The sequence below is a fragment of the Coregonus lavaretus genome (assembly GCF_964263955.1).
Source record: "Coregonus lavaretus genome assembly, chromosome: 18".
Lineage (NCBI taxonomy): Eukaryota > Metazoa > Chordata > Actinopteri > Salmoniformes > Salmonidae > Coregonus > Coregonus lavaretus.
Genome location: NC_140005.1, coordinates 6,566,504 through 6,638,592, shown reverse-complemented (window position 1 = coordinate 6,638,592; position 72,089 = coordinate 6,566,504). Strand labels below are relative to the sequence as shown.

General features: G+C 42.2%; 2 protein-coding genes across 5 annotated transcripts; one reads left to right on the top strand and one right to left on the bottom strand.

The window, feature by feature from the left end:
• Window positions 1–2,864: 2,864 nt before the first annotated feature.
• Window positions 2,865–4,073, top strand: prlh2r (prolactin releasing hormone 2 receptor; the record flags this gene model as incomplete). The annotated part of the gene is made up of 1 exon (XM_084182377.1): window positions 2,865–4,073. One exon carries the CDS (start codon window positions 2,865–2,867, stop codon window positions 4,071–4,073), a length of 1,209 nt encoding a protein of 402 aa, XP_084038503.1.
• A 21,333-nt stretch (window positions 4,074–25,406) lies between these two features.
• On the bottom strand, window positions 25,407–70,299 carry LOC311145962 (bromo adjacent homology domain-containing 1 protein-like). 4 transcript variants are annotated; one of them, XM_084182365.1, is made up of 8 exons: window positions 70,002–70,299; window positions 66,414–66,479; window positions 41,676–43,210; window positions 30,089–30,465; window positions 29,695–29,854; window positions 29,276–29,355; window positions 27,795–27,886; window positions 25,407–27,638 (listed from the first exon to the last, which is right to left on the bottom strand). In XM_084182365.1, exons 2-8 carry the CDS (start codon window positions 66,473–66,475, stop codon window positions 27,449–27,451), a joined length of 2,496 nt encoding a protein of 831 aa, XP_084038491.1. In that variant the 5' UTR covers window positions 66,476–66,479; window positions 70,002–70,299; the 3' UTR covers window positions 25,407–27,448. The 4 variants fall into 4 exon arrangements, with proteins under 4 accessions (XP_084038491.1, XP_084038492.1, XP_084038494.1 ...); XM_084182366.1 differs by having other exon boundaries at window positions 30,089–30,462; XM_084182368.1 differs by lacking the exon at window positions 66,414–66,479.
• Between the last annotated feature and the right edge of the window lie 1,790 nt (window positions 70,300–72,089).

The following is a 72,089-nucleotide window of genomic DNA, read 5'->3' as shown; positions in this document are numbered from 1 at the left end:
ACCCCCAACATTAAATTGAATGTACCTGTGGCCTTTTGAATGTAACATTTCCATTTCTGTAATGGCGGGCATGTTCTCTCTCCTCACAATAGCAAAGGATAGAGGGGGAAATGTAGAATAGACAGAGTTCTGAATGTATTACCACATAAGACTGATGTTGTCCAGGGCAAAGTGCACCTCATTGTCAGCTCAGGTCAATCCAAATGGGGCGGCAGGTAGCCCAGCAGTTAAGGGCGTTAGGCCAGTAACCGAAAAGTTGCTGGTGCCAATATGAAAAAAAAAAATCGGCTGAGGTGCCCTTGAGCAAGGCCCTTAACCCTAATTGCTCTGGATAAAAGCGTCCGCTAAAATGTCAAAAATGCACATGAACTGTATTCAGAAAAATCTCTGAATAGCAACAAGTCTCCATCATTTCACATTTCAACAATAGACTAATCACTTAACCTGCAAATGAGAGGCAAAGTGTTGAGGAGGCATAGTTCATTTTCAAATGTTATCCCGACTGATATTTCAGTAGTTGTTGTTGAATATGAAAGATGATAATTAGCCTATTTAATATCATTATTCAGAACTTTTCCATGCTATGAGAGACTATGATGAGGGGATGAAATCCACAATGAATGAGATATCACAATTACACCATTGATAATACACGATTTGACAGGCAAAGTACCCCTTAACATTCATTCAAGTGTAAAATGCAACTTCACCTTTAGGTTTCTCGTTTTGCTGAGCTGCATTGCTTTATTGTAGTACGATTTAGCCTGATATTGTTTTCACTGATTATGTTTTCCCTGATTATGTTTTCCCTGATGTTTCCCTGATGTTGTTTTCCCTGATGTTGTTTTCCCTGATGTTGTTTTCTCTGATGTTGTTTTCCCTGATTATGTTTTCCCTGATGTTGTTTTCCCTGATGTTGTTTTCCCTGATGTTGTTTTCTCTGATGTTGTTTTCCCTGATTATGTTTTCCCTGATGTTTCCCTGATGTTGTTTTCCCTGATGTTGTTTTCCCTGATGTTGTTTTCCCTGATGTTGTTTTCCCTGATTATGTTTTCCCTGATGTTGTTTTCTCTGATGTTGTTTTCCCTGATTATGTTTTCCCTGATGTTGTTTTCCCTGATGTTGTTTTCCCTGATGTTGTTTTCCCTGATTATGTTTTCCCTGATGTTGTTTTCCCTGATGATGTTTTCCCTGATTATGTTTTCCCTGATGTTGTTTTCCCTGATTATGTTTTCCCTGATGTTGTTTTCCCTGATTATGTTTTCCCTGATTATGTTTTCCCTGATGTTGTTTTCCCTGATTATGTTTTCCCTGATGTTGTTTTCCCTGATTATGTTTTCACTGATTATGTTTTCCCTGATGTTGTTTTCCCTGATTATGTTTTCCCTGATGTTGTTTTCCCTGATTATGTTTTCACTGATTATGTTTTCCCTGATGTTGTTTTCCCTGATGTTGTTTTCCCTGATTATGTTTTCCCTGATGTTGTTTTCCATGATGTTGTTTTCTCTGATTATGTTTTCCCTGATGTTGTTTTCCCTGATTATGTTTTCCATGATGTTGTTTTCCCTGATTATGTTTTCCCTGATGTTGTTTTCCCTGATTATGTTTTCCCTGATGTTGTTTTCCCTGATTATGTTTTCCCTGATGTTGTTTTCCCTGATTATGTTTTCCCTGATGTTGTTTTCCCTGATTATGTTTTCCCTGATGTTGTTTTCCCTGATTATGTTTTCACTGATTATGTTTTCCCTGATGTTGTTTTCCCTGATGTTGTTTTCCCTGATTATGTTTTCCCTGATGTTGTTTTCCCTGATTATGTTTTCCCTGATTATGTTTTCCCTGATGTTGTTTTCCATGATGTTGTTTTCTCTGATTATGTTTTCCATGATGTTGTTTTCCCTGATTATGTTTTCCCTGATGTTGTTTTCCCTGATTATGTTTTCCCTGATGTTGTTTTCCCTGATGTTGTTTTCCCTGATGTTGTTTTCTCTGATTATGTTTTCCATGATGTTGTTTTCTCTGATTATGTTTTCCATGATGTTGTTTTCCCTGATTATGTTTTCCATGATGTTGTTTTCCCTGATGTTGTTTTCCCTGATGTTGTTTTCCCTGATGTTGTTTTCCCTGATGTTGTTTTCCCTGATGATGTTTTCCCTGATGATGTTTTCCCTGATGTTGTTTTCCCTGATGTTGTTTTCCCTGATGTTGTTTTCCCTGATGTTGTTTTCCCTGATGATGTTTTCCCTGATGTTGTTTTCCCTGATGTTGTTTTCCCTGATGTTGTTTTCCATGATGTTGTTTTCCCTGATGATGTTTTCCCTGATGTTGTTTTCCCTGATTATGTTTTCAGTGATGTTGTTTTCCCTGATGTTGTTTTCCCTGATTATGTTTTCCCTGATGTTGTTTTCCCTGATTATGTTTTCCCTGATGTTGTTTTCCCTGATTATGTTTTCCCTGATGATGTTTTCCCTGATGTTGTTTTCCCTGATGTTTCCCTGATGTTGTTTTCCCTGATGATGTTTTCCCTGATGTTGTTTTCTCTGATGTTGTTTTCTCTGATGTTGTTTTCCCTGATGTTGTTTTCCCTGATTATGTTTTCCCTGATGTTGTTTTCCCTGATGTTTCCCTGATGTTGTTTTCCCTGATGTTGTTTTCCCTGATGTTGTTTTCCCTGATTATGTTTTCCCTGATGTTGTTTTCCCTGATTATGTTTTCCCTGATGTTGTTTTCCCTGATGTTTCCCTGATTATGTTTTCAGTGATGTTGTTTTCCCTGATGTTGTTTTCCCTGATGTTGTTTTCTCTGATTATGTTTTCCATGATGTTGTTTTCTCTGATGTATTCCCTGTTCTGTTGTGTGTTACAGTGATGGACAACAGGGAGTTTTCTCTGAACTGCTCTTGGGTAGAGAACACATCTCTCCCGGCCTACTCCTCATCCTCCTCCTCCTCCTTCACTGGGTTGGACCTCCTATTTGACCTGAAGCCCCTATTCATCCCTCTCTACTCCATGGTGGTCCTGGTCGCCTGCTCTGGCAACCTCCTGCTGCTCTTCCTCATCGGCCTCAACAAGAAGAGACACAACACCACCAACTTCTTGATCGGCAACTTGGCGCTGGTCGATTTGGTCATGTGCATCTTCTGTGTGCCCCTGACGGCCTCCTATGCCTTCGACAAGCGAGGGTGGCTCTTCGGACGCTTCATGTGCCACTTTGTCACCTTGATGCAGTCGGCGACGGTTTTCGCCGCCGTCTTGTCCCTCACAGCCATCGCAGTGGACCGGTACGTCGTTGTGGCCTATCCCATTCGCAGGCGGGTGGGTTGCCAGTTCTGCTGGGGTTTGGTGGCTGTCATCTGGTTGTGTAGCCTTGCACTTTCCACTCCCACGGCTCTCCACACAGGCTACCTGGACCTGAGCGCCACCGGTCTCCACATGGTCGTCTGCGAGGAGTTCTGGCATGGCCAGGAACGGGGACGCATCGTCTACTCCTGCTTTGTCCTGCTCTTCTCCTACTTTGTGCCACTCGCCGCTGTGTCTGCATCCTACCTCGCTATCTCCTACCACTTGAGACAAAGGAACATTTCTGGTTTGATGGCGGCAGTTCAAATGAACTGGGGGCGAAAGAGAAGAAAAACATTCTGCCTCCTGCTTGTGTCCGTGCTCTGCTTTGCCTTCTCCTGGCTCCCTCTTCAGGTGGTCAATCTCATCCGCGACCTGGATACTGACTTCACCATCCTGGGCAAGAGCCACGTCAACGTGATCCAAGTGTCGTGCCACCTGTTTGCCATGAGCTCGGCGTGCTACAACCCATTTATCTACGCCTCGCTCCATGAAAAGTTCCTGTCCTGCCTTTGTCATCGTGACCTCTCCCCCCGTCACAGAGGAGAGGGGGTTCGGGGGCCAGGGGGTAACAGCAGCAGCCTCGTGACGTCCCAGCGACTGCACCGTGTGAACACCTTCTCCACCCTGGGCGACATCCCGGTGGTCCTGGGGAACAAGATGCCACAGGAGAGCTGGCCGTTGCGGCAGGCCCATAAGTCCTTAACCACTACAATAATTGACCATAATTACATGTAGTTGGAGTTTGAAAGAGGAAGCACCTTATGGCCCAGAGCACTGAAAGGAAGGCTTATCTGAAATCTATCAATTACCTCCCCTTCGACCTCATCCTCTAATTAATTCTGAGAAGGACGTCAGGAGAGAGTAATCAAGAAAATACTATTGAGATAGAGTCCCTCTCTGAGAAGTCAACCAAAAAAACATTTGGGGATCAAGTGGGATGAGGTTGGCACCAATGCAGCTGACAGCTGTACCTGAATGAGTACGGATTCATGACAAAACAATATATTTCTGAGCTAATTACAGTCACTGGTAGTCATTGGTAGAAGGTATCTGCCAAAATAAAGGAAACACCAACATAAAGCGTCTTAATAGGGTGTTGGGCCACCACGAGCCGGAACAGCTTCAATGCGCCTTGGCATAGATTCTACACATGTCTGGAACAGTATTGGAGGGATGCGACACCATCTTTCCACAAAAGATTCCATCAGTTGGTGTTTTTGTTGATGGTGGTGGAAAGCGCCGTCTCAGGCGCCGCTCAAGAATCTCCCATAAGTGTTCAATTGGGTTGAGATCTGGTGACTGAGACGGCCATGGCATATGGTTAACATTGTTTTCATGCTCATTAAACCATTCAGTGACCATTCATGCCCTGTGGATGGGGTCATTGTCATCCTAAAGGGGCCTAGCCATGGCAGGCAAAATAATGGCCTGCCCAGCATTTTTATACATGACCCTAAGCATGATGGGATGTTAATTGCTTAATTAACTCAGGAACCACACCTGTGTGGAAGCACCTGCTTTCAATATACGTTGTATCCCTCATTTACTCAAGTGTTTCCTTTATTTTGTCAGTTACCTGTACATATCAATGAACATTTTTGCAGTGTGTATATCAGACAATATACCACATGTATGACACAGAACTACTTGTTTACTGTTACATTTATGTTAGTAACTGGCTTATAATAGCAATAAGGCACCTTGGGGGTTTGTGGTATATGGCCAATATACCACTGCTAAGGGCTGTATCCATGCACTCCGCTTCGTTTTGTGCGTAAGAACAGCCCTTACGCAGGGTACAGTGAGGGAAAAAAGTATTTGATCCCCTGCTGATTTTGTATGTTTGCCCACTGACAAAGAAATGATCAGTCTATAATTTTAATGGTAGGTTTATTTGAACAGTGAGAGACAGAATAACAACAAAAAAATCCAGAAAAACGCATGTCAAAAATGTTATAAATTGATTTGCATTTTAATGAGGGAAATACTTTACTGAATGGATATGCTTTGCTGAATGGATTGTGGTGTCAATATTATTTACTGAATAGATTGTGGTGTCAATATGAATAGATTGTGGTGTAAATATCCTTTACTGAATGGATTGTGGTGTCAATACTATTTACTGAATAGATTGTGGTGTCAATATGAATAGATTGTGGTGTCAATATGAATAGATTGTAGTGTCTAAGGAGCCGATTCAGACGTAAGAATTTATGCCTGTCCTACGTACTTCTCAGTATTTGGTATTCAGACTTACCTTATTCAGTCGCGTAACGCGCGCTGCAGGTGTGGCTACCTTGCGTGCTCTGAATAAATGTAATTCAGCCGCTGAAAACCCTTCTACTTGCTGGCCAACATTTTCTTGTGGAATTTTCATTCAATAGGGTTTTCAGTACATTTAAATAAGGTGTACCTTTTAGTTAGAATTTCATTGACAGACTCACTAGAATATATCAAGAGAACAGGTTCAGAATATTAGGGATCGATGAAAGAAAGCCATCTAAATATATGCATATTTGTCTCCGTTTCAGCACCAATTGGTGGATTTAAAAATACTCTAATCTTGTAGATTATTTAGGTTTAGGAGAATATTTATGAATCATAAAAAACAGGTTTGGAGAGCCTTTAGGCAAGAAAGAAAGAAAACGGTGGTTTGATTCATTCAGAAAATTGTGTTGTTATTACTGATGGTCGATACTGATAGTGGCTAATATTTAACATGATAGAAATAGGAAACAGGGAAAGTCAGGGGTAGCCTATAATTAAGACATTAGAGAGTACCCATCCCTGCAAGTTAAAATGCTGTACAATTTAAATTCTGCATAATGGCACAGCATTTCATCAACTTTACTGTGGGTATGTTGATATGTTGATATGCTTCAGTTTGCTGCCATACGACTGGTTTCACATTTGTCTCCAGCGATTATAAGGTAAAATATATGTAAAATAAGTGTTTATAATATTCATAATTCCCTTATCCAAACGGAATACTAATTTACCTAGCTCTTATCAACAGCTCTTATCAAGCTGTAAATAACAGTGCATGGAGAATGGTGTTATTTCTAGCTGAAAAAATAAAGTAGATGCCTTTTTCCACTTGGAACCGGTAGGTTCGCTAGACCTTATTCATGGTTTCCTCTCACGTAAAGGTGGTGGAATCATTTATTCAATCTCCACCTCAAACGAATAGCAGGTGAATAGCATGCTATTCTCATGCTTAAGTTCAAGGTCAGAATACACATAGAGAGAACAGTGCATAAAAAAGGTAATTACATTCCATTTACACGCGATTAAATCGGGTCGGAATCGGCCCCAATATGAAAAGATTGTGGTGTCAATATGATTTACTGAATAGATTGTGGTGTCAATATGAATAGATTGTGGTGTCAATATACTTTACTGAATGAATTGTGGTGTCAATATGAATAGATTGTGGTGTCAATATACTTTACTGAATAGATTGTGGTGTCAATAGACTTTACTGAATAGATTGTGGCGTCAATATACTTTACTGAATGGATAGTGGTGTCAATACTATTTACTGAATAGATTGTGGTGTCAATATGAATAGATTGTGGTGTCAATATTATTTACTGAATAGATTGTGGTGTCAATATGAATAGATTGTGGTGTCAATATTATTTACTGAATAGATTGTGGTGTCAATATGAATAGATTGTGGTGTAAATATCCTTTACTGAATGGATTGTGGTGTCAATACTATTTACTGAATAGATTGTGGTGTCAATATGAATAGATTGTGGTGTCAATATGAATAGATTGTAGTGTCTAAGGAGCCGATTCAGACGTAAGAATTTATGCCGCAGAATTACTGAAATAATTGTGGTGTCAATATCCTTATGAATGAGACAGATGTTCAATTTGTTTGCAAATGTTTTAAAGATTTCCCTAAGACATTTTTCTGTACATATAGCTTATGCAGCTCAAGAGATTGAATGTAATTTATGATGTGTATAGAAATATTTTTGAATGAGGTATTTATAATCCTCAAGAAGAGCAACTGTTAAATGTTGTAGTCCCATTACACAACGACTCCAATTTGAATCGATACTCATAAATGTTAAAGCGAAATGTAATATTGTCTAGATGTGTGTTTCTTTATATGTTGTGTTCTAACAAGTAAAATTAATACTTTGTCATTTTGCTGTAAAAAATAGTCCAAGCTTGAACATTTTCGATGTAATTTTACAACAAGTTATGTTGTTCTGTCTATTAGATTATGACAGGATGAACTTGATAATGAAAATACCGTTGTATAGTATTTTGTATTATCACGCAGCATGTTGGTTGTGTTGCTCTGATGTTAAAAGTTGAACATTAAAATAACATTGAAGAACCTGTGAATTGAGCCACTCCGAGACTAATACTTACTGACACTTACTTTGAATAAATAGATGCTTTGGAAACCACTCCAACTACTCAATATGTCTGGCTTGGTTACCATGAAGCCATCAGCCAGGTGTCTGAGAAGATTTTCAGATTGCTTAGGTACTTTGCAGTGCTTAAATGTAAGTTAGATTTGTGCAAATTAATTCACACACCTGAATATGTAAATGTCATATTGGTATGCAACTGATGAAGTTAGAATCATCCAATATGTTTTATTGCCAGGGACCTCACATTAAAATATTATCACAATACTTTGGTGCCGATACGATATGTATTGCAATTCTCACGATTCTATATGTATTGCGATTCGATGCTGTGATTTTATTGCGATTCGATGTTCCAAACTTATTGCTCACCATATGTCTGCTGCAGAGGGACAGGAGAGAGCCATGAGAAAACAAGTTTTAATCAGTCATGGAAATAAAAGTGCTGAAAACAAATTGACTCCCTATTTAAAAAGAGGATGGAGAACAAGCTTTGAAGGGAAGATACTGGAGTTTTGGTGCAGTTACAGCCAACTAGCGCAAAAATAACATAGTAATATTGTCAGAACGATACGATGTATTGTCAAAAATAATATCCCGATATGTAACCCCCCCCCCCCCCCCAGCACTACTAAATGGGCTTACAAATCAAAGCATGTCTCACTTTTGCCATTTTGGTCAACTTTGCATGCATTTACTAACCATAAAAGCAAAGTTTACAGCTGTTATTGTCACTTGCCAAAACAAAGTGACTTGGCAAACAAAAGTGGACCTAGTACAGAGCCCTGAGGGACACCAGTAATGAGTCCACGTGTTGCAGACCCTTTCCACATAACCTTGCAGGAGGGTCCTGCCACATAGGATGCAATACTGATGAGAGATTTTTAGTAGAAAACATTTGGTAAATTATATTGAGAAATCTTCCAATATCTTCACAAACAACAACAGGTTTATTAACGGATACTCTGTCATAGACTACCAGTCATTCAAGGGGTTTTCTTTATTTTAACTATTTTCTACATTGTAGAATAATAGTGAAGAAATCAAAACTATGAAATAACACATATGGAATCATGTAGTAACCAAAAAAGTGTTAAACAAATCAAAATATATTTTATATTTGAGATTCTTCAAAGTAGCCACCCTTTGCCTTGATGACAGCTTTGCACACTCTTGGCATTCTCTCAACCAGCTTCACCTGGAATGCTTTTCCAACAGTCTTGAAGGAGTTCCCACATATGCTGAACACTTGTTGGCTGCTTTTCCTTCACTCTGTGGTCCAACTCATCTCAAACCATTTCAATTGGGTGGGGGTTGGGGGATTGTGGAGGCCAGGTCATCTGATGCAGCACTCCATCACTCTCCTTCTTGGTCAAGTAGCCCTTACACAGCCTGGAGGTGTGTTGGGTCATTGTCCTGTTGAAAAACAAATTATTATCCCACTAAGCCCAAACCAGATGGGATGGCGTATCGCTGCAGAATGCTGTGGTAGCCATGCTGGTTAAGTGTGCCTTGAATTCTAAATAAATCACAGACAGTGTCACCAGCAAAGCACCCCCACACCATCACATCTCCTTCTCCATGCTTCACGGTGGGAACTATACAATTCGACCATGAAGGCCTGATTCACGCAGTCTCCTCTGAACAGTTGATGTTGAGATGTGTCTGTTACTTGAACTCTGTGAAGCACTTATTTGGGTTGCAATTTCTGAGGCTGGTAACTCTAATGAACGTATCCTCTGCAGCAGAGGTAACTCTGGGTTTTCCTTTCCTGTGGCAGTCCTCATTAGAGCCAGTTTCATCATAGCGCTTGATGGTTTTTGCGACTGCACTTGAAGAAACTTTCAAAGTTCTTCACATTTTCGGTATTGACTGACCTTCATATCTTAAAGTAATGATGGACTGTCATTTCTCTTTGCTTATTTGAGCTGTTCTTACCATAATATGGACTTGGTCTTTTACCAAATAGGGCTATGTTCTGTATACCCCCCCTACCTTGTCACAACACAACTGATTGGCTCAAACGCACTAAGAAGGAAAGAAATTCCACAAAAAGAAGGCACACCTGTTAATTGAAATGCATTCCAGGTGACTACCTCATTAATCTGGTTGAGAGAATGCCAAGAGTGTTTAAAGCTGTCGTCAAGGCAAAGGGTGGCTACTTTGAAGAATCTCAAATCTCAGATATATTTGGATTTGTTTAACACTTTTTTACTACATGATTCCATATGTGTTTTTTCATAGTTTTGATGTCTTCACTATTATTTTACAATGTAAAAAATAGTAAAAATAAAGAAAATCTTTTGTAGGTGTGTCCAAACTTTTGACTGGTACTGTACATACTGGTACCACAAACTTTACTGTAGCAAACTGTATTTGGTCTGTAAATAATGACATGCAAGTTCACTTTTTTGGACACTTACAGTAAGTTATGTTTATTCAAGAACCTGTTAAACAATTGTCCCCTTGAGGACCCCACTGCATCTCCTGATGATGTTGATCATAGTGGGAATAATGAGACTAAATACCACAGCTCACTGTACTGATGAGCACAGGCTGCTAATCCTATTCGTATCTCTTAAAGCACCAAAACCACCTCTGCCACCTCTGGCCTCAGCTCCCGCTCAGCCAAGTCAAAGCTCTTCTCTGTCCTGGCACCCCTTGAAGCTAAGACAGCAGAGTCCCTGTCTATCTTCCCGAAAAACGTATGAAACCCTACCTCTTCAAAGAGTATGTTAAATAAGACATCTCAGTCCAAACTGTTGAGCGTGAAAAACCCAGCGGGGTTGCAGTTCTTGACACAAACCGGTGCGCCTGGCACCTACTACCACACCCCGTTTAAAGGCACTTAAATTTTTTGTCTTGCCCATTCACCCTCTGAATTGCACACATACACAATCCATGTCTCAATTGTCTCAAAAATCCTTCTTTAACCTGTCTCCTCCCCTTCATCTACACTGATTGAAGTGGATTTAACAGGTGACATCAATAAGGGATAATAGCTTTCACCTGGATTCACCTGGTCAGTCTATGTCATGGAAAGAGCAGGTGTTCTTAATGTTTCGTATACTCAGTGTATATGCCATTTTATCCAAAGCAACTTACAGTCATGCGTGAATACATTTTACGTATGAGTGGTCCTGGGAATCGAACCCGCTAGCCTGGCGTCACAAGCACCATGCTCTACCAACTGACCTACAACTGACCAATACTACAGAGGAGCACTTCAGTATAATATGATGAATCACTGCAAAGACAATATTTATACCACTCACTAATGAATGCAGTGACTAATGCAGTGAGTGTGTATAAACAGTATGAGTGGGTAATAATTATGCCAAAATCCATAGATTTTGTTGATGACAATGGTGCCTGTCCCCGAATATGGCTGGTTATTTTACTAGGCTCCGTCTGTAGTGCTGAAACCGTGAAAACAGGATAAGGGTCATGTTCATTAGGCACCACATGGATAAAAACAGACTGAAACAGGGAGGGACTTTTACCATGTATTCACTTTGAGCATCTGGAAAAATCACTATATCAATTAAATCTATTATTATTAATTATTACCTCCTACTAGTCCAATAGGAAACTTTTTTTCCCGTTTGCAAAATTCAAACATTTTCAGTTGCTTTCTCTAATGAACACAGACCAGAACTTAATAAATGATTCTGTCAAATACACCCCAAATATCTTACTGTTCCAATATTGCCCAGCTGAAAGTGAGGGACACAAGCGGCGAAGGAGACAAACACAGCAGGTAAAAACCATCACAAGTGAAAATCAATGAAGAGCTGTACAAATAATATAGTTGAGGGGAACGGCACCTCCGTACCTTCAGGCTCTGATCAGTCCCTACACCCAAAACGAGGGCATTGCGTTCATCCACCTCTGGCCTGCTGGCTCCCCCTTACCTCTGCGGAAGCACAGTTCCCGCTCAGCCCAGTCAAAACTGTTCGCTGCTCTGGCACCCCAATGGTGGAACAAGCTCCCTCACGACGCCAGGACAGCGGAGTCACTCACCACCTTCCGGAGACATTTGAAACCCCACCTCTTTAAGGAATACCTGGGATAGGATAAAGTAATCCTTCTACCCCCCCCCACCAAAAAAACAACAACATTGTAAAGTGGTTATCCCACTGGCTATAAGGTGAATGCACCAATTTGTAAATGTAAATGTAATATCAGTCAGTGTTGTGATTCCATCTCCACCCCTTTCACCATTATACTTACACATATGTTTAACTGAGTACTTAAATGAAAAGTCAATCAAGGTGACGTATAAATAGATTATTGATTAACTACACTGTTTTCACATGGACTGAGGTTAAAAGACTATTGAGTCCATTTCCAAAGAAATCCCCTAAGGAGATCATTGTGTTATGCTTTAACTGACCATTTATAATTAGGTTACAACACACAACATGACCTCACTGACATCAATGTCATACAGGGACCACTCAATTAACTGTGGCCTTTGACTTGTAATAGAATTTCAGAAAGGAAATGCCACTCAACGGTACGATAAGGGATCCACCAGCAGTGTGTTTTCGCTTGTGGTACAAATCCTTTCATCTTCCTCTGTAGCTGCAGTCTGCACCTAGATCGAGCAAGAAAATATCCAACCGTTTGAGTTTATCAAACGAGACCGGCAAAAAGCTTATTGTTGTTGTTGTTGAGCCCTCCAGTCCCTTTAAAAGGCTAAAGGACGGGGGCTGGATGACAAGGCAACCTGAACCTGCATTCGGAGCCGAAGGGGGTTGCGTCCCAAACAGCACTGTGTAGGGAATAGGGTGTCATTTGGGACTCAGCCAAGGTCTGCACTCCGAAAAGGGCATCCATTATTAAAGCTGCAGCACTCAGTCCTCCCTTCCTCTCCAGCAGCTCTCAGACCCCAGATTCCTGTGCCATTGTTAGCCTTTCTTATCATGTACCTTCATTGTCACGCAGATACCAGTGGTCTTATGCTACGCACCACGCCAGTTTATACCGTCATGTGTGGAGCGGGGGGAAGAGATTGACAAAAGTGTTGCCACCAATATATAACATTTAGAGGGAAATTATAGGGTGGGTGGTTTTGGGGCATCCCCCCATGCTCCACAACCACCCACCCCCCCCCCCATTTTGTTATTGTCGTATGGTCAAGTATTGCGTTTATCATTGTCTCTTATAGCATTGTGTTCCAAGACATATGTTCCCGATACACGTGGCATTCACAGGTGATCAGGACCAACACTTCAATGAATTTCACGTGGCAGATCAGCACGGGACTTCAAGCTGATGATGCGTATGATGACGTTTTCATGTAAAAGAGCCTGATTATAAAATAGCCTCTTTCACTTTCAAGTATGCACCCACTCTCAGAAGATGTGGGGTTGCATCTCATCATAATAAGGTATTAAGGATAATTTATAGATTATATTGTGGCTAAACCAATATCAGGAACTCTGAAATGATTTTGAGAGAGGCAACACCACAACCCCAACACCCTACAAAAAGGCATGTGAAGGAAGAGTCAACCTGGCCAACACCCAAAATGTTTTCCTCATTTTTCTCCAGATAAATCTACTTCTGCCTTGTCAAATCGAATTACATAATTTGTCATTCTGCATAAGCAATCACTAAAAACTCTATGCATTTGTAATGCTCCTGTGCTTCCTGTACACAACTCAATCATTCAAATTGAAAGGAGAGTAGCATGGGGGTTTTCTGAAATATGTAGGGTACTTCTCAAACTCATCTGGCTTTGTGATAGTTAGCCATTTTGATGTAATATAATGAATCAAGCCACATCAAAATCCATCATGTTAGTTGAACCTGTGGTTCTGTCCCAAGTGGCCCCCTAAACCCTTTGGCTCTGATAAAAAGCATGACACTAAATAGAGAATAGGTTGCCAAACGGAGTGCATCTCAATAGTCTAAGGCAGGGTTCTTCAATTCCGGTCCTGGAGGGCCGAAACACTTCTCTTTTTTTATTTCTACCTGGTAGTTAATTGCACTCACCTGGTGTCCCAGGTCTGAATTAGCCCCTGATTAGAAGGAGAGGATGAAAAACAGAGGTGTTTCGGCTCTCCAGGACCGGAATTGAAGAACCCTGGTCTAAGGGCTCTGACACACTGGAATTTTGTAGCCGAGAATTTCGTATGGAGCCAATGCTTTTTCAATGGGAGTCATTCATTGCAGGATGAATGACAATGGAGATGCATTGTCCAACAATATTTTTTTTTACATATGCAACTCTTCATACAATAGTGGACTTGAGTTCTACTTTTGACGGACTAACCACGTTTCCATCCACAGTTTTAATGCAAGTAAAGTCATACCTTAGAGAAAAAAAATCTGGACAGCTGTGATGGAAACAGGAAGTTTCGGTACAATTGTATAAATGCCAAAAGATAATTTGTCCATTCAATATGGTGGGATCTAATTGTGTTGGTATTTGGAAACGCATTTATCCGCAAATACTGATATAATATCCATCATATCAAAGTAAACTTGGAGTCACGTGATGATGTGGTGGTCCTCCCACTACGATTCGGGAAACCATGCAGTTCATTCTCACTCTTTTTTAAAAATGCAATTGTATTTTATAGACAATACAAAGCATACACATACAAATGACTACATCATACAAACATCCCTACATCACACCTGCCCAGATCCACTAGCCCCCACCCCGATCTTCAGGACCCTTATCACATTCTGCCACATGGCCTCAAACTGCACCATTTTGTTTCTCTCCATTGCCCATGCTCTTTCAATTTTTTGATAATAAAGCATTTGACCTTTCCATTGTGTGAACAACGGAGGATTGGCTGATTTCCAGTTTTTGAGAATACTTATAAAAAAGATAATGAGAAGAGTATTGTCCAACCCGTCAGGTATCTCACTGCACCCTCATATGTCATGTCTTGAAATGTACAGACAGACGAATTACAAGTACAATTACTTTGCAATAGCTCTGTCATCCATCTTTCCAACTCCACTCATAACATTTGAATTTTGTAACATTTCCAGAAGGCATATTGAGTCATTAGTAGTTTTACACTTTAGATATGACTCTGCCGTTGTGCTGTAGAATTTGTGAATTCTATCTCTAGTATAATACATTCTATACATTCATTTTTACTGGATTAAGCGTACATTTTTGTTAACTGTAATCTCGTGCCAATATCTTGTACCGATATCAGCTATTTTAAAATCTTGGTTCCAATAGTTCATATTTTTTTCCATATCCTTTTCTGACTCAAATAGGATTCCCTCAAGATTGCTCTGATGTCCAAAATATTTAAAATCGACATTTGTGATAGAAAACATTTAAGTTGGATGCATTTGAAAATATCTACATTGGTCAACCCAAAATTGCTTTTTAAAGCTGTCATGGAAATAAATGTATTTCCTATTACCAAGTCAATTAAGGTTTCTATGCCTTAAGTTTTCCATGAATTCTGAATAACTTTCCAAGGTACACTACATGACCAAAAGTATGTGGACACCTGCTTGTCGCACATTTCATTTCAAAATCATGGACATTAATATGGAGTTGGTCCTCCCTTTGCTGCTATAACAGCCTCCACTCTTACGGGAAGGCTTTCCACTAGATGTTGGAACATTGCTGCGGGGACTTGCTTACATTCAGCCACAAGAGCATTAGTGAGGTCGGCACTGATGTTGGGCGATTAGGCCTGGCTCGCAGTCGGCGTTCCAATTCATCCCAAAGGTGTTCGATGGGGTTGAGGTCAGGGCTCTGTGCAGGCCAAAACAGCCCCAGACCTTTATTCCTCCTCCACCAAACTTTACAGTTGGCACTATGCATTTGGGTAGGTAGCGTTTTCTTGGCATCCGCCAAACCCAGATGTCTGTCGGACTGCCAGATGGTGAAGTGTGATTCATCACTCCAGAGAACGCGTTTCCACTCCTCCAGAGTCCAATGGCGGCGAGCTTTACACCACTCCAGCAGACGCTTGGCATTGCGCATAGTGATCTTAGGCTTATGTGCGGCTGCTCGGCCATGGAAACCCATTTCATGAAGCTCCCGACAAACAGTTATTGTGCTGACGTTGCTTGCAGAGGCAATTTGGAACTCGGTAGTGAGTGTTGCAACCGAGGACAGACGATTCCCGTGAGCTTGTGTGGCCTACCACTTTGCGGCTGAGCCATTGTTGCTCCTAGATGTTTCCACTTCACAATAACAGCACTTTTGTTGACCGGTGCAGTTGACCGGGGCAGCTCTAGCAGGGCAGAAATTAGACGAACTGACTTGTTGGAAAGGTGGCATCCTGTGACGATGCCAACGTTGAAAGTGTTGTGGAAAAATCATCGTTATCCTCATTAAAAAGAAAGCACTTTTCAGAGTCTTGTAGAATCAAGACAGACTTTATTACACAAGCAATAGAGCCGAGCTGGTCTGCAGAGAACCTACCTTTTCAGCTCTCGGCTCTCATCCTTTATACAAGTTTCATTTTTACTCATAATCCACGCCTTCTAGCTTAATCCCTCCCTGGTCAGTTCACTCCACCATTGTTTCCCAACTTTGACCGTTCTGCCCAGTTTCTGTCTGACTCCTCCTTTTGAGTCACTTTGTTTGTTTTTAATGGTGGCGTAAGACTTCTCCTCCTGTTATTACTCAGTTTTTGGAAACAATAGTGGCGTGACCAAAACCTATTTAGTAAAAATAACAGAGCCATTTCATGTTTTAACCTTTTAATTGGTTCTTAATCCGTAGACGTATAGGCGTTTCATTCTACAGCATGCATGATTCATATAATTGGTTTGTTATGTTGTCCACCCTTACGTGAGACAGAGTAGTTAACTAAAAATCTCCAATAAAAGTCACTGAGCTTTTCAGTACGGGCCATTCTACTGCCAATGTTTGTCTATGGAGATTGCATGGCGGTGTGCTAGATCTTATACACCTGTCAGCAACGGGTGTGGCTGAAATAGCCGAATCCACTCATTTGAAGGGGTGTCCACACACTTGTGTATATATAGTAAAAGCCTTGGGTAGCGAGTTGATTCTATTCCAAGTGTGGAAGGATAAAACCACCTTCAGACTTTGGAAGAACATTCATTTTTATTCTATGCATTGTATTTGCCCATATAAAGTCTGTTATGACCAAGTATACTTTTTGAAGAATATCTTGGGTGGGGTAATTGGTATTACCAAAAATAAATACAAAAACAGCCATGCCATTCTAAAGAGGTTTATTCTGCAAGTAAGATCTATGGGAAAATTATTCCATTTAATTTTTTAGTATTCTGAAAAGATTTTTAGCAAAGGAGGCATTGAGTTTTCAATATTGGTCAGGTATATCAGGAGATCATCTTTAAGAAGTTGAGTTAATATTCATGTTTACCAATACTGATACCTGTTATGTTTGGGTCCTGTCTAATTCTTTCTGCAAGCGGTTCAATTGCCAGTGCAAACTGGAGGGGGAGAGGGGACATCCCTGTCTTCTGCCCCTTTCTAAAGCCATTTTTGCTTTAGGACATGCATAAAATATGTTTATTACATTTATTATTTCAGCTGCAATGTTGAAAGCTTCCAAAGTTTTGAATAGAAAAGGCCATTCAAAACGATCAAAAGCCTTTTCGGCATCAACAGCCATTATTGATAAGTCTATATCTTGTTTTCTTGCGTATTGTATTAAACTGAAACATGTTTAATACACGTTCTTATCCATATCAATCTCATCATGTAGACTAGCCTACCCACACTGTATCTGCCAGCTGTTGGCTATACCAGAGTAGGCACATAAGCTATTTAACTCAACAGTTTGTGTAACAAAACTATCGGTAGAGTTGAAAAGGCGATGGAAAAACATTGAACTTTAGATTTTTATTCGGTACATGAAACTTAAAAAGGTGCAATATGCAGAAATCACTCCGCCTTTTCCTGGTTGCTAAAATTCTAATAGTTTGCCTAATTTCAGTTTATGTGGGAAAAAAAAGCAAAGTGTAGAGATTCATTGTACCATCTAAACCACTGTGAAATATATTTTCAATAACCAAAAAATATTGCATCTTCAGCAGTTTGAAGCTGGTGTACAAAACCGAAAGTAAAAGGTGCAAAAACTAAACTTACGAACGGGAAGCATAGAATTATTCACATAGAACAGATCTACCACTTCTTAGACTTGCTTTCAATTAGAATGACAGATCTATAACTCACATTTCTATGTGAATTTGGTGGGGTCGCCCAAAAAAGTTACATATTGCATCTTTAAGCAGAAAAAGTCAATTTTGTGTTCACTATGTCATCACGCACTGATTTTTATTCAACAGATCAGTTTGGTGGGATTTTTATTCAACAGATCAGTTTGGTGGGAACATGGACTTATTTACTTTCTGCAGATTTTAGAATATTCACATGAAAATCTGTCACCAATTGGATGGAAACCAAACAAGAAAAGCCTCAGCCAAAATCTCAGAAATCTTTGCCATATTGCTTTCACCTCAGTGCAGCTGAAGGACACTTCCGGCTATTGAGATGCAACTCATCTGTGGGTTTTTATCAGGGTGTCTTATAATCTCTCATAGGGCTGCCCATTAGGCTGCCCCTGCCAAGCAGAGACCCTGGCTACCAGTGGGACTCCATTCTAGGGCTTTAGAATCACACATTAGAATGGAGACGCAGGTAGTTGCCATTAAGGGGCCATGACTAATACCTGTTCCTTCACTTTCCATGGCAGCAGGAGTCTATTATAAGGAGAGAACCAGTGAGAGCTGGCAGGAGAAGAAATGGCACATTGAAAATAAATCCATACCAATTTGTAATAGTCACACAAAGTGCTCCCAGGAAATAATCTTTCAGTCATTCCATTTTAACTGTGTTGGTCACACAGTGGCATAATACCTGACAGAAGATGATATTGACAGCTTTTATCTGGCTTGGCATAATACCTGATAATGACAGCTTTTATCTGGCATTTAATTATATATTATATATTTTATCTGGCTTTCACAAGGAGCCAGAGCTGGACCATTTTTCACCTAGTCAGCTCGGGATTCAAATCAGATATATTTTGGTTACTTGCCCAATGCTCTTAATCACTACGCTACCTGTTTGATGATGGAAACTAAATAATGTATTCTCTGTTGAGGCTGAGAAGACAGAACAAAGATGGAGCCTACCCTTGCCAAAATGTATTTGTTGCTGCAAAAGTTCCCGCAAGTTCGTGGCAAATTTGCTGCAAACTAAATAGTTTCTGGGGAACACGTGTTCCAAGACCAGTAACCGTTGACGACCAGTCAGGGGGAGAAGAAAAATCTATTACAAATGGAATCCAAGCGATCTAGCTACCTACCAAATTTGTCCAGTGAGTGTCTAGCTTATTAATTAAACTTCTTAATGAACGTTAAAATGTGTTAGCTAATTGATGCCTGGTTAGCAATGTCATGTTTTATGGTGAAAAAAAACAAATGTAGTTGCTATTTCAGTTTCAACCTAGACAGAGTGAAAAGGAGGAAGCCTGTACCGAATAAAAAATATTCCAAAACATGCATCCTTTTCAAACATTGTGGTGACTGCATCATGTTATGGGTATGCTCGTCATCGGCAAGGACTAGGGAGTTATTTAGGATAAAAATAAACGGAATAGAGCTAAGCACAGGCAAAATCCTAGAGGAAAACCTGGTTCAGTCTGCTTTCCAACCACACTAGGAGACAAATTCACCTTTCAGCAGGATAATAGCCTAAAATACAAGGCCAAATATACACTGGAGTTGCTTACCAAGACAACATTGAATGTTCTTGAGTGGCCCAGTTACAGTTTTGACTTAAAATCGGCTTGAAAATCTATGGCAAAATGACTGTCTAGCAATGATCAACAACCAACTTGACAGAGTTTGAAGAATGTTTTTAATAATGTGCAAATATTGTACAATCCAGGTGTGCAAAGCTCTTAGAGACTTACCCAGTAATACTTCATCGCTGCCAAAGGTGATTCTAACATGTATTGACTCAGGGTTGTGAATACTTATGTAAATGAGATATTTCTGTAATTCATTTTCAATAAATTCGCCAAGATTTCTAAGAACATGTTTTCACTTTGTTATTATGGGGTATTTTGTGTAGATGGCTGAGAAAAAAAATCTATTTATTCCGTTTTGAATTAAGGCTGTAAGACAACAAAATGTGGAAAAAGTCAAGGGGTATGAATACTTTCTGAAGGCTCTGTATATGCATGTCAATGTGCTAGCATCACTGTTCAGTAGCATGTTAGCTAGCACAACAGCTGAGGTAGCAACAATATGGAGAAGGGTGTATTTGCGGCCCACAATCGGGGATTTCCTGCATGTGGGCATTTGTACATCTGCAGGATTCACTCTTTATATACTGAACAAAAATATAAACGCAACATGTAAAGTGTTGGTCCCAGGTTTCATGAGCTGAAATAAAAGATCCCAGAAGTTTTCCATATGCACAAAAAAAGCTTATTTCTCTCAAATGTTGTGCACAAATTTGTTTACATCCCTGTTAGTGAGCATTTCTCCTTTGCCAAGATAATTCATCCACCTGACAGGTGTGGCTTATCAAGAAGCTGATTAAACAGCATGATCATTGCAAAGGTGCACCTTGTGCTGGGGACAATAAAAGGCCACTCAAAAATGTGCAGTTTTGTCACACAACACAATGCCACAGATGTCTCAAGTTTTGAGGGAGCATGCGATTGGCATGCTGACTGCAAGAATGTCCACTCCCATAAGCCGTCTCCAACGTCATTTTAGAGAATTTGGTAGCACGTCCAACCGGCCTCACAACTGCAGACGACGTGTATGGCATCATGTCGGCGAGCGGTTTGCTGATGTCAGTGTTATGAACAGAGTGCCCCTTGGTGGCGGTGGGGTTATGGTATTGGCAGGCATAAGTTACAGACAGCAAGCACAATTGCATTTTATCAATGGCAATTTGAATGCACAGAGATACCGTGACAAGATCATGAGGACCATTGTCGTGCCATTCATCCGCCGCCATCACCTCATGTTTCAGCATAATAATGCACAGCCCCATTTCACAAGGTCTGTACACAATTCGTGGAGACTGAAAATGTCCCAGTTCTTCCAAGTCCTGCATACTCACCAGACATGTCACCCATTGAGCATGTTTGGGATGCTCTGGATTGACGTGTACGACAGCGTGTTCCAGTTCCTGCTAATATCCAGCAACTTTGCACAGCCATTGAAGAGGAGTGGGGCAACATTCCACTGGCCATAATCAACAGTCCTATCAACTCTATGCGAAGGAGATGTGTCGCGCTGCATGAGGTAAATGGTGGTCACACCAGATACTGACTGGGTTTCTGATCCATGCCCCTACCTTTAAAAAAAAAGGTATCTGTGACCAAGAGATCCACCTCGTGGAGTTGCAATGATCATGAGAACGGTGAGGAATCAGCCCAGAACAACATGGGAGGATCTTGTCAATGATCTCAAGGCAGCTGGGACCATATTCACCAAGAAAACAATTGGTAACACACTACGCCGTGAAGAACTGAAATCCTGCAGCGCCCGCAAGGTCCCCCTGCTCAAGAAAGCACATATACAGGGCCATCTGAAGTTTGCCAATGAACATCTGAATGATTCAGAGGAGAACTGGGTGAAAGTGTTGTGGTCAGATGAGACCAAAATCGAGCTCTTTACCATCAACTCAACTCACCTTGTTTGGAGGAGGAGGAATGCTGCCTATGACCCCAAGAACACCATCCCCACCATCAAACGTGGAGGTGGAAACATTATGCTTTGGGGGTGTTTTTCTGCTAAGGGGACAGGACAACTTCACCGCATCAATGGGACGATGGACGGGGCCATGTACCGTCAAATCTTGGGTTCGTGGATGGGTATTCCAGCATGACAATGACCCAAAACACATGGCCAAGGCAACAAAGGAGTGGCTCAAGAAGAAGCACATTAAGGTCCTGGAGTGGCCTAGCCAGTCTCCAGACCTTAATCCCATAGAAAATCTGTGGAGGGAGCTGAAGGTTCGAGTTGCCAAACATCAGGCTCGAAACCTTAATGACTTGGAGAAGATCTGCAAACAGGAGTGGGACAAAATCCCTCCTGAGATGTGTGCAAACCTGGTGGCCAACTACAAGAAACGTCTGACCTCTGTGATTGCCAACAAGGGTTTTGCCACCAAGTACTAAGTCATGTTTTGCAGAGGGGTCAAATACTTATTTCCCTCATTAAAATGCAAATCAATTGATAACATTTTTGACATGCGTTTTTTTGGATTTTTTTGTTGTTATTCTGTCTCTCACTGTTCAAATAAACCTACCATTAAAATTATAGACTGATCATGTCTTTGTCAGTGGGCAAACGTACAAAATCAGCAGGGGATCAAATACTTTTCCCCCACACTGTATCTGCAAGGTTAGCTCCAGGTAAATATTGCAATCCTTTAGCCATTCCTGGACCTGTGTCCAAAAACAAGCTACAAATGGACAGTACCAAAACAAATGATCTAATGATTCTGTCTCTTCACAGCAAAATCTGCAGAGCTGGGAAGATTGTATCCCCCATATAAATAACATTCTATTGGTAGCAAGAATTTTATATAATAATTTAAATTGAAAGATTCTAAGTTTTGAATCCGGTGTCGTTTTGCGTATCAGTTCATAAACACTATGCCATGGAATCGGTACGTCAAAAATCTCTTTCCAACTATTTTGCAATCTATATGGGACGGCTGTCAATCCTTTGGTCCTTAAATGAAACTGGTATACTTTTTTTTATTTATCACAGTTTTCTTTAACCAATTATGTTCTTTAATGCAAGGCCGGCAGACAAGTTCATGATTAGTTTGCATCAAATTCACAGAAAACAGTAGAATGTTCGCCAAAACATTTCCCAAAATTGTTTGGCAGAAGTTCACAAGTCACCGCAACAGTTTGCCACAAAACTATTTTGCATGTGAAAATATGAGCTTGCTGCAATTTGGCCAAAGTTTTGCCAGAGCTGTTTTGCCAGAAGCCTGTTTTTTCGGTAAGGGTTCTCTCTCAGGACCATATTGGAAAGTTATGACATTCTGGATTAAGGGGACCAAAAGCTAGCCAGAACTAGAAGAGACCGTCGTTCAATAGTTTTGCTCACCGGAATCTGTGCGCTCCAGCGGCTTTTCTGTACTGTACAAAGGAACTTCTGTGGCAGGTGATTCAATCACTGGTCCTCATCATGCTCATCGCAGACCTGGGACCCTTGGCAATTCTGATTAGTGGAAGAAATATTAGAATTGGGGTGGTTAGTTATGTCCTGGCATATCCACATTCACTCTGTCCACATTGCTATACTATAGCCAACTTAGAAGGAATGCCGTTGACTTTCAAGCCTAAAAAATAAACATTAATAAAAGCTTAATAATTGCTTCCTCTGCGGTTCCCATTCATAAATTATTGCTCAGAACATGGTGTGCTGCCCTGTGGACTCCGCCAGCAACAAGAACTGAGCAATCTGCTCTGGTACCTTTGGGGTCAAGAGGAAATGGGAAATGGATGCCACCAGCCTTTGTTTACAGACCAAATTGACATAACAAGCGAGGTGGTAGAAAATTACATTTCTCAAAATACAGAAAAACAATATTACACCGAGACCTTGAATTAGCCGGAAGAACATCCGTAAATAACATGAGCTTCAAGTCACAAACAGATTAAATTGATGGACCAATGTTTTTTTCGAATGAAAAGCGAAGACAGCCACTCCAAATTGAAAATGTTATGGACAGCTGAAAATTGGATGAGTGTCTTTGCAGGTCATTTTCTCAGGTGTAGACAGAGTTGTAGTGTATGCATTTATTGCTTTGTGTGCGTGTGTGTTTGTTTGTTTTAAAAGCTTATGAAGGGTAAATTTCTTACAGTTCCATCCCTTATTCATCTATTGCCTTGGGTGTAGTTGTGTGCATGTGTGTTCTCTCACGTGTGTGTCAACGTGTGTGTGTGTCCACGTGTGTGTGTATTTCCATTCATACCTCTGCAAGCTGCTGCTGAGATACACTTTTACAAGTTTCCTAGCGCAAATGGACTTCTGTCCGTATGTTTCAGTGCACAGATGTTGTACAGCTTGTGTCAATTACAGTACAAGGGGGATAAAACTGTAAGAAGTTTACCCTTCATAAGCTTTTATCAAACATCAAACATGCATGCTGTTAGACATGCAAATGTAACATTGGCATTCAAAACCCAGAAGCTGATTTGAGTGGTAAGAGAGCCTCATACATATGCATGACACCCCTAATTACTGCATTGGATGAAAGATGCCACTCATCTTTATATCCAACAACAGTCCTTGACACCCTCATCTCCTGATCCACTCAACAACAAGACATGAACGGCCTCCATTAATTTAGTTAAAGCTGGGTTGGCGCAGACTTGGGAGTAGTTTGCCAAAAAACAGACGTTTTGGTCTACTCCTCACCCTCCTCATGGAGTCTCTACATCACGTCTGTATTTCCGGGTACATTACCGGTACATTATCATGCCTTACTAAAAGGGGCAATCCGCAGTTGAAATGATTACCGACGTCCTCCCCGCCACTATTTCGGTAAAAAGCGGAGTCATGTGAGGAAACTGTGAAAAGGTCAACAATGAAATTACCTTTGATCATATTGTTCCAATATTTACTGGATTGGAGGATCAATATGAATGAACTTCTGGGTCTGTAGGTATCAAGTGTCTCAGAGTAGGAGTGCTGATCTGGGATCAGGTCTCCCTGTCCATGCAATCTTATTCATTGTGATCTAAAAGGCTAAACTGATCCTACTCTGAGATGCTTGATGCATACAGCCCATGGAGACATCAATATTGTATTTGGCAGAAGACAGAATGAAGTTGAATAAAACACTGAAAGCTGAACTAGTATGACACCATGTGGTGGGTTGGTCTTAGTACACTTACATTTACATTACATTTACGTCATTTAGCAGACGCTCTTATCCAGAGCGACTTACAAATTGGTGCATTCACCTTATAGCCAGTGGGATAACCACTTTACAATGTTTTTTTTGGGGGGGGGGGGCGGGGGGTGGGGTGGGGTAGGGCGGGGGTAGAAGGATTACTTTATCCTATCCCAGGTATTCCTTAAAGAGGTGGGGTTTCAAATGTCTCCGGAAGGTGGTGAGTGACTCCGCTGTCCTGGCGTCGTGAGGGAGCTTGTTCCACCATTGGGGTGCCAGAGCAGCGAAACAGTTTTGACTGGGCTGAGCGGGAACTATGCTTCCGCAGAGGTAGGGGGAGCCAGCAGGCCAGAGGTGGATGAACGCAATGCCCTCGTTTTGGGTGTAGGGTCTGATCAGAGCCTGAAGGTACGGAGGTGCCGTTCCCCTCACAGCTCCGTAGGCAAGCGCCATGGTCTTGTAGCAGATGCGAGCTTCAACTGGAAGCCAGTGGAGTGTGTGGAGGAGCGGGGTGACGTGAGAGAACTTGGGAAGGTTGAACACCGGACGGGCTGCGGCGTTCTGGATGAGTTGTAGGGGTTTAATGGCACAGGCAGGGAGGCCAGCCATCACGTCTCAGCCTGTTCCTAACAACAGCTCACCTTACTGGACCAGGGGGAAATTATTATTAGAAAGTGGAGGGGAAAAAAAAAAGAGGGAGGAAAATGTATTGTGGACCAGATAAGAGTCAGTTACTTGATGTTGATTTGGAAGAACGTATGCAAAGATTTGTCAGACTGACTTTGCAACTTCATCAAATGAGATTATTGGGTTCAAACTCATTATTTATTCCATTCAAATATTTGTATATTACATGGGTCCAAGTTAAATAATACAAAACACTGTGCTGTGAATATCCTTTCCCAGAATTCCCAGAACCTCTAAAACACTGGAACATATGCACATAAGAACAAAGAAACTTGGAATTGAGAGTTTTCTACACCGGGGAATGAGTTGAACGTGACATTTTACGCCCCTTCTATACCCTTTTTGGTACATCCATTTCATAGCAATTAACAGAATTTCACACACAAAAAAAGGCTTTTCAAAAAGACATAAAAAACAACAATAATCTTGGCTTACTTTTCATGGAAAGTTATTGGGACACCGAGTCCACTGAGACTGGCAGGCACAACAGGCAATGTAAGAAATATCTATCACATCTTGATTGGACTTAAAAAGAAATAGAGCGTGTAAGAGGGTTCTCCTATGGCTGGTGCCCTCTACATCGAGATACATCTTCAAAGCAGGTGTGTGTGTGCATATGTTGATCAGACAGCAAGCTTTTCCAGGAACTGTCATACCAAACGTTGATTCCCTCTGATCTAATCAAACACATTTAGATAAATCCACAGTGTGACTTCCGTGTTGACGAATCAGTAGCGTTTTCATCTTAAGGACACAGTTGATGATCACAGTAACATGGGAGGGGCTTGTACTGAACTGTAGCTCCACTCACTGGCAACCTTGGTTTAGACGGAAGGCAGGGCTTTTGGCGAGGTGTAAACTGAACGTATTGGAGCTTGCATCCTAGATGTCAACCCGCGGGATGTAAGGCAAGTTATTATGGGTAATGGCAGTGTGGCTGTTGTGTTCAAACCCCCGTTCATTGGTCAATTAAAGGCAGGGTGGGGGTGGCCCGGAAAATCCCAGGGATATTTGGTCCATCCAGTTGAGTCACTGGTCATTCTCATGCTGAATCCCAAACCAGTCCCTTTCCCCTCACCCCTCAATTTGCGCTTTCACGCCCCTTCGATAGCCACTTCGACCGAGCCAGCAAAGCTGCCAGGTCCAGAGCGAAGTGCTATCCCAACATGTAACGCAATATGTTTGGAGTTTGCACAATTTCATACAAGAGAATGGAGCATTTGTTTGTCTGATTTCGAGGCTTGACACATGTAACAAAATGAAATACCTCCCAAATTAAATGTTTAACTATTACAGAGGTTTATATCTTGTAAAATGACAAGGGGAATTTGTTAATTAGAATTTCATGCTCGCATTATTTAAAATGTCATACATTAATTGCCACGAGTGCGTCCCAAAGTTAATGGGTTTTATTGATCCCTTCGACACTCTGGGAGTTTCGTCAGCAACACGTGACAACGGAGGACCATGTGTTGGTAGGGGTGAGGTATAGGCGAGAGGCTGGTTTGGGATTCAGTGGTACTTTACCTCTAAGACAGCGCAGACAGTGAGTTAGTGTTGGCGAACGCCTAGGAATTATAATGTTCTCGTAGTCACCTTCCTTGCTTTGAAAATACTAAATAATTCACTCTTAAATTACTTTAAAAAATAAATTAAAATTTTCTCCATATAGAAATAAATATTTCTCTGCACTTAAGCCAATTAAAAACTTTAAACTCAAGACTAAATCATTACAGATAAATATGTTAAGCCACCATCTAATTTATGAGTCATCCCACTAAATACTGAACAAGTCTTAACTGATACCATCTGCCAACAACATGGCTACTAACCCACATAGATACAGGCAAAGTCATGGGAAGATGAAAAATAAAATCATTATTTGGCAAATCAGTTTTGTTAAAAAAGGGGATTTGTGCTCGGGATGATAAAACACATTTCCTCTTTGACCAAGTGTGACCCTTTGCAAACCCCTCAGGGTGAGACATCGGGCAAAAACACTTCCAGACTTCCTCAGCCTAAAACTGTCAACATCTTCCGCCCCTTTCAAAACAGAGTGGCTTGATCGGTCTCAAAATCCTGTCTTTTCAGCACCCTCTTTCACTGTTTAAGATTCCTCCGTTCCACCACCGTCCTCACAAGTGCTACTGCAGATTCTTCAGGATGCGCCCGTAGCGGAAGTCGTAGACGTGGCGACACATGAACACTAGGTTGGGGTCGATGTCCGTGGGCACACAGCAGTGGGCAGGGACGGTGCATTCGACACAAGGCGGCACCACTCTGGTGGCACTTTCAGGGAGACCATCACCCCGACGCTTCACCAAGGCACAATATCTGAAACACCAAAGGACATGTCAAACAGACCGTGCAAATGAGTGAACAAATACAATGCAACAAATAAAACGTAATACAATCCACTCAACATCTTGTGTCTCCCACATACTATTTATTCTCACACCCCATCTCCCATCAGAGATAAACAGACCTTACCTACAGTACTGTGCTAACGTCAACACGTAGCACTTGTCTTCAATGCAGGCCACACTGTTTTCATCCTGATGGCGAGATGCAAAAATTTCATTCTGGAAATGAAGTTGGGTGACAAGAGGGGAGGAAAACAATGCATGAATCTTCTCTCATGAACCAAAACAAATCCCTTGCTTAAAGGGATAGTTCAGCAATTTAACATAATGTATTTACATATATCAAAATATGTCATGGCTGAACTATCCCTTTAATATCCCCTAACTACATCTATCTGACATCATCAAGACCGCCTTGGGAAGGTCTATACAGGCTTTTCTGATGTGCAAACTGACTAGCCAAAATCTAAAACTGACCCTTTAACAAACCCTTAACCCTAATCAATTCTAAAAATAAAAATATCGGTTTGCACGTCAGAAAAGTCTGTATAGCCCTTTTCGACCCACTTCCCCATCAGGAAATCACACAGTCATGGGAAATCAAAAAATGGTGCAGTCTAAGTCTTGATTTAATCCTAGCTGGTTTTCCTTACAGAGACTTGTGTAAAACAGAGCAGTAGCTTTGGTCTGCTCAAAGCCCAGGGTATTCAGTAGAGCACACTGTAGCAAAATGTTTTACAACCGGTAATGAAAATCTGTGTTTTCATTGGACAAATTTAGGTAGTGCCTTCCGGTTTCAAAACGTTTTCTTCCTACTGAACACGCCCCAGTGCTCTCTCGCAGAGCATTGTGAATAAGGCTTCTGTTTATTATTCATAGCCTGGGTGAACAAAGTGTGTTTGTTCCTGGGGGATATTGATAATGGGAAGCCTGTACAGCCTATTTCTCCAGGAAATACATAATTAAACGGAAACAATGTGTTTGCCATCTCTTTTCCCATGGAGAACCAGGCTGGGGCTGGGCAAACATTGTAGATGGCAGCCACAGTGTGAACTGGGCTTTCCAGAGAACTCACCTCACAGTGTGAACTGGGCTTTCCCGGAGAACTCACCTCACAGTGTGAACTGGGCTTTCCCGGAGAACTCACCTCACAGTGTGAACTGGGCTTTCCTGGAGAACTCACCTCACAGTGTGAGCTGGGCTTTCCCGGAGAACTCACCTCACAGTGTGAACTGGGCTTTCCCGGAGAACTCACCTCACAGTGTGAACTGGGCTTTCCCGGAGAACTCACCTCACAGTGTGAACTGGGCATTCCCGGAGAACACCTCACAGTGTGAACTGGGCTTTCCGGAGAACTCACCTCACAGTGTGAACTGGGCTTTCCCGGAGAACTCACCTCACAGTGTGAACTGGGCTTTCTGGAGAACTCACCACCACAGTGTGAACTGGGCTTTCCCGGAGAACTCACCTCACAGTGTGAACTAGGCTTTCTGGAGAACTCACCTCACAGTGTGAACTGGGCTTTCCCGGAGAACTCACCTCACAGTGTGAACTGGGCTTTCTGGAGAACTCACCTCAGTGTGAACTGGGCTTTCCCGGAGAACTCACCTCACAGTGTGTGCTGGGATTGCGTCCTCCCTGTGTGTGTTCTGGGCGGTAGAACCAAAACAGACTCATCATCATCTCCCCTGAGGACACACAGACAGTGCCATTTTCAAAGTGAGAAGAGGATAACTAAAGTTGTATCAAATTGAACATTTGAAGTGATGTGTAGGGATCCCATCCATAATCAATTCTACAAAAGTTGATGTGGCAAACAGTGGTCTGTTTTGAGCGTTTGATTGCTGACTGGAATGCCAGATTGGCAGGTTTTGTACTTTTTCATACTACTGCATTGGTTCCATTGTGCCAGGCAAGCTCAATTGAGCGCCGACCAAGTATTTGAACCGGTTTTTAAACATGGCTATAGTTTTGTTTTTCATCCATCTGTGTCAGTTTAGCTCTGCGTGAAAGAGGCAGAGCTTCACCTGACTCGGGGTGCTTCCACAGGGCTGAGATTTTGGCTACGTAGGGCAGAGACTTCTTCCTGGTGCCGGAGCGCAGAAGGACTGTGTCTCGAACCCGAATGACCTCCCCGTCCCGCTGTACTCCTTCAAAACATTTGCGCAACACTGTTGTCTCTTCCCCCTGGAAACATAGTCAATATGTCATTGTTGTTGGAACATACTATTAGCATTGTTATTAGCACATGCTAAGGACCCGGTTATTACCATTGTTGTTAGCACAGAAGTAAGAATGGATGGTAATAATATCATACATACAGATTAAGTTTTCCTTCAGAGGAAATTCTAATATTCTGTAGCCTCAGCTAGCTACCTTACAAGGTACAACCAGTATCCCTTAACACACAGCAACACATACCACAGTGAAAACCTCCTTCTCGAAGGGCACGCCCACGGGCAGCCAGCCATTGGTTGCCCGGCGACGGGTGATCCTCTGCTGCTTGGCAGCTCCGCTGGCGGTGGGCCCCAGCTGCTGCTTGTCTTGAATATGAGGGCAGTAGGACGGCGAGCCACCATGCACCCCAGACCGAGAGCCGCTGGGTGGCTTGGCACTCTGAGGACACTCCCGGGCCACTTGCAGCGGGACCCTTGGTTGGCTGGGGTCCGATAGAGGGTTCTGGAGGCGGGGCACTGATTGGCCAGCTGGGGGAGCGCTGGGGGTGGCGAGGCAGCCGGGTGTGGGGGAAACTTGGACAGGGGGGGGGCTGTGGTCCTCCAGAGATGAGGAGTCGTCTTCTATGGGGAAAAGTGGAAGTGTCAGACACTAGAGTGATCGGTCCCTTAAAACACTCACACTCACCAGCACATAGATCAACACAAAAAACTCCACACTCATCCTCTCCTTTCCTGCCACTCTGTTTCAACGCCACTCAGCTTCAGCGCCACTAATATAGAAACAGCGACGCTGCATGCAGTAGAGATAAGAACACTGTCTGTATCCTCTGTCTTAATTGTAGCTGTGAGTCACAGGGGCTGGCCACAGGGGCTGGCCACAGGGGCTGGCCACAGGGGCTGGCCACAGGGGCTGGCCACAGGGGCTGGCCACAAATGCACATCAGAGTAGCAGAGATGGAGTATTTGTGGTGGCCTGATGTACCCCAGACAGGCAGTGTGGAATAAAAGAGCCGGTTAAGGATATTGAGAGGGATCAGAGGGAGGCGACACTGTATCGCTTGCTGATATACATCTGTACAAGCAAAAGGCTCTCTGAGACATTTACAAAGAGCGCACACGTAAAAGGGGTAAAGAAATCATCTTACACATCCACCGAACAGCCAATATGCAGCACTGCCTTCAGGGCGCGAACCAACAGAGCTGCTAAAAAGGTTTCGTATAGGCATCAGTACGGCTTTGAAAAGAAAATTGACGGGTGTGACTTACGTTTTATCTTGTATATACTAGCATTTGTATCCGTTACGTGTGAACGTTGCTGTTGATATATTCACATCTTTCTGTTATCTGACTTGACACAACTGAACTTCCTTCTGGAAAAATGTCATAATTATGATACTGTAATAATGATGCAGTGGAAGGCCTTTTTTTTTGTGAATAGCATTTAGCCACCTATTTTATATTATAGCATTTAGCCACCTATTTTATATTATAGCGTTTAGCCACCTATTTTATATTATAGCGTTTAGCCACCTATTTTATATTATTGCGTTTAGCCACCTATTTTATATTATAGCATTTAGCCACCTATTTTATATTATAGCGTTTAGCCACCTATTTTATATTATAGCGTTTAGCCACCTATTTTATATTATAGCGTTTAGCCACCTATTTTATATTATAGCATTTAGCCACCTATTTTATATTATAGCATTTAGCCACCTATTTTATATTATAGCATTTAGCCACCTATTTTATATTATAGCGTTTAGCCACCTATTTTATATTATAGCGTTTAGCCACCTATTTTATATTATAGCATTTAGCCACCTATTTTATATTATAGCATTTAGCCACCTATTTTATATTATAGCGTTTAGCCACCTATTTTATATTATAGCATTTAGCCACCTATTTTATATTATAGCATTTAGCCACCTATTTTATATTATAGCATTTAGCCACCTATTTTATATTATAGCATTTAGCCACCTATTTTATATTATAGCATTTAGCCACCTATTTTATATTATAGCATTTAGCCACCTATTTTATATTATAGCGTTTAGCCACCTATTTTATATTATAGCGTTTAGCCACCTATTTTATATTATAGCATTTAGCCACCTATTTTATATTATAGCATTTAGCCACCTATTTTATATTATAGCGTTTAGCCACCTATTTTACTCCACACTCATCCTCTCCTTTCCTGCCACTCTGTTTCAACGCCACTCAGCTTCAGCGCCACTAATATAGAAACAGCGACGCTGCATGCAGCAGAGATAAGAACACTGTCTATATCCTCTGTCTTAATTGTAGCTGTGAGTCACAGGGGCTGGCCACAGGGGCTGGCCACAGGGGCTGGCCACAGAGGCTGGCCACAGAGGCTGGCCACAAATGCACATCAGAGTAGCAGAGATGGAGTATTTGTGGTGGCCTGATGTACCCCAGACAGGCAGTGTGGAATAAAAGAGCCGGTTAAGGATATTGAGAGGGATCAGAGGGAGGCGACACTGTATCGCTTGCTGATATACATCTGTACAAGCAAAAGGCTCTCTGAGACATTTACAAAGAGCGCACACGTAAAAGGGGTAAAGAAATCATCTTACACATCCACCGAACAGCCAATATGCAGCACTGCCTTCAGGGCGCGAACCAACAGAGCTGCTAAAAGGTTTCGTATAGGCATCAGTACGGCTTTGAAAAGAAAATTGACGGGTGTGACTTACGTTTTATCTTGTATATACTAGCATTTGTATCCGTTACGTGTGAACGTTGCTGTTGATATATTCACATCTTTCTGTTATCTGACTTGACACAACTGAACTTGCTTCTGGAAAAATGTCATAATTATGATACTGTAATAATGATGCAGTGGAAGGCCTTTTTTTTGTGAATAGCATTTAGCCACCTATTTTATATTATAGCATTTAGCCACCTATTTTATATTATAGCGTTTAGCCACCTATTTTATATTATAGCGTTTAGTCACCTATTTTATATTATTGCGTTTAGCCACCTATTTTATATTATAGCATTTAGCCACCTATTTTATATTATAGCGTTTAGCCACCTATTTTATATTATAGCGTTTAGCCACCTATTTTATATTATAGCATTTAGCCACCTATTTTATATTATAGCATTTAGCCACCTATTTTATATTATAGCATTTAGCCACCTATTTTATATTATAGCATTTAGCCACCTATTTTATATTATAGCGTTTAGCCACCTATTTTATATTATAGCATTTAGCCACCTATTTTATATTATAGCATTTAGCCACCTATTTTATATTATAGCATTTAGCCACCTATTTTATATTATAGCATTTAGCCACCTATTTTATATTATAGCATTTAGCCACCTATTTTATATTATAGCATTTAGCCACCTATTTTATATTATAGCATTTAGCCACCTATTTTATATTATAGCATTTAGCCACCTATTTTATATTATAGCATTTATGTTCCTTACCTCCCATCATCTCAGTCAGCACTCATAACTCTGACTGTTCCTGGAAATCTAGGATTACATAAAGCTGATGCATGATTTGCTCTGTACAAAAGGTAATGGGGATGCTGTAATTTAATGTCATGTAATGTAGGAGTGTGTGGAGTCTTTCAAAACCCCATAGGAATCGACCAACCACACTAGTGTAGTGCAGGTTCACCTGACCATTAAGGGCCAGTCAGGATGAGCGATGATACAATAAATGTCACATTATAATAGACTCTCGCAATCGGATAGCTTGTGGTAGCAGGAAATAAAAAATGACGTCTCGCTCACTTCTCTGGGGAAAAGGGTCAATTTTTGTGTCACTTCAAAGCAGGCAGCTCAGAGGCAACAAGACATATACCAATTTACCTAAGGTAATAGCACCTCTGAGCGGGCAACGCCAACGACACTCCATCTTGATCTGTAATCAGCATACTTGATGAGGTCATGAGTGCTGCTGTGGTCCCCGACAAATACACTGCTCAAAAAAATAAAGGGAACACTTAAACAACACAATGTAACTCCAAGTCAATCACACTTCTGTGAAATCAAACTGTCCACATAGGAAGCAACACTGATTGACAATAGATTTCACATGCTGTTGTGCAAATGGAATAGACAACAGGTGGAAATTATAGGCAATTAGCAAGACACCCCCAAATAAAGAAGTGGTTCTGCAGGTGGTGACCACAGACCACGTCTCAGTTCCTATGCTTCCTGGCTGATGTTTTGGTCACTTTTGAATGCTGGCGGTGCTTTCACTCTAGTGGTAGCATGAGACGGAGTCTACAACCCACACAAGTGGCTCAGGTAGTGCAGCTCATCCAGGATGGCACATCAATGCGAGCTGTGGCAAGAAGGTTTGCTGTGTCTGTCAGCGTAGTGTCCAGAGCATGGAGGCGCTACCAGGAGACAGGCCAGTACATCAGGAGACGTGGAGGAGGCCGTAGGAGGGCAACAACCCAGCAGCAGGACCGCTACCTCCGCCTTTGTGCAAGGAGGAGCAGGAGGAGCACTGCCAGAGCCCTGCAAAATGACCTCCAGCAGGCCACAAATGTGCATGTGTCTGCTCAAACGGTCAGAAACAGACTCCATGAGGGTGGTATGAGGGCCCGACGTCCACAGGTGGGGGTTGTGCTTACAGCCCAACACCGTGCAGGACGTTTGGCATTTGCCAGAGAACACCAAGATTGGCAAATTCGCCACTGGTGCCCTGTGCTCTTCACAGATGAAAGCAGGTTCACACTGAGCACATGTGACAGACGTGACAGAGTCTGGAGACGCCGTGGAGAACGTTCTGCTGCCTGCAACATCCTCCAGCATGAACGGTTTGGCGGTGGGTCAGTCATGGTGTGGGGTGGCATTTCTTTGGGGGGGCCGCACAGCCCTCCATGTGCTCGCCAGAGGTAGCCTGACTGCCATTAGGTACCGAGATGAGATCCTCAGACCCCTTGTGAGACCATATGCTGGTGCGGTTGGCCCTGGGTTCCTCCTAATGCAAGACAATGCTAGACCTCATGTGGCTGGAGTGTATCAGCAGTTCCTGCAAGAGGAAGGCATTGATGCTATGGACTGGCCCGCCCGTACCCCAGACCTGAATCCAATTGAGCACATCATGTCTCTCTCCATCCACCAACGCCACGTTGCACCACAGACTGTCCAGGAGTTGGCGGATGCTTTAGTCCAGGTCTGGGAGGAGATCCCTCAGGAGACCATCCGCCACCTCATCAGGAGCATGCCCAGGCATTGTAGGGAGGTCATACAGGCACGTGGAGGCCACACACACTACTGAGCCTCATTGTGACTTGTTTTAAGGACATTACATCAAAGTTGGATCAGCCTGTAGTGTGGTTTTCCACTTTAATTTTGAGGGTGACTCCAAATCCAGACCTCCATGGGTTGATAAATTTGATTTCCATTGATATTTTTTTGTGTGATTTTGTTGTCAGCACATTCAACTATGTAAAGAAAAAAGTATTTAATAAGATTATTTCATTCATTCAGATCTAGGATGTGTTGTTTAAGTGTTCCCTTTATTTTTTTGAGCAGTGTACGATCTGACCACAGACCAGCTAAGAATGGCCCTGTTCTGTCGTCATCCACTGCTCCGGAGGCAGTACCGTAAAGGGGCTTTGGGACTGTGGGACTCCTGGCTGATATAACATGTGGAATCATTTTAGCCTGTCTTGTGTGTACAGTATGGAGCTCTGCTACAAAGATTAACAAACCCTATATACATACATATCTATCTATATACACACACATACATATATATATATATATATATATATACATATATATATATATATCTATCCATATACACACATACATATATATACACATACATACATACATACATATGTATATATATATATATATATATATATATATATATATACATACATATGTATATATATATATATATATATATATATATATATATAACATTACATATATATATGTATATATATATATACATATACACACACACACACACACACACACACACACACACACATATACATATATATATATATATATATATATATATATATATATATATATATATATATATATATATATATATATACATACACACACACACACACACACATACAGTGGGGGAAAACAAGTCTTTAGTCAGCCACCAATTATGCAAGTTCTCCCACTTAAAAAGATGAGAGAGGCCTGTAATTTTCATCATAGGTACACGTCAACTATGACAGACAAATTGAGAAAATCCAGAAAATCACATTGTAGGATTTTTAATGAATTTATTTGCAAATTATGGTGGGAAATAAGTATTTGGTCACCTACAAACAAGCAAGATTTCTGGCTCTCACAGACCTGTAACTTCTTCTTTAAGAGGCTCCTCTGTCCTCCACTCGTTACCTGTATTAATGGCACCTGTTTGAACTTGTTATCAGTATAAAAGACACCTGTCCACAACCTCAAACAGTCACACTCCAAACTCCACTATGGCCAAGACCAAAGAGCTGTCAAAGGACACCAGAAACAAAATTGTAGACCTGCACCAGGCTGGGAAGACTGAATCTGTAATAGGTAAGCAGCTTGGTTTGAAGAAATTAACTGTGGGAGAAATTATTAGGAAATGGAAGACATACAAGACCACTGATAATCTCCCTGGATCTGGGACTCCACGCAAGATCTCACCCCGTGGGGTCAAAATGATCACAAGAACGGTGGGCAAAAATCCCAGAACCACACGGGGGGACCTAGTGAATGACCTGCAGAGAGCTGGGACCAAAGTAACAAAGCCTACCATCAGTAACACACTACGCCGCCAGGGACTCAAATCCTGCAGTGACAAACGTGTCCCCCTGCTTAAGCCAGTACATGTCCAGGCCCGTCTGAAGTTTGCTAGAGTGCATTTGGATGATCCAGAAGAGGATTGGGAGAATGTCATATGATCAGATGAAACCAAAATATAACTTTTTGGTAAAAACTCAACTCGTCGTGTTTGGAGGACAAAGAATGCTGAGTTGCATCCAAAGAACACCATACCTACTGTGAAGCATGGGGGTGGAAACATCATGCTTTGGGGCTGTTTTTCTGCAAAGGGAGCAGGACGACTGATCCGTGTAAAGGAAAGAATGAATGGGGCCATGTATCGTGAAATTTTGAGTGAAAACCTCCTTCCATCAGCAAGGGCATTGAAGATGAAACGTGGCTGGGTCTTTCAGCATGACAATGATCCCAAACACACCGCCCGGGCAACGAAGGAGTGGCTTCGTAAGAAGCATTTCAAGGTCCTGGAGTGGCCTAGCCAGTCTCCAGATCTCAACCCCATAGAAAATCTTTGGAGGGAGTTGAAAGTCCGTGCTGCCCAGCGACAGCCCCAAAACATCACTGCTCTAGAGGAGATCTTCATGGAGGAATGGGCCAAAATACCAGCAACAGTGTGTGAAAACCTTGTGAAAACTTACAGAAAACGTTTGACCTGTGTCATTGCCAACAAAGGGTATATAACAAAGTATTGAGAAACTTTTGTTATTGACCAAATACTTATTTTCCACCATAATTTGCAAATAAATTCATTAAAAATCCTACAATGTGATTTTCTGGAATTTTTTTCTCATTTTGTCTGTCATAGTTGACGTGTACCTATGATCAAAATTACAGGCCTCTCTCATCTTTTTAAGTGGGAGAACTTGCACAATTGGTGGCTGACTTAAATACTTTTTTCCCCACTGTACATATACACACACACGTTTGGGGTCACTTAGAAATGTCCTTGTTTTCGAAAGAAAAGCAATTTTTTTGTCCATTAAAATAACATATAATTGATCAGAAATACAGTGTAGACATTGTTAATGTTGTTAATGGCTATTGTAGCTGGAAACAGCAGATTTTTTATGGAATATCTACATAGGCGTACAGAGGCCCATTATCAGCAACCATCAGTCCTGTGTTCCAATGGCACGTTGTGTTTGCTAATCCAAGTTTATCATTTTAAAAGGCTAATTGATCATTAGAAAACCCTTTTGCAATTATGTTAGCACAGCTGAAAACTGATGTGCTGATTAAAGAAGCAATAAAACTGGCCTTCTTGAGACTAGTTGAGTATCTGGAGCATCAGCAATTGTGGGTTCGATTACAGCCTCAAAATGTCCAGAAACAAATAACTTTATTCTGAAACGCGTCAGTCTATTCTTGTTCTGAGAAATGAAGGCTATTCCATGCGAGAAATTGCCAAGAAACTGAAGATCACGTACAACGCAGTGTGCTACTCCCTTCACAGAACAGCGCAAACTGGCTCTAACCAGAATAGAAAGAGGAGTGGGGAGGCCCCGGTGCACAACTGAGCAAGAGGACAAATACACTGGTGTCTAGTTTGAGAAACAGACGCCTCACAGGTCCTCAACTGGCAGCTTCATTAAATAGTACCCGCAAAACACCAGTCTCAACATCAACAGTGAAGAGGCGACTCCGGGATGCTGACCTTCTAGGCAGAGTTGCAAAGAATAAGCCATATCTCAGACTGGCCAATAAAAATAAAATATTAAGATGGGCAAAAGAACACAGACACTGGACAGAGGAAGATTGGAAAAAAGTGTTAGGGACAGACGAATCGAAGTTTGAGGTGTTTGGATCACAAAGAAGAACATTTGTGAGCCGCAGACCAAATGAAAAGATGCTGGAGGAGTGCTTGATGTCATCTTTCAAGCATGGTGGAGGCAATGTGATGGTCTGGGGGTGCTTTGGTGGTGGTAAAGTGGGAGATTTGTACAGGGTAAAAGGGATCTTGAAGAAGGAAGGCTATCACTCCATTTTGCAACGCCATGCCATACCCTGTGGACGGCGCTTGATTGGAGCCAATTTCCTCCTACAACAGGACAATGACCCAAAGCACAGCTCCAAACTATGCAATAACTATTTAGGCAAGAATCAGTCAGCTGGTATTCTGTCTATAATGGAGTGGCCAGCACAGTCACCAGATCTCAACCCTATTGAGCTGTTGTGGGAGCAGCTTGACCGTATGGTACGTAAGAAGTGCCCATCAAGCCAATCCAATTTGTGGGAGGTGCTTCAGGAAGCATGGTGTGAAATCTCTTCAGATTACCTCAACAAATTGACAACTAGAATGCCAAAGGTCTGCAAGGCTGTAATTGCTGCAAATGGAGGATTCTTTGACGAAAGCAAAGTTTGAAGGACACAATTATAATTATTTCAATTAAAAATCATTATTTCTAACCTTGTCAATGACTACATTTCCTATTCATTTTGCTATATTTCCTATTCAAACTCATTTCATGTATGTTTTCATGGAAATCAAGGAAATGTTTAAGTGACCCCAAACGTTTGAACGGTAGTATATATATACGTACGTACGTACGTACGTACGTACATGTATATATATATATATATATATATATATATATATATATATATATATATATATATATATATATACACACACAGTGGGGGAAAAAAGTATTTAGTCAGCCACCAATTGTGCAAGTTCTCCCACTTAAAAAGATGAGAGAGGCCTGTAATTTTCATCATAGGTACACGTCAACTATGACAGACAAATTGAGGAAAAAAAATCCAGAAAATCACATTGTAGGATTTTTATTGAATTTATTTGCAAATTATGGTGGAAAATAAGTATTTGGTCACCTACAAACAAGCAAGATTTCTGGCTCTCACAGACCTGTAACTTCTTCTTTAAGAGGCTCCTCTGTCCTCCACTCGTTACCTGTATTAATGGCACCTGTTTGAACTTGTTATCAGTATAAAAGACACCTGTCCACAACCTCAAACAGTCACACTCCAAACTCCACTATGGCCAAGACCAAAGAGCTGTCAAAGGACACCAGAAACAAAATTGTAGACCTGCACCAGGCTGGGAAGACTGAATCTGCAATAGGTAAGCAGCTTGGTTTGAAGAAATCAACTGTGGGAGCAATTATTAGGAAATGGAAGACATACAAGACCACTGATAATCTCCCTCGATCTGGGGCTCCACGCAAGATCTCACACCGTGGGGTCAAAATGATCACAAGAACGGTGAGCAAATATCCCAGAACCACACGGGGGGACCTAGTGAATGACCTGCAGAGAGCTGGGACCAAAGTAACAAAGCCTACCATCAGTAACACACTACGCTGCCAGGGACTCAAATCCTGCAGTGCCAGACGTGTCCCCCTGCTTAAGCCAGTACATGTCCAGGCCCGTCTGAAGTTTGCTAGAGTGCATTTGGATGATCCAGAAGAGGATTGGGAGAATGTCATATGGTCAGATGAAACCAAAATATAACTTTTTGGTAAAAACTCAACTCGTCGTGTTTGGAGGACAAAGAATGCTGAGTTGCATCCAAAGAACACCATACCTACTGTGAAGCATGGGGGTGGAAACATCATGCTTTGGGGCTGTTTTTCTGCAAGGGACCAGGACGACTGATCCGTGTAAAGGAAAGAATGAATGGGGCCATGTATCGTGAGATTTTGAGTGAAAACCTCCTTCCATCAGCAAGGGCATTGAAGATGAAACGTGGCTGGGTCTTTCAGCATGACAATGATCCCAAACACACCGCCCGGGCAACGAAGGAGTGGCTTCGTAAGAAGCATTTCAAGGTTCTGGAGTGGCCTAGCCAGTCTCCAGATCTCAACCCCATAGAAAATCTTTGGAGGGAGTTGAAAGTCCGTGTTGCCCAGCGACAGCCCCAAAACATCACTGCTCTAGAGGAGATCTGCATGGAGGAATGAGCCAAAATACCAGCAACAGTGTGTGAAAACATTGTGAAGACTTACAGAAAAAGTTTGACCTGTATCATTGCCAACAAAGGGTATATAACAAAGTATTGAGAAACTTTTGTTATTGACCAAATACTTATTTTCCACCATAATTTGTAAATAAATTCATAAAAAATCCTACAATGTGATTTCCTGGATTTTTTTTTCTAATTTTGTCTGTCATAGTTGACGTGTACCTATGATGAATATTACAGGCCTCTCTCATCTTTTTAAGTGGGAGAACTTGCACAATTGGTGGCTGACTAAATACTTTTTTCCCCCACTGTATATGTATATATGTATATATATATATATATATATATATATATATATATATATATATATATATATATATATATGTATATATATGTGTGTGTGTGTGTGTGTGTGTGTGTGTGTGTGTGTGTGTGTGTGTGTGTGTGTGTGTGTGTGTGTATATATATATACCATACCTACTGTGAAGCATGGTATATATATATATATATATATATATATATATATATATATATATATATATATAGGACCACTGGCAGTAACTGGGGTTCAGTTGAGAGCACAGCTTGGCATCTCCAGATGAATACTCCTCCGCTTCAATAGTAAATACAGTACATTCTATCTACACAATCTGTGGTGATTACTCATTGGACCTACTCACGTAGCTAGTGGCTAGAGAGTTAAGGCTCTCCACTCACTATGTACGTAGAGTGGAGAGCAGGGATAAAGAAACAAAGTTCAGCTAAGGACTGTGGATTTAAACCCTACCAGGCTTTTAGACCACAATGAATGAATCCCAAGAACACCTAATCCTAACCCTAATCCTAACCCTAATCCTAGAACACAACTGAACAACTTTCTTGAAGACTTTAGATTCGCCTGACCTGTGACATTTCTGATTCTCTGTATTCTAAAAAGGTCAAACATGATCATTCTCTCAGTAGACTGTTGGTGATTTGACTGATTGACTAAAAGGTCACTGAGCCATCTCAAATATGCGGTTAACACTCTGCAATCATCATGACCCGTTCACATCATTATCACTACATATCTCTAAGCATTTCTGCCTCCTCTTACCCATCTTGATGTTATGGCTGCAGCTGGTGCAGCCTGCGTTATAACAGCACCATCTGCTGGCGAGGGTTGGTACTGCTCTGTAGGCGTAGCGACTGATTCTGCAGGGCTCTCCATAGCAGTAGGCCAGGTGGGCGATTCCTGAGGGGTGTGAGCCGGTCGGGGACAGCAGCTTGGGACTCTGGACCCCACCAGGGCACAACGTGATGGGGGCCACAGAGGAGGGCGGGTAGGGCATCGGGCTGGAGCTCATGAGGGTAGAGGAGGTCTCGTGGTGAGCAAAGTGGACACAGTAGCCGGAGAAACATGGGTAAGGGTGAGGGCTTATGGTTAGGGCATGTGGGTGGGCCAGGGAACGGGGAGAGGGGAGGTAGCCCTTGGAGAGCGAATGCGCCTCAAGTTCCTCATCGCCAAAGCTCTTCTGGCCAAGGAACAGGGCCAGTCGGTGGCAGTACTCCCCCGACCTTTCCTGGGAGCAGAAAGAAGGAGTCACCTGGGTCACGACCGGCTCCTTCACAGACTTCATCGGGTAGCCAAGCAAGGATCCACACTGGAAGTCAGATCTGATGGAGCCGTTCCCCCCTGTAGTCCCCTCCCACTGGGGTTCCGGGTGGAAGTACTCCCTTTTACAGAGAGTACAGCATCTCTGAACCAGCTGTGACTGGGCCTGGGATTGCCCGTGATGGAGTTTATGATGCTGCTGTTTCTTTAGCTTGATCCTCACTACTCCACTCAGTTGGTTGCAGTTGGTCTTGGCCCCCCGGTGTTTGGCTCTGAAGGAGGTGCTGGTGATCTTGAGCAAAGCAGCGGCGTTGAGGCTGGCCTGACGCCGAGGGGTGGGACCGTACAGACTCAGCAGACCCAAGTCCTCCATCTTCATAGCCTTTTGGTATTTTTTGGAACTTCCAGTTTCAAAAATGTCTGATTTTGCCACTTTAGGACCACTTGGGGTGTTGTGTCCCAAAATGATTGCATCCTTTGCCAGATCCCCATTGGACTGTAGCTTCTTTGCGAGTCTGGACCCTTGCGGATCTTCTCTGTATAAGAGCAGACTATTCACAGCCTCCGCGTTGAGAGAGGCCAGCCTCCGTTTGCGAGGTTCCACGACAGGTAATGTGCATAACACTTTTGATTGGTTGCTTGGTTCCGGCGCTAGCCGATAGGCTTTGCAGGTCTTTTGTCTAAACTTGCAGGGCTTGGTCCTTCCACGCACCAGATTATGGCTCCCTTCTTCTTTGCGCTCTATTGGCGCTTTCAAGCAGCGCTCCTCGTCTTCATCACCGCTTGCCTCCAGACGAGTGAGAAGGACGCGACAGTCGAGGCTGTCCCCCTCGCATAGATCCAACTTCCTGTCCTCCTCCTCTTCCCTCAGATCATTGCTCTCCTTCGTGCTGCCTCTCGTGACCTCCTTGGGCCTCCCTCTTTTTAGTTTTGGCCGGGCTCCCCCCACCATGGCCTCCGCATGTGGCAGACCTACCTGCTCCCAGGAGTCACTGGGGCGGTATCTGCTTGGGTCATCACATCCCTTCATACAGACCCTGGGGGAGGAGACCGAGAAATCAATAAATGGGGAGAGTTTTTTTTGCATAAACTTAGCCGACATGACAGTGGATGAATGCCCATTAAAAAACATTTTTATTACGGCCATAAAACAGCTACATTTAAATCTGCTGAAACATTGATGTGGTTGACCACATATTTTGCAACTGGTAATTGGCTTAAAGATTAAGCCTGTAGTAGAAACGGTTAACACAGAGGGGATATGGGTTTCAATAAAGCCACAAGGTCAGAAGGATACCGCTGCTAACTTACATAGGAACATCTCCATTGAGGAATTTCCCATCAGGTGGACACAGACAGACACAGACAGACAGTCATATTTCCAGGAAAGCAAAATCTTGCCCTATCCTATTGTGCAGGTCCAATCATGCTTAAGTGATTTATCAATCAAGCTTCAGACAACTACTTTATCATCTACATCCTCACAGAACCCTAGAATAAACTGGAATAAGTCAAACGTTTAGCTCTCTGGAAATACAATCAGACTCTAGTCATAATGTCTAAGGGTGGATTTTCATTCACAAATCGGAGAATTGCCACTTTCCACAGTAGCCATTGATATCTAAGACTCCCTGAAGTGATGATCATTGCCATACAATCCAGATTGAAGTAGTTTTTCCAATACTGGCTGCACTGAAATGAAACCTAAAACCTGAAATGATCCATAGTCTTCTTGAAAAATCGTCCTTAGGGACAAACCTTCTGAAGCTTGGCTTAGGATGACTTGCTTTCTCTTATGGCACTTCATCTTCTATCATACTATGAACATATCATTTACATTTTAGTCATTTAGCAGACGCTCTTATCCAGAGCGACTTACAGTTAGTGAATACATATATACTTTTTTTTATACTAGGCCCCCCGTGGGAATCGAACCCACAACCCTGGCGTTGCAAACGCCATGCTCTATCAACTGAGCTACATCCCTGCCGGCCATTCCCTCCCATACCCTGGACGACGCTGGGCCAATTGTGCGCCCCCCTTGAGTCTCCCGGTCGCGGCCTGGCTGCGACAGAGCCTGGATTCGAACCAGGATCTCTAGTGGCACAGTTAGCACTGCGATGCAGTGCCTTAGACCACTGCGCCACTCAGGAGTTAATCATCAAATGGGCCTATGATCAATCTGCAACCATTAAAATGTTGGTGTGACTACTAAGCAAACACTTTCCTGAAATCAATGTAGGAAAACACCCACAACTCTAAACTAACTTGTCGTCACCCACAATTCATTAGTTTGATTTCATGAGGCAGCGGGAAATTCTTATGACATGAATGGAGGAGGTGTTAGTCACACATCTAAAACATAAACATCCCTACAGCTACTGGTCTTTGAATGAAATACCACTTTGTAAACAGTAGGCTCTATACACACCAACAGTATGGCACCTTATGGGGACACAGCCTGCCATTCTATTGATGTCGTTTTCTGTTATTCCCACAAACTCCTCACACATCAGTTAGAACGGAAGTGCAGGAGATCCCCCCCCCCCCCCCCCCCTTCCTAATTCTCTCAAATACAAGCATTGTATTGAGCCTGCCTGGAGTGCCAGATAGGTGGGGTTTGCACTTTTGGGACTATTCCATTGAGTCCATTGTGCCAAGCAAGCTCAATCAAGCGCAGTATTTGAAAGAAAAACAAATACTAATTGAACCCAGGTCTGGTTATTTTTTATCGTCATGGTATCATAGCACTGGTTTCCTCCAATCTTTCACAACCAAACAGCAACATTTGCCAACCCACTACTGCGTCAATATTAGAATAAGATAAGACTAGAGGGAAAAAAATTAACTTCAAAACAGACGCCTGTGGTTTTGGTAATCTTGTTTTCAAAGTTTATGATGATTTAATTTACAAAATCAATACTAAGATGTGCATCAAGAGAATAATCCCCAAAAGTATTAAGAGCATAACCCATAGGGCACTCATCAAATCAAAACATAATTGTCCTTCTAAAAACAAGCCAACTCTCGGCAAGATGTTGTTATTTCTTCAGCATTTTCCTATTCTATAGCAGACGTCCGTTTTAAATGACAACCACAATAATGGTAAGTCGACTTGATTCTGGACAGCATTTTTAGCCTTGCATTTCCAAACATCCCACAACTTGGAGGGCCATTATTTCCGGTGGACCATGAAATGCAATACATGAGAAAGACTAATTCGATTTACAGATAACGAGACAACAGAAGGAGACACGCATTGAGTTTCTGTCTATGGATATCGAATCAAGCTGCTTCGTTGGGATACGACAGTAGGCTAACTGAAGCACATTGTTTTCTACAGAAATGTTTGAGGGTCAAGCTCTGAATAACTTGGAAAAAGAAAACATGTATATTTCTATAGAAGGCCTATAGCGTCTAAATAATATTTCACGTTTTTTTTTTTTTTTACTTTCAAATCACACCAAAAGTTGGTGTTGGTGACCAATACATTGCAAGTGGATGGTGACAAATAGCCTCCTGCTGGATATGGAATAGCCTAATAATCTAAAGGGTATCATCGTGCAACCCGCAAAGCCTGACCTACACTCAAATAATACTGTGAGAGAGGCGGAAGACCATGGATATGATGAGGGAAGTGACCTTGCGCTACAGTGCAGTTCTCATAGGGAGTATATATATATATATATATATCACAGAATCCATATCATCACGGTCCGTATCGTCATGGTCCGGTTTGATCAGATGAATTTACCGCCATGATGAGCACGAGGCTATCAGACCACTAGATCGGCAACACACATTATGATTAACTAATGACTCATAGGGTTCCGTATTTAGATGAGCAACTACTAATCGAATATTTCATATTATAGGCAGTCATTATGGTCTGCCCAGAAACCAAAATTATGAGATTGATAATGCACTGCCAAGATCTGTTCTAAATTATTGAGTTCGGCCATCGACATAGGCTATTCTAACAGGATGACAGGCTATGGTATAATATCTGAAGTAACGGTTCAGGTGGATGCAGGCGAGGAATAACCATGGTCACCGATTGTAAGCTTAATAAAGCGGTTATAAGCATGTTATTACAACGAATCTCACTCACATATGATTTTTATGAAATATGACGTATATGTGCTATACAATCTTACCTTCGGTCCCGATGGAAGGTCGATTTGAGTCCACTCTTAATTCAGATTACACCTTTTATAAATTATGACCAGAGTCGACGTTTAATTGAGAGAAAAAACGAGCGCCCAACAGAGACATGGTAAAACGGTGACCTACTTCCGAAGTAGCATGCTGGAGATAATATCCATGCGCTGCATTAGGAGACCGCTGTTGCGCTGGGACATCGAGTAAAATATCGTTCCAAGAGCCACGATTTTCTCAAGTTTACCGAGGTCAGAATTAACAGGCAGTAATGGCAATATCGCTCTGTTCTACCTTCAACGGTGAAGTTTTCTCCGACCATTAAACTTACTGCATGAATCAAACCTGCTTCACCACACGCCGGCGCCCTGGACTATGAAGGAATCAATATCAAGCCAAAACTTTGTTGCAAAGTCTTCCTGAATCAACCCCAATCGGAACAACTCCAAACTAAATATAAACCAATGACAACGATGGTATTGCGCGTCTTTGAAATCTAGGTTGTCCAATCAAAGTCCCTGAGATGGAGCAAATTCAGTTCAGGCTATCCAATGTCCACCCATCAAAAACATAAATGAAGGTTAAATACAAAATTTCAATCAACAGCCTGCAATGAAAGTATAGGCCTATTTCAACCTATATTAAATCCATGCCTCTTCTGCTCCTATTGCTTTGAATAACATTTTGAACATCCGCTAGGTTATTATAGTTTACTTCCCAACCATAGCCATTCTAAACATAAAGGCTCTCTGATATTTGCCTGAGGACTCAAACTGAATTATTTCAATGCTCTATGTTCGCTACGTACTTCAGTTTGAGATGGCCATCATTTAAGTAGTTTGTGGTGAAGTCAAAATTAGGGTTGTTGTACAATACAAAGTAAATCAGGGATTGATCAGAGTATCAAAGCCAATGATGACTTATTCTGGATCTGGCCCAACCCATCAGTTTATGGGACCAATCAGAACGGTTAGAATGCATTTGCATTCTAGAAATAGTCGGGGAGGTACTCAGATCCAGATTTATTGCAGAGAAGAAAGTAAAGTCCGTGGTCATGGGCTAGCGTTTGGCCGGAGCAAGGAGTTTGGGTAGCCAGGCAACTTTGATATATTTTCGCACTTCAAGTAAATGGTTTGATGTTGACCTAACAATTTGGCTGAGACAACTTTATGGTAATTTTAGTATAATGTTGGCATCATGTCAAAAATCACACTTATTGGAGTAAATCATAATTGGCCTCATCAACATTAAGTTTGGAGTGTATAATTAACAGCTGTAAAAAGGCCTCATGACTGACTGCAGAGAGTAGGCAGACTGCAGAGAGCTTGACCTCCTACACTGAATCAGCACCTAAACTGCATTCCGAACACTTGCTCTTCACTTAGCATGACATTTAACACCTAAGCATATCCTTTCTGACTGGAACCAACTTGAAAAATAATGTCTTTGCGCAATGGTTTTTAATTACAGCATAGATTCATTCGGACTCCAGTTTTAACGAGACAATAGCATGCACCAATTCCCCTATTCTGAATGAGTGAATATGAAAAACAAAAACAAAAAAAGACAACAGTCACATCTTCCTTATATCTTCAAATTAGTCAAAAAAAACCACATCAGGGGTGTGTTCATTAAAGCGCAAGTGAAGGAAATAAACAACTGTACAATGTGGCCTATGAGGCATCGATATTAGTCAGAAACTTTAAAGTGCGTGAATTTTACAATTTTCCTGTTCTGCTGAGCATTCGAAATGTAACGAGTACTTTTGGGTGTCAGGGGAAATTTAAGGAGTAAAAAGTACCTTATTTTCTTCAGGAATGTAGTTTAAAAGTAAAAGTTGTCAAAAATATCAATAGTAAAGTACAGATATCCCCCCAAAACGACTTAAGTAGTATTTAAAAGTATTTTTACTTAAGTAATTATAGATTTCTTGAGTTATCTTCGATTCATTCTGACTATTTTGAGGAAGTGATACTGGCTTTGTTCCTAGGATGTCTCATGGGTGACGAACATTAGTAACTGCCACATCGAACCGAACTCCCAAGACTGAAATGTATTTTTTTCTTAATGAGCAACAGAGAAACACATGCGGAATCGGTGCGTTCAGTCGCTCTTTAAGCACCAAACGGAAAAAAATTGGTAATTTAGCATCCCTTTGAAACAACTTTCATAATCACTGTAAAGCAGGATAGATGTATAGAGTGATAGATATGAAAACAATTTGAGAAGTTTACAAAAGCTTCAAATCATTTAATAAAGTACTTGTAGTTACTAATAAAGTACTTGTAGTTACTACATCCAAAGTTATTTACCATTAATATTGACACAGCATGTCCGGTGTTGAATACTTGAATGTATAGTACAGCAGAGGTACACCAACTTCAAACCGTTTGATGCTTGCCATGAACTCAATAGGCAACCAATGTGAACATTCATTTGTACATGTTCGTGTGCACAGATTTGTAGTTGACAACATATTCAGATAGATGACACAGGAAGTCTAGTTAGCTTCAGCTCATCTTCAAAGAGCAGGGCAAGATGCCAGGGATAGTGACAGAGAGAGCTGAGAGAGTGAGCGAGTGAGAGGAGACTTGAAACTAACCACTGTGTGTGTGTGAGAGTAAGAGAGAGAGAGAGAGAGGGAGAGAGTAAGAGAGAGCGAGCGAGAGAGAGTAAGAGAGAGAGAGTAAGAGAGAGAGAGAGAGAGAGAGTAAGAGAGAGAGAGAGAGAGTAATCGAGAGAGAGAGAGAGAGAGTAAGAGAGAGAGAGAAAGAGAGAGAGAGAGAGAGAGAGAAAGAGAGAGAGAGAAAGAGAGAGAGAGAGAGAGAGTAAGAGAGAGAGAGCGAGAGAGAGTAAGAGAGTAAGAGAGAGAGAGAGAAAGAGAGAGAAAGAGAGAGAGAGAGAGAGAGTAAGAGAGAGAGAGAGAGAGAGTAAGAGAGAGAGAGAGAGAGAGAGTAAGAGAGACAGAGAGAGAGAGTAAGAGAGACAGAGAGAGAGTAAGAGAGAGAGAGTGAGAGTGAGAGTGAGAGTGAGAGTGAGAGTGAGAGTGAGAGAGAGAGAGAGAGAGAGAGACACAGGGAGTCTTCTTGCGGTGAGCACTTTAGATCTCATCACAGTAAAACATCAACTCACATGGCAATTTTTCACTTGCAACCCGGTCCTTTGTTGACAGCTTTTCTACGCCAGTAAAAAAGGTTGACAAGCCTCTCAAAGACCATCAGGAACAATGGACCTCTGACTAGTAGGGTCTGTATTTCCGAAGATCTGAAGCGGGGAGGTGCCCAATTTCACTCATCTGTCACTTTGAAGGATACTTTATGCCATGTGCTCGGTGCTTTTCAGTGGAAGTTAAGAGACAGACAAATCCCCTCGGGCTGACAGGGGCTGACTCCTAAAACAGGAGTTACTGTCCCACACCATGTGAATCCTTGAGTGTGATAAGAGAGAAACCAGGGAGCTTCTTCTTCTCAAATCTATTGCAGCTGTGGATCCACCAACAGCTGACGTTGGTTGGTTTCAGTGGTCGTTTTCCTTGAAACAGACCAGTACATTTCACAGCTGTGGCATTGGCTTGAGTCCAGGTATTGGCTGATGTGTTTGAGGATTGTAGCGTGGCCATATGAAAACAAGTTATACTCAACCTTAGAGCCAAAGTTCAAGGACTGACAACTTTACATGTGACTTACTAAACATTCCACGCTGGGAGTATTTGCACCATCAGTGGATGCAACTTTGATGCCTTTGGTGTTTTATTATGTGCAGGGGACATAAAGGTATTTGCTTTCTGCCATCACAGAAATGTAACTGTCGTTTGTGACTGAAGGTGGTTCTCATCTTCAGAGTAGTTTATTACAAAGATGACCTCGTGGCTGTGATGTCCAACATTTTTCATCACTAAAGCACAAACTGTGTGTGTGTGTGATATCACCAATGATAATCTTGACACTCATAGAATTAGATAAGATTATAAGTCATATATTTGATTAGATCAGGGGTGTCAAACGGGTTTAATCCGGCCCGCGAGATGATTTTGTAAAGTATAAAAATTTGCCGCAGCTGGCTTGGACACATTTAATCAGAATCTCTTGCCAGGTTACCCCAACTTGACAGCCCTCGCTGCAAAACTGTTGTGCATGTTTGGAACCACATATCTTTGTGAGCAAGTTTTCTCTGTAATGAGCATAAATAAAACAAAGCTGTGCTCAAGGCTCATGACAAGCACTTGAATCACATCCTGAAGTTGGCTGCCACTCAGGATGTGACGCCTGATATTGATGCGCTGGTGAAAGCTAAAAGATGCCAGGTATCAGGAGTCAAATAAACTATGCAACCCCACTTAAAGTGCTACATGAGACACCCTGATATAGTTCTGTGATCTGTGATATACTTCTGTGAATCACTGAGGCATTGTGTGTTTGTGTGTTCTTTGTCCTCAGAACTTTCAAATAACTTTAGGTGTTTTATGATTAATAGTGATGTTGTGCTTTTGGACACACTGTCCTCAGGCTCCAGCTTTATGTTTATATGTTTTTATGTTGATGTGCTATTGTTTTTAATTGATTTTATTTTATTTGTATATTTAACCTATTCTTGACTCTGTGGTTCTTGCACTTGTTTGGGGAACAGGATTTCATTCTTTTTATCTACATTTCTGCCTGAGAAATGACCCCCTGATATAGTTCTGTGATCTGTGAAACAGTTCTATTAATCACTGAGGCATTGTGTGTTTGTGTTCTTTTTCTTTAGAATTTTCAAATAAACTTGACGTGTTTTATGATTAATAGTGATGTTGTGCTTGTACTATTTTGGACACACTGTCCTCAGGCTCCAGCTTTATGTTGTATGTTGATCGTATTAAAACAAAGAAAACAATCTGAAGTTGTTGTTTTTAAGTTATATATACCATGATTTTTCCGGTCCGGCCCACTTGGGAATAGATTTTCCTCCATGTGGCCCCTGAGCTAAAATGAGTTTGACACCCCTGGATTAGATGATCTGCAGAAGCATAACTGGACATAAGATTTCTGTAATGACTTGGTATGAGAAGCAGTAAGGTCATTTTCTGACAGGACACCATGAGACTCAGTCCATCATCGACACTGTAGCGAATTCGGGGTGTAGCCCCGACCGGGACTCGAACCCTGGTCCAGTGACGGTCAACCCAACACCTCAGCCATTATGCCAAGAGATCCAAACCTCTTGACGAGGTCACTAAGTGTTGGGTTAAGGTCGCTACAATCCAAATGAGAGTAATCTATTTTAGAAAGTGCTGGTTACCTTGATATCTACAACAACCAGCAGAGATAAACCATCAATGGGCTTCTCTTCCCCTTTAAATTATTTTTCAAACAGGCTCTACCTAGAAAATTAAACTAGTCAGTTTTTATTTATATTTATATAGTGAACAAGAATATAAACGCAACATGTTGGTCCCATGTTTCATGAGCTGAAATAAAAGATCCCAGAAATGTTCAATACGCACAAAAAGCTTATTTCTCTAAAATGTGGTGCACAAATGTATCTACATCCCTGTTAGTGAGCATTTCTCCTTTGCCAAGATAATCCATCCACCTGACAGGTGTGGCATATCAAGAAGCGGAAATGATCATTACACAGGTGCACCTTATGCTGGGGACAATAAAAGGCCACTCTAAAATGTGCAGTTTTGTCACACAACACAATTTCACAGATGTCTCAAGTTGAGGGAGCGTGCAATTGGCATGCTGACTGCAGTAATGTCCACCAGAGCATTTGCCAGATAATTAAATGTTAATTTCTCTACCATAAGCTGTCTCCCAATGTAATTTTTTTAACTTTTTACCCCTTTTTCTCCCCAATTTCGTGATATCTAATTGGTAGTTACAGTCTTGTCCCATCGCTGCAACTCCCGTACGGACTCGGGAGAGGCGAAGGTCAAGAGCCATGTGTCCTCCGAAACACGACCCTGCCAAGCCGCACTGCTTCTTGACACACTGCTCGCTTAACCCGGGAGCCAGCCACACCAATGTGTCGGAGGAAACACGGTACAACTGGCGACCGCGTCCGTGTGCATGCGCCCGGCCCGCCACAGGAGTCGCTAGAGCGCGATGGGACAAGGACATCCCGGCCGGCCAAACCCTCCCCTAAACCGGGTGACGCTGGGCCAATTGTGCGCCGCCTCATGGGTCTCCTGGTCGCGGCCGGCTGCGACACAGCCCGGGATCGAACCCGGATCTGTAGTCACACCTCTAGCACTGCGATGCAGTGCCTTAGACCGCTGCGCCACTCGGGAGGCGCATTTTAGAGAATTTGTCAGTACTTCCAACCGGCCTTGTAACCGCAGAAGTGTGTGTAACCATGCCAGCCCAGGACCTCCACATTGTCTGAGACCAGCCACCCGGACAGTTGAAGAAACTGTGGGTTTGCACAAACGAATAGAAACCACCTCAGGGAAGCTCATCTGTGTGCACGTCGTCCTCACCAGGGTCTTGACCTGGCTGCAGTTCGGCGTCGTAACCGACTTCAGTGGGCAAATGCTCACCTTCAATGGCCACAGGCACACTGGAGAAGTGTGCTCTTGATGGGAATTCCACAACACTCTTCACAGATGAATCCCGGTTTCAACTGTACCGGGCAGACAGTGTGTATGGCGTCGTGTGGGCAAACTGTAACTCAGTCAAATCTTTGAAATTGTTGCATGTTGCGTTTCTATTTGTTTTCAGTGAAACACAAAGAGGAACGAGCTGCCAGTGCTTTACTACTGTATGGCTTGGAGCTAAGAGGACCAGTAAAGGTATTGACAAGCTATTTCAGATATTGATAAAAGTGAATGAGCCTCATCTCAAGTGGAGTTTGAAATTGATTTTAAAAAACAAACTGAAGAAAACGGGATAAGAATAAATTAGTAAAAAAATAAAATAAATGGCTTTAGTCTGACAGGTTTTTTTAGTGCCACCACCAGTGTATTCAGTGAAACGTTCAGAACATTGCAGATTAGTCAGTCATATCATTATTTAGTCTGACAGGTTTTTTTAGTGCCACCACCAGTGTATTCAGTGAAACGTTCAGAACATTGCAGATTAGTCAGTCATATCATTGCCAGCCAGTCAGTCATTTTTTTTTGGATTAGATTTGAATACATTTCTCTCTGGATGTTCTGTAATTCTGCACCCTTTAGAACAGACCAAGATGCTGAGCACCCATGTGACCCGTCTGCATCCAGCTCTGGTTGTGTTACACAGGCAGCCCAATTCTGATCTTTCGGTCAATTATTGGCAAAAGAGCTGACCTGATTGCTCAAAAGACCAGTTAGTGGAATTCAGACAGAAAACGCCACATATTCGTTTAACCATTTATTAGAAAGTAAATGACAATACACTAGGTCTTGGCATTAGGCTCTGCAGCTTCAGGGTAGCTCACTGCCATAGCAAAGCTCCACCATTACCATAACAACCTACAGGCTGTGAGCTCGGTATAGCTATACCAATCCCCCCTACTGGAAAACAGAAAAACAGACACGTGTTGCGGCCATCAGAGGATGTGCAGAAACTGGTCAACTAAATAGACCGCCATGTTAAGGTAGGGTGATGAATCTAACTAAACAGACCGCCATGTTAAGGTAGGGTGATGAATCTAACTAAACAGACCGCCATGTTAAGGTAGGGTGATGAATCTAACTAAACAGACCGCCATGTTAAGGTAGGGTGATGAATCTAACTAAACAGACCGCCATGTTAAGGTAGGGTGATGAATCTAACTAAACAGACCGCCATGTTAAGGTAGGGTGATGAATCTAACTAAATAGACCGCCATGTTAAGGTAGGGTGATGAATCTTAACTAAACAGACCGCCATGTTAAGGTAGGGTGATGAATCTAACTAAACAGACCGCCATGTTAAGGTAGGGTGATGAATCTAACTAAACAGACCGCCATGTTAAGGTAGGGTGATGAATCTAACTAAACAGACCGCCATGTTAAGGTAGGGTGATGAATCTAACTAAACAGACCGCCATGTTAAGGTAGGGTGATGAATCTAACTAAATAGACCGCCAGGTCCAAAAGGCTTCTCAACAGCTTCTACCCCCAAGCCATAAGACTCCTGAACAGCTAATCACGGCTACCCAGACTATTTGCATTGACCCCCCCCCCTATTTTACGCTGCTGCTACTCTCTGTTTATTATCTATGCATAGTCACTTTAACTCTACCTACATGTACAAATTACATATTACCTCAATTACCTCGACTAACCTGTGCCCCCGCACATTGACTCTGTACCAGTACCCCCTGTATATAGCCTCGCTACTGTTATTTTACTGCTGCTCTTTAATTATTTTTTTACATATCTATTTTTTACTTAACACTTATTTTTCTAAAAACGGCATTGTTGGTTAAGGGCTTGTAAGCAAGTATTTCACTGTAAGGCATGCGACAAAAAACATTTGATTTGTTTTGATGTGGTCCTCTGTAGCTCAGCTGGTAGAGCACGGCGCTTGTAACGCCAAGGTAGTGGGTTCGATCCCCGGGACCACCCATACACACAAAAAATTAAATGTATGCACGCATGACTGTAAGTCGCTTTGGATAAAAGCGTCTACTAAATGGCATATTATTATTATTATTATTATTATTATTATATGTTAAGGTAGGGTGACGAATCTAATTGGTGCAACATCAGCTGATGCAAACACTGGGGTTTCCTGTCTGAACTTGCTTTGCTTCATAAAGATCATAACTGGGCTGCCTGTGTAAACGAGGTAGCTACCTCGGCTATTAAGTTACAGGCCAATGACCGTCCACAAAACAATCACTTAGGGTCAGAGTCATAATGCTTCCATCTGCTCAACAATCACTTATGGTAAGGTCAGAATCATAATGCTTCCATCTGCTCAACAATCACTTATGGTAAGGTCAGAATCATAATGCTTCCATCTGCTCAACAATCACTTATGGTAAGGTCAGAATCATAATGCTTCCATCTGCTCAACAATCACTTATGGTAAGGTCAGAATCATAATGCTTCCATCTGCTCAACAATCACTTATGGTAAGGTCAGAATCATAATGCTTCCATCTGCTCAACAATCACTTATGGTAAGGTCAGAGTCATAATGCTTCCATCTGCTCAACAATCACTTATGGTAAGGTCAGAATCATAATGCTGCTCAACGATCAAAACAAATCCATCTCAGATATTCTTGTTGCTCAGTGTACAACTGGACAATATTGCATATGATGACCAAAGACCACTTTTCAATATGAACTCTTATTACTATCCAAGTGCACAGATTCTTCTGCTTTTTCATGAATTGCATGTTATGCGTTTCAATGAAAAGTGATTTGAAATTTAAAGGAGGATTATTCATTCAGAATTAAAAGAGTGACAGAGCAGGCAATGCAAGTAACCAGCAGGGCACTTTGCGGAAGAAATAGGATTACGTATGGCTTTATACTTCCCTTCATGGTGCATAACAAATAGGCTCTGACATTTCTGGAGGCTACTGCAAAGTGACGACCTGTCGCAGGATTAGGCCACATCTTGTCACAGCCTTCACATAAACCATTTCATTAAAAAGGGGCAATCAAAACAATAAAGCGGCCACCCAGCCACCTTTTTGGTTAAACCGCTTATGGATGGGGCTGGAGAAATGTAACCAGTCGCAAATTCATAGACGGGGCTATGGACGTAAGGACGGACCATCCACGAGATCAAATGTATAGCTCTAACCATGTTTTAAGGCTATACAGTGTTTGTTTACAATTATGTTATATACAAAACAATTGGAGTAAAACAAGCTTCTATTTTGGGTTCTGATGGTTTTAGACAGTTTATTTAAAAAGGTCCAATGCAGCCGATTTTATCTCAATATCAAATCATTTCTGGGTAACAATGAAGTACCTGTGATTGTTTTCAATTAAAATGGTCAAAAATAAACCAAAAAATGTAGCTAGGACTGTCTGGGAGTGGTCTGAGTGGGGAGGGGAAAACTGAAAACTAGCGGTTATTGGCAGAGGTTTGGAACTCTCTTTCTCATTGGTCTATTACCTAAATGTACCACCTGGCCAAAACTCCATCCCAACAAAACAGGCAGAAATTTCAGGCGTTCTTTCCAAACAGCTCTTACACCAAATGGGCATTATCATAATTTTCAAAATTTTCACAGTATTATTCCAACCCTCATAGTGTGGAAATATAAAACACAGGAAAATTAAGTTTTTGACTGCACTGGGAATTTAAGTTCATGAGGCATTTCCAAGTTATATTCTTCAAGAATCAATAAGTATAAATCATGAATTCTAAAGTAAAAAAATTGATGCAAGGTGGGACTGATGGTTACAGAACTGATTGTTACAGAACTGATTGTTACAGAACTGATTGTTACAGAACTGATTGTTGTTACAGAACTGATTGTTGTTACAGAACTGATTGTTGTTACAGAACTGATTGTTGTTACAGAACTGATTGTTACAGAAAATAAATTAAATAATAGCAACAAACTTGCAGTCGAATTCAGACAACCAAACATGACCTATTATTGCACAAATGACCAGCAGCCTACTATTAGTATAATGAGAAGACAAGACTGAAGCTATAATATAATGACAACCAAATGATATCGTAGCAAATTAGTGGGGTTTCCCAACTGGTGACTCAAACCCAGGTCCAGCTACTGTCAACACAACAATTTAACCGTTACGCCAAGACGTCCGAACCTCTAGACGAGGTCGCTATGTGTTGGGTTAAGATTACTACAATACAGTGCCTTCAGAAAGTATTCATACCCCTTGACTGAATTCAAAATGTATTGAATTGATTTAGTTTCTCACCCATCTACACACAATAACCAATAATGACAAAGTGAAAACATGTTTTTAGAAATGTATTTTGAAAATGAAATACAGAAATATCTCATTTACATAAGTATTCACGCCCCTGAGTCAATACTTTGTAGAAGCACCTTTGGCAGCGATTACAGCTGTGAGTCTTTCTGGGTAAATCTCTAAGAGCTTTCCACACCTGGATTGTGCAACATTTGCCCATTATTAATTTTCAAAATTCTTCAAGCGCGGTCAAATTGGTTGTTGATCATTGCTAGACAACCATTTTCAGTTCTTGCCATAGATTTTCAAGTAGATTTAAGTCAAAACTAACTCAGCCATTCATTCACTGTCTTCTTGGTAAGCAACTCGAGCGTAGATTTGGCCTTGTGTTTTAGATTATTGTCCTACTGAAAGGTGAATTCATCTCCCAGTGGCTGGTGGAAAGCAGACTGAACCAGGTTTTCCTCTAGGATTTTGCCTGTGCTTTGCTCCATTCAGTTTCTTTTTTATCCTGAAAAACTCCCCAGTCCTTAACGATTACAAGCATACCCATAACATGATGCAGCCACCACTATGCTTGAAAATATGGAGAGTGGTACTCAGTAATGTGTTGAATTGGATTTGCCCCAAACATAACACTTTGTATTAAGGACAAAAAGTTCATTGCTTTGCCAAATTTTTTGCAGTATTACTTTAGTGCCTTGTTGCAAACAGGATGCATGTTCTGGAATATTTGTATTCTGTACAGGCTTCCTTTTTTTCCACTCTGTCAATTAGGTTAGTATTGTGGAGTAACTACTATGTTGTTGATCCATCCTCACTTTTCTCCTATCACAGCCATTCAACTCCGTAACTGTTTTAAAGTCACCATTGGCCTCGTGGTGAAATCCCTGAGCGGTGTCCTTCCTCTCCGGCAACTGAGTTAGGAAGGACGTCTATATCTTTGTAGCGACTGGGTGTATTGATTCACCATCAAAAGTGTAACTAATAACTTCACCATGCTCAAAGGAATATTCAATATCTGCTTTAGAAAATGTTACCCATCTACCAATAGGTGCCCTTCTTTGCGAGGCATTAGAAAACCTCCCTGGTCTTTGTGGGTGAATCCATGTTTGAAATCCACTGCTCGACTGAGGGACCTTACAGATAATTGTATGTGTGGGGTGCAGAGATGAGGTAGTCATTCAACAAATAATGTTAAACACTATTTTTTCCACACAGAGTGAGTCCATGCAACTTATGTGACTTAAGAATTGTTTTACTCCTGAACTTATTTAGGCTTGCCATAACAAAGGGGTTGAATACTTATTGACTCAAGACATTTCAGTTTTCAATTTTTTATTAATTTGTAAACATTTTGAAAAACCTAATTCCACTTTGCCATTATGGGGTAGTGTGTGTAGGCAGTGATTCAGGCTGTAAATTCAGGATGTAACACAACAAAATGTGGAAAAGGTCAAAGGGTGTGAATACTTTTTGAAGACACTGTATTCACACTATTATTCCAACCTATATTGCATATCACAAATTTTAAATAGCAAATATTTTAGGGCCATTGAAATCTAGTCTCCAGAAAAAACAGAATACAAAGTGAATATAGACAACAACAAAAAAAAAAAATCGGTATTATTATTGAAAGAGATTCATTCCGTTACAATTTCCATCTGTAAAAATAATACAATTGAAACAAAGTTACAATCCACACAATGTAGGCCTATTTACCCTGCATTGTCTTTATAACAAGGGTATAATAATTTCTGGTCCAAAATAGGGGAGAGTTCTCTAACAGAAAAAACAAAAAAAATGCTTTTAGGGAGGGTTGTGTGATCTTTTAATTTATTGGACAAAGTGGAGGGTGGTGCATTTTTTTCAGGTTGTACTATATACATTTCTTCCATATAGCCAAAGTCCACGCAGCAATGTTCCAACATCTAGTGGAAAGCCTTCCCAGAAGAGTGGAGGCTGTTATAGCAGCAAAGGGGGGGACCAACTCCATATTAATGCCCATGATTTTGGAATGAGATGTTAGATGAGCAAGGTGTCCAGATACTTTTGGTCATGTAGTGTAAATCCACAAGAACAAATAGGAATAGCTGATAGGCAGCAGACAGGCAGGTGCAGCAGAGAGGTATGGCGAAGCAGAGAGGACAGGTGCAGCAGAGAGGTGAGGTGCAGCAGAGAGGAAATGGTGAAGCAGAGAGGTAATGTGCAGCAGAGAGGCAAAGGTGCAGCAGAGAGGCAAAGGTGCAGCAGAGAGGCAAAGGTGCAGCAGAGAGGCGGAGGTGCAGCAGAGAGGCGAAGGTGCAGCAGAGAGGTGAAGGTGCAGCAGAGAGGAAGGTTTTCTTCCATATAGCCAAAGTCCACGCAGCAATGTTCCAACATCTAGTGGAAAGCCTTCTCAGAAGAGTGGAGGCTGTTATAGCAGCAAAGGGGGGGACCAACTCCATATTAATGCCCATGATTTTGGAATGAGATGTTAGATGAGCAAGGTGTCCAGATACTTTTGGTCATGTAGTGTAAATCCACAAGAACAAATAGGAATAGCTGATAGGCAGCAGACAGGCAGGTGCAGCAGAGAGGCAAAGGTGCAGCAGAGAGGCAAAGGTGCAGCAGAGAGGCAAGGTGCAGCAGAGAGGCAAAGGTGCAGCAGAGAGGAAAGGTGCAGCAGAGAGGCAAAGGTGCAGCAGAGAGGAAAGGTGCAGCAGAGAGGAGAAGGTGCAGCAGAGGCCAGGTGATAGGCAGTGGAGAGGCCAGGTGCGTCATTGCGCATGAAAGAACAGTCAAGACATGAGACACGCAGCTCAAAAAGCTCCACTATTGATCTGTTTAGGACATACCAATGTAATTTACTATATAACGGATGTTCCTCTTCACATCTCAAAATAGCAAAAAAATTAAAATAATAGTGATTCATTTAATTCATATGAAACTATTATTTTTAAATTATTCATTTTGACGAATTGAATTAAGTGCTTTGCCATTGTAGTAGTTGGGGTTCGGTTAAATCACGGTGAATCGAATCATGGGAATAAAAATAATTATTTGTGAATCGCAAACGGTCAAAGGATAATTTAGCTGTAGCCTTCCTTTTCGAATTGTGTCGCTGCAAAACTCATTTTGTAGATACTTTAAGTTGACTTGGACTTTGCAACTCAATAGATGTAGTCAGCCTGAAGTTAACACTTATAAAAAAAATTCATTCAACGTTTTTCTCCAAAAACCTTCCCAATTAAATGACTTCAAAGTAGGCCTAACTGGAGGAATGATATCATGATGATTTGTTTCAATAGGGTGGCACATTTGTGTTGCATGCTCTGTCATCACATGTGCAGTACAGAAACCTGACAGAAACACTGCTAGCCTAACACAAATGTACTGAGACTAAAACTCGGCTGGGACATGCTTTCAATGGTGCTCTCCAACACCGGACACCAATGTAGTGGATTAGAGGGGGGGGGGGGTACCCCGACTGGGACTCAAACCCTGGTCCCTGTGACTGTCATTCCAAAACCATTATACTGTCACAATCCTCGCTATATGAGTCATGATGAGGGTGGCAGGTAGCCTAGCGGTTAAGAGTGTTGGGCCAGTAACCGAAAGGTCACTGGTTAGAATCCCTGAGCTGACGTGCCTTCAAGTACGGAGGGGGCAGTGTAGCAAACCTTGTGTTTGTCTTTCACGCCAGAGACCAGAGTTGTATTCCCTGCCCCACCGTTCGTTACAATACCAAAAGGCTAACATCTCTTGGTGAGGTCGCTAGGTGTTAAGTATTATTACAAGGGTTAAACTTTATATTTTTTGTTATACAATGAAAAACAATTCCGCTGGCCCGCCTCACTAAATTAAATGTGTGTGGCCTTAGGAACAATACAATTATCCTACCTAGACTAGCTTACAACACCACAATGCAATTAATATTTGCATTATTGTTTTCAAGTGAGTACAATTCTACTCTAGGCTGTAAACTGCAGTGAAAATGTCATTTGAATAAATGGCACAAAAAGCCCTGTTATGTGGATCAGTTGTGGGTCCTACTCTGCACAGTTTATATGGTCTAGAAAGGCGCAGTAGCAGGACAGTCTGGCTGCATTGTTACTTCTGATACTGATGCGCTGTCTGTTGCCGATCATCATTATCCCAAGTCATCTACACTGAACAAAAATAAACGCAACATGCAACAATTTCAAAGATTTTACTGAATTACAGTTCATATAAAGAAATCAGTCAATTTAAATGAATTCATTAGGCCCTTTTATATTTAACCTTTATTTAACCAGGTAAGCCAGTTGAGAACAAGTTCTCATTTACAATTGCGACCTGGCCAAGATAAAGCAAAGCAGTGCGATTAAAAACAACAACAACACAGAGTTACATATGGAATAAACAAAAACAAAACGTACAGTCAATAACACAATAGAAAATCTATATACAGTGTGTGCAAATGTGGTAAGTTATGGAGGTAAGGCAATAAATAGGCCAAAATAATTACAATTTAGTACTAACACTGGAGTGATAGATGTGCAGAAGATGATGTGCAAATAGAGATACTGGGGTGCAAATGAGCAAAATAAATAACAATGTAAATAACAATATGGGGATGAGGTAGTTGGGTGGGCTAATTACAGATGGGCTGTGTACAGGTGCAGTGATCGGTAAGCTGCTCTGACAACTGATACTTAAAGTTAGTGAGGGAGATAAGTGTCTCCAGCTTCAGAGATTTTTGCAGTTCGTTCCAGTCATTTGCAGCAGTGAACTGGAAGGAATGGCGGCCAAAGGAGGTGTTGGCTTTGGGGATGACCAGTGAGATATACCTGCTGGAACGCATACTATGGGTGGGTGTTGCTATGGTGACCAATGATCTAAGATAAGGCGGGGATTTGCCTAGAAGTGATTTATAGATGACCTGGGGCCAGTGGGTTTGGCGACGAATATGTAGTGAGGGCCAGCCAACGAGAGTGTACAGGTCACAATGGTGGGTAGTATATGGGGCTTTGGTGACAAAACGGATGGCACTGTGATAGACTACATTCAATTTGCTGAGTAGAGTGTTGGAAGCTATTTTGTAAATGACATCGCCGAAGTCAAGGATCGGTAGGATGGTCAGTTTTACGAGGGCATGTTTAGCAGCATGAGTGAAGGAGGCTTTGTTGCGAAATAGGAAGCCGATTCTAGATTTAACTTTGGATTGGAGATGCTTAATGTGAGTCTGGATGGAGAGTTTACGGTCTAACCAGACACCTAAGTATTTGTAGTTGTCCACATATTCTAAGTCAGACCCGTCGAGAGTAGTGATTCTAGTCGGGCAGGCGGGTGTAAGCACCGTTCGATTGAAGAGCATGCATTTAGTTTTACTAGCGTTTAAGAGCAGTTGGAGGCCACGGAAGGAGTGTTGTATGGCATTGAAGCTCGTTTGGAGGTTTGTTAACACAGTGTCCAATGAAGGGCCAGATGTATACAAAATGGTGTCGTCTGCATAGAGGTGAATCTGAGAGTCACCAGCAGCAAGAGCGACATCATTGATATACACAGAGAATAGAGTCGGCCCAAGAATTGAACCCTGTGGCACCCCCATAGAGACTGCCAGAGGGCCAGACAACAGGCCCTCCAATTTGACACATTGAACTCTATCTGAGAAGTAGTTGGTGAACCAGGCGAGGCCGTCATTTGAGAAACCAAGGCTATTTAGTCTGCCAATAAGAATGCGGTGATTGACAGAGTCAAAAGCCTTGGCCAGGTCGATGAAGACGGCTGCACAGTACTGTCTTTTATCGATCGCGGTTATTATATCGTTTAGGACCTTGAGCGTGGCTGAGGTGCACCCATGACCAGCTCAGAAACCAGATTGCATAGCGGAGAAGGTACGGTGGGATTCGAAATGGTCGGTGATCTGTTTGTTAACTAGGCTTTCAAATACTTTCGAAAGGCAGGGAGGATGGATATAGGTCTGTAACAGTTTGGATCTAGAGTGTCACCCCCTTTGAAGAGGGGGATGACCGCGGCAGCTTTCCAATCTCTGGGGATCTCAGACGATACGAAAGAGAGGTTGAACAGGCAAGTAATAGGGGTTGCGACAATTTCGGCGGCTAATTTTAGAAAGAAAGGGTCCAGATTGTCTAGCCCAGCTGATTTGTAGAGGTCCAGATTTAGCAGCTCTTTCAGGACATCAGCTATCTGAATTTGGGTGAAGGAGAAGCGGGGGGGGGGGGGGGGGGGGGGCATGGGCAGGTTGCAGCGGAGGGTGCAGAGCTGGTGGCCGGGGTAGGGGTAGCCAGGTGGAAAGCACGGCCAGCCGTAGCAAAATGCTTATGAAATTCTCGATTATCGTAGATTTATCGGTGGTGACAGTGTTTCCTAGCCTCAGTGCAGTGGGTAGCTGGGAGGAGGTGCTCTTATTCTCCATGGACTTTACAGTGTCCCAAAACCTTTTGGAGTTAGTGCTACAGGATGCAAATTTCTGTTTGAAAAAGCTAGCCTTTGCTTTCCTAACTGATTGTGTATATTGGTTCCTGACTTCCCTGAAAAGTTGCATATCGCGGGGGCTGTTCGATGCTAATGCAGTACGCCACAGGATGTTTTTGTGCTGGTCAAGGGCAGTCAAGTCTGGGGTGAAACAGGGGCTATATCTGTTCTTAGTTCAGATTTTTTTTTATGGGGCATGCTTATTTAAGATGGAGAGGAAAGCACTTTTGAAGAACATCCAGGCATCCTCTACTGACGGAATGAGGTCAATATCCATCCAGGATACCCGGGCCAGGTCAATTAGAAAGGCCTGCTCGCTGAAGTGTTTTAGGGAGCGTTTGACAGTGATGAGAGGTGGACGTTTGACCGCGGACCCATTACGGACGCAGGCAATGAGGCAGTGATCGCTGAGATCCTGGTTGAAGACAGCGGAGGTGTATTTAGAGGGTAAATTAGTCAGGATGATATCTATGAGGGTGCCCATGTTTACGGATTTAGGGTTGTACCTGGTAGGTTCCTTGATAATTTGTGTGAGATTGAGGGCATCTAGTTTAGATTGTAGGACGGCAGGGGTGTTAAGCATATCCCAGTTTAGGTCACCAAGCAGTACGAACTCTGAGGATAGATGGGGGGCAAGCAATTCACATATGGTGTATAGGGCACAACTGGGGTCTGAGGGGGGTCTGTAGCAAGCGGCAACAGTGAGAGACTTATTTCTGGAAAGGTGGATTTTTAGAAGTAGAAGCTCAAACTGTTTGGGCACAGACCTGGATAGTATGATAGCCTACAGCGCTCTATCTCTACAGTAGATTGCAACTCCGCCCCTTTTGGCAGTTCTATCTAGATGGAAAATGTTGTAGTTCGGAATGGACATTTCTGAATTTTTGGTGGCCTTCCTAAGCCAAGATTCAGACACTGCTAGAACATCAGGGTTGGCAGAGTGTGCTAACGCAATGAGACTTCTGATGTTAATATGCAAGAAACCAAGGCATTTACGGTTACAGAAGTCAACAAATGATAGCGCCTGGGGGGTAGGAGTGATACTGGGGGCTACAGGGCCTGGGTTAACCTCTACATCACCAGAGGAACAGAGGAGGAATAGAATAAGGATACGGCTAAAGGTTTTAAGAACTGGTCTTCTAGTGCGTTGGGTACAGAGAAAGGGGGCAGATTTCCGGCCATTGTAGAATAGATTCAGGGCATTATGTACAGACAAGGCTATGGAAGGATATGAGTACAGTGGAGGTACACCTAAGCATTGGGTAACTATGAAAGAGATAGCATCACTGGAGGTACCGATTGAGCCGGTCTCCGCGTGTATGGGGGGTGGGACAAAGGAGCTATCTGAGGCAGGTTGAGCTGAACTTGGGGCTCTACAGTGAAATTGTATAATAAGAACTAACCCAAACAGCAATAGGCTAAAATATTGACATGGGAGAGAGGCATAACGCAATCACAGGTGTTATTCGAGAGGGCTAAGACAACAACTGGTAATGGCGACGAAAGTTTGGGCTGAGGCCAAACAGATAAACAGGATGGGATACCGTGTAAAGGAACAGTCCAGCAGACATCAGCTGTGTAGCTGAGTGATCATAAGGTCCAGTGAACAGCACTAAGTAAGTCCGGGAGCAGATCATTGGCTGCTAAAGCACAGGAGAGCAGGAGGCACGGTTGTTGATGGCACGTGCTAGCGGGCCGGGGCTAGCAGATGGATATTCGTGGTCGTCGCAACGGGAAGCCTGTTGAAACCACATCAGACGATTACGTTGGCAGACCAGACGTGATGGATCGGCGGGGCTCCGTGTCGACACTAGGAGGTCCTGTCCGGTTGACAGAGAGGTAGATGGCCGGGAGATGGGCCTGGCTCGAGTCTAGCTCAAGGCTAACTGGTACGCCGGGAAGTGGATATTAGCCAACAACAACCATTCGGCTGCAGCTAGCTAGTTGCGATGGTCCGGTGTTAAGGTCCAGTGATTCTGGCAGAAAATCAGATAAATCCTATCAGAAACTCATTCTGATTGGCTGGGCCTGGCTCCCCATTGGGTGGGCCTATGCCCTAATCTATGAATTTCACATGACTGGGCAAGGTCGCAGCCACGGGTGGGCCTGGGAGGGCATAGGCCCACCCAATGGGGAGCCAGGCCCAGCCAATCAGAATGAGTTTTTCCCCACAAAAGGGCTTTATTACAGACAGAAATACTCCTCAGTTTCATCAGCTGTCCAGGTGGCTGGTCTCAGATGATCCCGCAGGTGAAGAAGCTGGATGTGGAGGTCCTGGGCTGGGGTGGTTACATGTGGTCTGCGGTTGTGAGGCCGGTTGGACGTACTGACAAATTCTCTAAAATGACATTAGAGGCGGCTTATGGTAGAGAAATGAACATTACATTCTCTGGCAACAGCTCTGGTGGACATTCCTGCAGTCAGCATGCCAATTGCAAGCTCCCTCAAAACTTGAGACATCTGTGGCATTGTGCGAAAAAACTGCACATGTTAGCGTGGCCTTTTATTGTCCCCAGCACAAGGTGCACCTGTGTAAAGATCATGCTGTTTAATCAGCTTCTTGATATGCCACACCTGTCAGGTGGATGGATTATCTTGGCAAAGGAGAAATGCTCACTAACAGGGATGTAAACAAATTTGTGCACAACATTTGAGAGAAATACGTTTTTTGTGCATATGGAACATTTCTGGGATATTTTATTTGAGCTCATGAAAAATGGGACCAATACTTTACATGTTGCGTTTATATTTTTGTTCAGTATATATCGATGGGTACCTGATGCCACCCCTCATCTCTGCCACCCCTCATCTTCGAGTAACTTACATTGTGGTGCTGAAACTTGAAACAGCAGCCGCGGCACAATCAATCAGAAATGGACAGCTCATGGTGCTGAAAGTAGAAATTCGAGTAGGCATAATTAATTTCAACAGTCTTCATTTTAATTAGACTTTACTAACAACAAGAGGGCTTTGTGTTGGAGCCTATTTCTTCCTATTTAAGAAATAAGAGGTAGGCCTACCTGTTTCACAGACGAAATTAGGCTATAGGCTGCTCTATCCATAGATTTGTCGGTCAATTCCTCCACCCACCATGCACTCTTCAAATAACAGCCCTTCACTGACAAGTTAAAACCAAGACTTGAATTGAGTGGGTATGAGAGGATATGCCATAGGCCTACCTTTAATTAAAGAAAATTGCAAAAAAAAAACAATTGTTAGCTTTAGATTTAGAAGAAAATAAAATGGATGCGATTATATAAAGTGATTTATAACAGCGCTTTGGTCCACGCTGCTTTATGCTAGAAACAAGCTGTAAAATACCCAGGAAAGACGTGACCGATACGTATGGGAATATCATTGTTTTATTTTCTTGACATTCAGAGGCGGAGCTACAACCTTCTTTAGCCAAGGAGACAAACAATGGACTTTGCTTGGGAAGTAATTTAACTCTGTCACTATCAATTGATTAAGCTATTCACTTTCTGTACAATAGAAGATGTTTAAACCCAGACAGCTTTTGTGGAAACACTTGGGATATTCTCTTGTTGGGTTAAGAAACAGAAGAGTTAGCCAGCAGTTAAAGCTTACATTTTTCTGTGTCGGTAGGCCTACTCTGTCTGGGGTGGAAAGGTAGGACTAACTTTTGAAAGTACCATGCTCAGATTCCTGATGACATCTCAGATTAAATTATTTGCAAACAGGGACAGTTTCATTGCAAACAAGACATTGATTTGGCATTGGAGAAATATGATACGATGAACACATAGGCCTATCTCTCTGTCCATTCTTAGCCTGTAATTTCGGTAATTTGTGTGGTATTAAAAAATATTCTGCTAATATGTAAAATGATATTTTTTTCACAGACCTGCAAACACGATGATGGATTCATGCAACGCTTTTACTATAAAGGAGATCTATCCACCCTTACTCTTCTCCACGGTGGTCTGCGAACCCACAACCTTTTCTCCCGCAGCCCTGTGTGCTATCAAAATTCCTGCGTTGCCATGTAATGCTTACAGGACGAAGAACAGTTTCTAAAATTGCATATCTAAATCTCTGGTCTGTCCAAGAAGTGAGGGTAAACGGTACGCATGTTCTCTGCTATTCATTTTATGTTTTAATTATTATTTTGGGTATAGGGGAGGGTCACTTTTTTTTTTTTTTTTAAAGCATTCAGGGATCGTTTAGGTAAAATATATTTTGCTTAATTTTCATTTCAGAGAGGTCGGATTATCTCCATGTAACCCTTATTATAAATAACGTTCACTCCCTTAAAACAGTGTACAGCAGTGGAGGCTCCTCAGAGGAGGAAGGGGAGGACCATCCTACTCAGTGAATTTCATAAAAATAATGAAACATTAAAAAGTTGTCATTTTTAGATAAAACTGTACTAAACATCACCAAATAACGGATTAAAACACACTGTTTTGCAATGAAGGTCTACAGTAGCCTCAACAGCACTCTCTTGGGTAGAACCATGGTGTAGCCAGAGGACAGCTATTTTCCTTCCTCCTCTGGGTACATCGACTTCAATACAAAACCTAGGAGGCTCATGGTTCTCACCCACTTGCATAGACTTACAGTAATTATGACAACTTCCGGAGGACGCCCTCCAACCTATCAGAGCTCCAGCAGCATGAACTGACATGTTGTCCACCCAATCAAAGGATCAGAGAATGAATCTAGCACTGAAAGCATAAGCTACAGCTAGCTAGCAGGCATACAATGTGGTGAGTAGGTGACTCAAAGAGAGAGAAAGTCAATAAATGAACAGTTTTGAACAAATTAATTTCTTAAAGTTAAGGAGATGCAGAGAGAGAGAGAGCTATATTTCGTTGTATTTCTTTCACTTGAGCTAATTTAGCCTACTACTCAAACATCCGGCTCAAACAGAGAGGCATGCTATTTAGGTTAGCTAGGCTATCCAACACTGGAACTCTTCCAAGTCCAGGCAAGCTTTCGGTTTTATAAATGTATTGCCACCGTTGCCCACCGGTGTAACTGCTTGCTCTACACTGTACTGCGTGATTGTAGCGGATTTACTGACGCGTTAGTTCTAGTAGCTATGTTGACTATGACGTTAGCTAATATGGTGACAACGTTGTAGGCTGTGTGTAGCGGTTATGGTATGAAGGTTTGGCTTGGAAAGTTTTATTTTTTGCTCGGTCACAGACAGCTGATGTGTTGTGCACTGAAGTCCACAAGTGAAGGGGAAAAGGTGAGAGGAGGAGAGCGTGTAGATGCGAGAAGGAATTCTACAACGAGCAAAATGATGATGCTGTTTGTACGTGTCTGCTATGAAAGTGAAATGTGTGTGCAGGTGATCAAGGATGTATTCATTCTGCCGATTCTGTAGAAAAAAACGTTTCTAAAACGGATAGAAACTCATTCGCAACTGTTTGGACTAATGATTACACCCTAGATCAGCTAGATGCAGGCAATAGTGTGCCTACGTTATAAACTTTCATTAGTAGACTAGGTTGTAGCAATCTCATGATGGGTATATGGAAAATTCGAGTATCATGTAGTAAGAAGCCCAAACCTATTGATGTTACATTGAACTGGGTGAACGGAATATGAATGACAGTCACCCAATATGCTGTAATAGAAATAAGGCCGTGACCATACAAATATATATATTCGTCTTCCCTAATCTTAAAACAGCACTGACCGCCGCACAGTAAGTGTGTATTTTGCATTCGTGAAATTATTTTGATGTGATATGAAAGTAGAGGGATTTGTTTCTAGAACCGTACCACAATTGAAAATCGATTCACATTTACTGTAAATGGAGTATTTGGCTGTTTTGGCTTCGACCCAATTCGCCTGTAAACAGAACATCTAAATTCACTGGACTATAAGGAGTAACATTAGGCTCCTTTATTCCATTACTTTAACTGTTGCAAATGGTTATGGGAAAAGAAAAAAAACAACTTATGTCTTGGAGAATGATGCGCGGGTATGCTCTCACCTGTGTGACTCAATATAGCAACAACTTGTCAAGTAGTCTTATCCGCTGTGACACGAGTTCAAAGCAGATCGGGGTAAACATGTGTCCGTCCTCTCTAGCCTACTCCGAGTGGCTTGATGTCACTGGACTTTCTGTTCTCGCCTGCCACTCAAACTCGAGTCTCAGTATCTGCCCGAGCACTGCGCATGAAGCGTCAAAAACAGCTGATACAAAACGATTGCGGGAAAATAAAAATAGAAGTGCGATATTTATTTATAAGACATGTCAGGTGGATGAGACTCCGCATGTAGATATGAAACACGTACCGTACAGTTGCAAAGGGATCTAGTTTCATCCAGTTACAGACCCTCAAACTGCGAGGCGGCTACTGATATCGACCTCAACACTAGTCACTGCCATAACCATCGTGGGGGAAAGGAAATATGAAAGGAGAGCGCTTACCTGCGGACTGTATGCTACATGGACCTCGACTCACTTCGGACTTATTTCTTTTCCTCTTTTTTTTTTTTTTTTTTTTTTACATAACATCATCATCATCCGCTTTTTATGTTGACGTATCACATGTTGCGAAAACATGGAGTTTCTTAAAGGGCCATGGACATACAGTATGGTGAATTCAGAAAAACTGGGACAGCTTAATCAAGTGTTTATTTCTTGGTCTGACGATTGAAAATCACAACTGTTGTTACTAAACCCTTGCATAGGAACCACATGATCAAAATCACATTTACATTTTACATTTACGACTTACAAATTGGTGCATTTGGGGGGGGGGGGGGGGGGGGTTGGAGTAAGGGAGGGGTAGAAGGATTACTTTATCCTATCCCAGGTATTCCTTAAAGAGGTGGGGTTTCAAATGTCTCCGGAAGGTGGTGAGTGACTCCGCTGTCCTGGCGTCGTGAGGGAGCTTGTTCCACCATTGGGGTGCCAGAGCAGCGAACAGTTTTGACTGGGCTGAGCGGGAACTATGCTTCCGCAGAGGAAGGGGAGCCAGCAGGCCAGAGGTGGATGAACGCAATGCCCTCGTTTGGGTGTAGGGACTGATCAGAGCCTGAAGGTACGGAGGTGCCGTTCCCGTCACAGCTCCATAGGCAAGCACCATGGTCTTGTAACAGATGCGAGCTTCAACTGGAAGCCAGTGGAGTGTTCGGAGGAGGGGGGTGACGTGAGAGAACTTGGGAAGGTTGAACACCAGACGGGCTGCGGCATTCTGGATGAGTTGTAGGGGTTTAATGGCACAGGCAGGGAGCCCAGCCAACAGCGAGTTGCAGTAATCCAGACGGGAGATGACAAGTGCCTGGATTAGGACCTGTGCTGCTTCCTGTGTAAGGCAGGGTCGTACTCTCCGAATGTTGTAGAGCATGAACCTACAGGATCGGGTCACCGCCTTGATGTTAGCGGAGAACGACAGGGTGTTGTCCAGGGTCACGCCAAGGCTCTTCGCACTCTGGGAGGAGGACACAACGGAGTTGTCAACCGTGATGGCGAGATCATGGAACAGGCAGTCCTTCCCCGGGAGGAAGAGCAGCTCCGTCTTGCCAAGGTTCAGCTTGAGGTGGTGATCCGTCATCCATACTGATATGTCTGCCAGACATGCAGAGATGCGATTCGCCACCTGGTTATCAGAAGGGGGATCACGTCACTTAATTGTTGTGATGTAAAAGGGGCAGAGCAAGCTTCTAACATGGTACTCACCCTGCGAAGCACATGGGAAGATCAGTGACATAGTTTTTTTTTCTTCTGTTTCTCTGTTAAGGTTATTAAACGTCATAAATAATGCACTGTGCAACATTGTGATGTAAATGTGCACACTATGTACTGGTGCATCAAAATAAAAATAGGCCAATATTATGTTTCAATTTTTTAAACCCACATTACCAACCATACTAGCATGGAGGACAGCATGGAGTAGCTAAAGTGGGACAGTCTTATAGGCTTTTCCAATGGAGGAAATAGATCCATTTGACATTAGGGACCCCTGTACTTAGATTAGGCAGGGACACTTTTTGCATTTCCATCTGTATATTCTCATTTGACATCTATGCAACATATTAGCCCAACTTGGGATACATTTCTGAAATCCTCAAGATGTTTCCCAATCACACAAAATTGAATTGAATTGTCATTGGGGTACAATTAAGACCATCCCAGTTTATCTAACTTGCTGTCCAAGTTTACCAAAATGCGAACTGTCTCCCGAGTGGCGCAGTGGTCTAAGGCACTGCATCGCAGTGCTAGCTGTGCCATTAGAGATCCTGGTTCGAATCCAGGCTCTGTCGTAGCCGGCCGCGACCGGGAGACCCATGGGGCGGCGTGCAATTGGCCCAGCGTCGTCCAGGGTAGGGGAGGGAATGGCCGGCAGGGATGTAGCTCAGTTGATAGAGCATGGCGTTTGCAACGCCAGGGTTGTGGGTTCGATTCCCACAGGGGGTATATAAAATAAAATAAATAATGTATGCACTAACTGTAAGTTGCTCTGGATAAGAGCGTCTGCTAAATGACTAAAAATGTTTAAAAAAAAATGAAAAT

Bases quoted from the DNA above. Each gene is read 5' to 3' on its own strand.
- LOC311145962 (XM_084182365.1), bottom strand. From the start codon at position 66,475: ATGAGCTGTCCATTTCTGATTGATTGTGCCGCGGCTGCTGTTTCAAGT. The intron at 43,211-66,413 runs GTAAGTTACTCG...CTCCTCCCCCAG, and splicing joins TCAAGTTTCAGCACCACAAT to GGTCTGTATGAAGGGATGTG. The intron at 29,356-29,694 runs GTGAAGCTCTGC...GTGTGTCCTCAG, and splicing joins GTGGAAGCACCCCGAGTCAG to GGGAGATGATGATGAGTCTG.